At 47.5% G+C, this 72,089-nt stretch overlaps 1 pseudogene; it reads left to right on the top strand.

Annotated features, from left to right (window-relative positions):
* The first annotated feature begins 9,399 nt into the window (after window positions 1-9,399).
* On the top strand, window positions 9,400-36,081 carry LOC141082589 (zinc finger protein 592-like; annotated as a pseudogene).
* The last annotated feature ends 36,008 nt before the right edge of the window (window positions 36,082-72,089 follow it).

Raw genomic sequence — 72,089 nt, forward strand, 5'->3', positions numbered from 1 at the left:
GAGAGGAGTGGTACCCGATGTGGTCTTCTGCTGCTGTAGCCCATCTGCCTCAAAGTTCGACGCACTGTGCGTTCAGAGATGCTCTTCTGCCTACCTTGGTTGTAACGGGTGGCAATTTGAGTCACTGTTGCCTTTCTATCAGCTCGAACCAGTCTGCCCATTCTCCTCTGACCTCTGGCATCAACAAGGCATTTCCGGCCACAGAACTGCTGCTCACTGGATTTTTTTTCTTTTTCGGACCATTCTCTGTAAACCCTAGAGATGGTTGTGCGTGAAAATCCCAGTAGATCAGCAGTTTCTGAAATACTCAGACCAGCCCTTCTGGCACCAACAATCATGCCACGTTCAAAGGCACTCAAATCACCTTTCTTCCCCATACTGATGCTCGGTTTGAACTGCAGGAGATTGTCTTGACCATGTCTACATGCCTAAATGCACTGAGTTGCCGCCATGTGATTGGCTGATTAGAAATTAAGTCTTAACACACAGTTGGACAGGTGTACCTAATAAAGTGGCCAGTGAGTGTATATATATATATATATATACACACATACACCCATGCACACAAAAGAAAGGACTTTATTACAATTATTATAACATTCCCTCATCTTGTAATAAAATTATTTATCTGTACACATTGGGGACAGATTTCTTTTTGTCAGATTTCACAGAAGATCTTCATATAATATAGAGGGAGAGTAATATGTTCAGTATATTTATCATTAAGTCCAAATTTTTCATTCTTTCGTTTGGATTCCAAGGTCTTCATTCCTTGATGCATAGTTTTTGTTATGGTAGAGTCAATCAGTCTGTGAACAAGTCCTCTAATGCATGGAATAGCACAGCATCCACAAACAATGAGCACTCCGGCCACGATGGTAAGAGATGTCAACGCAGAAATGAATAATCCGGACCATTTCCCAAACCATCCTTCAGTCCAGGAATATGTCGTCATATCCAGAGTTCTCAGCTAATTCATTAGACAGGGCAGTCAGTCCATCAAGAGCTTTGGAGATACTTCCATCAGGATCTGTATCAGGGATAAAGGGTGCAACAAAATCCTCCAAACATTTTATATACACCTCCCTTTTCTGCTAAGAACTTGTCTAATGCCATCCCATTCTACCAAGCCATGAGAGAAGTTGGTCCTAATTGCTCAGCTACCCCTTTAACTGCATCTCGGGTATAATTAACAAATCTCTGTTGGTTGTAGTATAAGTAGTTTATCCAATCTACATTCATTTTTATAATCACCCACCAAATTATGGATTCCCACTTGGCTGCCACCTGGATCCTAGCCTTGTACTCGTTGGTCACTCCCCTGGGAACTCCAATGTCATCTCTGTAGATACTAGAATGGAAGGATCCTTGCGGAGTTTCACGCTTCTGTCTCTTCAACTACGTACCTTTGGCCATATCCCTGTTGACAACAGGTGGAACGGCATGATTAGCTGGACCACCGCACAATCCCCTCGGGAACCATGTGGTAGTCTGGCTCTTATGCTTTTATCACCGCATAACCACCATATATTCGCTCTCAGGGTAATCCGGACCAAGAGTGTTAGTGATGATCTGCGGTTCACAATCTTGGCTTAGCACGTAGTCTCTTGTGCGTTCAATAGGGTCTTCTGCCTCCATTTCACACAAACTGACACTGTCTCTTTGACTCCCACTGACAGCCTGCTCGAGTACCTTTAATTCTGCCATGGCTGTTGCATGCTCACATTTCTTCTCTAGAGCTTCCTTTTCCGCATTCACGCGTGCCGCTTCTGCATCCATTTCTGCTCTATTTTGTGCAGCAGCTGCATCCATTTCTGCTCTCTTTTGTGCAACAGCTGCGTCCATTTCTGCTCTCTTTTGTGCAACAGCTGCGTCCATTTCTGCTCTCTTTTGTGCAAAGGCAGCTTGTACCTTAGTAGTTTCAGCCTTAGCACGTGCTCTTATAAGCTGCTCAGTAAGAGTAGAATATTTTGATGAACTTGACCTAGATGAACGTTTTGAGTGCTTACACGATTTGGATGAGCGAGTTGATGCATCTGGTGTTCGTGCGATTCTAGCCTCTATCTTGGCTTTAATGTCACGTACAGTGCAGTCTCTTTCAGAATTAAGCTGCTGGAAACCTTGCAATTCGTTTAAAGTCTCTGGGAGATTCAGTTTCTTCAGGAGAATAATGTATTGGTCACTCTTCTGCATATACATTTGGTATGCTGTGCATAATTGTTCTAGGACTCCCTCTGGTTGTAACTCATGAGAAGCAGGCCTTGATGCAGTGTCTATATGACTCAGCACTTTCTTCCATACTGAAGACACATCACTATATAATTCACATTTTGCAGTCTCTAAATTCTCCATGACTTTCCATGTGGGTTTGACTGTACGTTTTCCCCTTTCGCTAGATGGTGGATGGGGGTCTGGGTCTCTTTCCTGTGCTTGTAAGTCTGGTAGGGACATTGTATTCCTTGCTTCAGACATGATTAGATTGCAGGCAGGAAGAGTTGATGATGGGGGTTATACTTCCCACTGTTCAGCAACAGGAAATACACAGAGACTCTGCACAGAGTTGATACTTTGTATCTAATGCTGGAGCAGCTGCAGGGTCCTGTGTAATGATGGGAGTTATATTCCTCTCTGTTCAGCTGCAGTGTGTAGCTTCTATGCACGCTGGGGTCTGGCTGGAACTGGGTTAGTCTATCTGGGAAATGTCCTTTTCCACTGAGATTTAGCACAGACCTTGAGTTACTGTCTCTGAAGGCAGGTTATTCCTTTTTACTATTCTGACTCATGGATATGTAGAACGTATGGTGCCTGGATAGACCTCTCTTTCTGGGCCCCTTCCGTATTGACCTGTACTCACGTTCATACCGATTAATCAGACAGCTTAACTCAGCCACGATCTCATGTAAGAAGACTCCAGGAAAAGAGGGATGCTTTAACTGAAATTCTTGTATTATGATGAAAGCAGCAGGTAAAAAGGAATATTCTTCAGAGGACATGTAACAGGATGCATACAGATGGAGGGACGATCACAAAATGGAGAATGAAGGAGGGAACAAACATACATCACAGGACTACAGGGAGAGAGTTGGAACAAAATACAGGGAAAGGCAAACTTCTGCCTAGCAACAGATGATGCAACACAAACAATGCAAATATTAAATGATTTCCCAAGTCGTGGGACATGACAATCAGCATTTCTCCACTCATTCCCCTGCCTCACTGCAGGTGGACACTGGGTTTAGAAATGGTGTTCCACTTTAGTACTTGTGAACATGCCTGCAGTCTGGCATTGCAAAATGAGCTATCACCCAAATCCTCCCATTGTTACTTTCCTTACACTCTTCAACAAAATCACCAAGGAATTTCCATGATCTACCTTTACATCTCTCTCCAGGGAAACATGTGGCACGGTGCCTCTAAAAAGCAAAAACAACAATTTAATTTGTTCTGACAGTTTACAACTGACGGCACAGTTCCCTTTATAATACCAGTATATGGTGTGCAAAGAACAATCTAGAGCATTAATATTCTCATATTTTACATCAGGACCCCTGAAATACCTGTAGTACATGGTGCAGTGTAGTTCTTCAGGTGTGTGAAAATCTACATTTGCATACCTTTATCTATTGCTTCCTTGATGAAGGACTCAGTAATAAAGGATGGTCCTGCAGTTATTAGATCTAGACTGTAATAATATCTAGATACTCCATACTCCTGGAGCACCATTGTCTCAGCCATGGATTTCACCTATAGTCCTGCAGCAGTAGGAATTATTCCCAGGCTCAGGGTTTGCATCATATCCCTCCCACACAGTTGATATTATAATTTGTATAATTACACTTTTACCTGTGCTGAGAGCCCGGTATCTCCACAGGCGTAGACAATGGTTCTCTGTGTCTTACCACTTGCTCCTTTTACCATTATGCAGGCAGCAGACAGTCCAATAGTCGGTATCTCTTCTGGATGTACTAAGGTTCTAGTGGCTCCTGAATCAACAAGAAAAGTGACCTCATGGCTTCCCACAAGGACGGTTACTTCTGGAAATACAGTGTTCTGTATATACATTTCTATTTCATCCAAGTTAAATATTAGGAATCTTACTTTTTTCCTCTGGCAAAAAGGGATCTGATATATGTGATGTTGTTTTTATCAATTGCATTTAGTCATTGGTTTTGTATATTTGGGGCGTATTGTCTATCTGGGCATTGTCGGATAAGGTGTCCAGTTTTCCCACAATGCCAACAAGATAGTCTGTCTCCTGCTCTCTTACCCCTTCCTCTTCCTCTACCCCTGTGTCCTTGTCCTTTATTTGGATCGTTTTGGGCAAAGAAGATCTCACACCTATCATCAACTAAAAATACCTGACCCTTTTTAGCTTTTTTCTTGTCTTTGAAGTACCGTTCTGCATGCCTGGCGTAATCTAAAACTTCAGTCAGTCGGGCTGTCCTATGTGTAACCATGTGTTTGGTAATATACCCACTTATTTGGGACTTACAACCCTTTAAGAAGGTGTTTTTTAATTACTGTTCATAGGGGGTATCATTCATCATATTAGCAGGTGGGACTATGCCACTATGGATGTCAAATACCTCTTTCATTCTGTGATAATATCTATCGACATCCTCGTCATCCTGCTGTATAGTCCTATTAATTTCTGTCCAATTTGCTGTACCTGTGTACCTTGTCCTTACGCTATCCATTAAGTTCCCCATGTTCACAGCTTATCATACAATCTCAAAAACTGTTAGTTTAGATTTTATAGTACCTTCTACTGGTTATTCAAGATGAAAGGGACATCTGAATGTTCTATTTTCAAAGACACACAATTTTACTCTCTATATGGTGCAAAAGTTAGGCTTATCAATCTATAAGCAAAAAGAACACATTGCACATTTAATCTGAAGACTGTTCTCTCTGGGTACCTGATGAAAAAGGACTATATCCAGTTTCATTCAAAGGACACCTCCTTTGTACAATCTTAACAACTTTCCAGCCTTCAGATGTAATGGGCAATAAAAATTCTGCCTTACAATGAGACCAAGACCTTAAAATATATATCTATATGGGACAAAGTCCCATAAGGATGTTACGTACAATTCTTAAACACAAGAAAACGACAAACAGCAAAATAAGGACTATACACAATATAAACCCTGGAGCACAATGGATTTCTACCCACTTATAAGAAGTTTGACAAATATCAGTGAAATTCATATATCAACAAGAAGATAAAAACCAATAACAACAATTCAATTGCTGCTACTAATATCCAGGATCTAAATAATCCTCACTGATTATACCATGTCCTAGATATTTACCAGCTTGTATCTCTATATCTTGCCACATCCGTCCAATGAAGGCCTGTAAGGACGAGTGTGACAACACAGTGTAACAAACATGAAAATCCCCAAGAGCTATGGTCACTGATATGACAGATACATATACTCACAACGTACAACAGCTTCCACAGTTAGAGACTGGACATACACACGTACACAGAGACATGTATTATCAGACAAGAACATATAAGACAGGAGAGTAAAGTTCCCTCGTACTCCTATTCCTGAAGTGCTGAGATAAAGTCCAATGACACCGCCTCTTTATATACAGAGACGTTCCCGTTCTTAATATCAGGTATTCAGAGCACCACAGGTGCAGACTCTCCTCAGTGGAACAAGGAGGGTTCAGTCACTCTGTGTTATTAAAAGAAAAACATATAACAAAACTACATAGAATATTCTCTATGGGGATCAGGTGACGTGTACCTAGGTGATTTATACCACTATAATAACCTATGATTTGTCTCCAGTCCACACATGACTGTTGACCACGCCTAGTTGACTCCCTCATTTACATTCACTCAAGATAACATTCAAGGAGTCTCATGTGTAACATAAAACATATATTTATGGCATTTTAGTTCTATGTAATTTTAAAAGACAGACAAAACAGCACATTTAACAGAAAACAACATTCAACAAAGTACAGAAGACAAAATAGAATACCGGCAAAAATTCATCTTACACTGGATTCCTTAACCCCTTAATAGCCCTTTTTTTTTTTTTAATAACAGCACCCCCTGACATATTGAAAACTTCTGTCAGGTAGTTTATTAACCCTTCAGGTGATTTTCAGGAATTATTGCAAAGTGGTATAGCAGGATACAGCAAGTTGTCAGCTATAGTGGACAGCCGACAGCTGCTGGATCGTCACCTGTGTGGGGATGATATTCTCTTAAATCTCAGGTCAGTAAAAAGATATATTGGCTGTCATTAAGGGGTTAATCTAACGAGAATCTCCCTCGATTCTCCCATCTAGATCAATTTAACGTGCACACGGAGATTTTTATTCCACAGTAGCCTTCTCACACTGGCTTTGTACTCATTCAAAAAATAAAAAATAAAGATTATTGTTATTCAGAGGAATATCTTAAAAGAACAAACAAACCCCAAATCTATGGAGCTTCGCAACTTACAGGAGTTATTATAACTCCAATTGCATGTAAACCTCCAACATACAGGAGCCTCTCACTAACCCCAATTGGAAAAGTCTACCAGTTCCCTATTCAATTCCTAAAATAACATTTTCATCCCATTCAAAAATAAAAAAAAAAAAATAAAGATTACTATTATTCTTCGGAATATTTTACAAGAACAAACAAACCCCATACACTATGGAGCTTAGCAATTTACAGGAGTTCTTATAACTCCAATTGCATGTAAACTTCCAATTTACAGAAGCCTCACAAACCCCAATTGGAAAAGTCTACAATCACAGTTCCCATTTAATTCCAAGAATAACATTCATACTGGATTAACAAGGTTACCGAATATAATGAAAATTATTAAATGTTCTTACCTGTATTCAGATACAGACGATTCCCAGAGATCCTTAGACTATACGAAATCCGTCACTTTCCCTCAAACCGGGATAACTGATTAATGCCCCTGGTGACGCCTAATGTCAAGGCGGAGGACTTACTTAAGGAGTCCCAGACTCCCCCGTGCACGGTTTACAGTACTCACGGGTGAGGGAAAGGTGTTGGATTCCCGGCCAACGCACCAAAATGTCAAGGGAGTTTCAGTCTTCCAATTAGAAATCGTCCAGACCTGAATAAGTAAGATGCTTCTTTATTGGTCATGCCGGCATGGAGAGAGAATGACGGCCACACCAGGTGTGGGCCGTCCTCTGTCTAACTCAATACATATTCTTAAGAGTTTAAATAGCAGAGCCGAAAGGGTGTTGAAACATATTGCGTTTGCAGAAAAGAGTACATGGAATATGCTTAGCTTGTTAGAAATCCTTATCTACGTTACCAGAGAAGTCACGCAAGACAAGGAAAACCAGCTAACGTTCACAAAAAGTAACACCCAATGGTAACACCCATATATTACATCAGCTGAAAAGAGTTTCAAAGTCTAAAGCTAAAATAAATGGCATATATGCAGTCATGCGCATAGATACATAAATACATACATACATATATATATACACACTCATATATACATACACGCATGGGTATATATATATATATATATATATATATATATATATATACACACACACATACACCCATGCACACAAAAGAAAGGACCTCATTACAATTATTATAACACTTACCCTGTAGTAAGTGGTACCATAGTCTGCGGGGGGTCCTTCTTAGCCGATGATGTTTATCTGCGGCCTGAGGACCTGCCGGACTTAGCCTTCTTTTTTTGACTGGCCTTAGCTCCTGTAAGGCAGCTACTGCCACTAGACCGCCATTGGGAAGCTGAACCGTGGGGATTTTCTGAAAGAAGCTGCTGCGGGTGCTCTGGCGAATGCTGCTGCTGCTCCGGTGAATCCATTATGCACAATGGGCCTTGAAGCACCTGGACACCATTGCAGCACCTTTAAATAGCCAGTCTTCCAATGATGGTACCCACCCCGGAAGGGGCCAACAGGCGAATCCGGGTGGCCTGCCCAGTACTGTAATGAGCGCTGGGGACGCCCCTACCCCCCCCGGACTGTGCCCCCGCTAGGCGACGTCCGTTCTCTGGGTCCCCCCCACACGCCGGCACCTATCCGGCCCAGCGTAGTGTCACACCACCCAGAAGAGGCCCATGCTGCAGGCCCCACAGCGCATGCCCAGCCACGTCACCAGCCGCATCATCAGGGACCGCCCCCTTCCAGCGCATCACTGTGGCCGTGCTCCGACGGGCACATGCTGAGACCACACCGCCGTCCCCACCGCACATCGCACGGCCCGCCGACACCCACGAGAAGTGGAGTACCAGTCCCGGACGCCACCAGCCGGCCCAGGCCCGAAGGAGGAAAGCCCCCGCACGTATACTTACCAGTACATGTGGCGATGGGCCCCTTAAAGTCAGCCCTCCCCCTGGAGGGTGCTTTGTCCTGCTGCCGCCTCACCAACAGTCCCCGTGCCGTGAGCACTTCCAGGACACCGGAAAGGCCGAGGCAGGGGCCCTCCCGCTGCCTGAGTCGACCAGCTGGCCCTGGGAATCTCTTCCATCTTCTGTTGCAGGTATGTCTGAAGAGGTTCACCTGTCAGGGACAGGAAACCAAACTGAGACAAGGGAGAGGGCCGCCCTTTTTGTGTCTGTAGGTTTCCTGTCCCCGAGGGGCGGATCCCCTCTCTTGTGGTGCTGTCGTGGCGACTGAATAAAGCCACTGCTCTATCGGCCTGGATAGCTGTCCACAACTCTTGAGCGTGTGACTGTGATCTCCAAGTCATATTCATTTGAACACTGCCTGATTACATTGAGCCATGGATGCGCAATACGGAGGTGGGGGGAGCCAGGATTCGAACCCTCTGAGCTATTCAGCTCGCTGGATATTTCCTTCCTAACCCAGATCCAAGTATCTGTGTTGTTTCTGATTGTCTCTACCCTGAGATCTTGATTGGCTCCACCCCGATTGAACACCCAATTTAGACCTGGCATTGTACTTCCTTCATTGCCAGATTATTGAGCTACCAGCCTTTAGTCAAGCTTCCTTTCATCTGCTGATCCTGTAAACTACATTGCTGCTCCTGTGTACTGACCCCTGGCTACTCCTGACTACGCTCCCTGTCCCTGTGCAGCACACACACATGCTCAGTAGCTCCTGGCTCCTGCTGTCATACAGCTGAAATTCCCTCCTCCATTAGTAGGACTCATCTCCCCTCCCTTCAGTAGTTAGACTGGGCCTGGGAAGAGGAGGAGACTTTCTCGACCATGTTAGTTTCTCCAGGTCCCAGCCTACTGATCTGGTCAATTCCCGATATGATTGTGTGGTTGCGGACTTGGCTAGACCCCGGTGGCTGTAGCTGTGATCAGAATACACAGGGCGGAGTATTGAGTGTGGCATCTACATTAAGTGGAGCCATGAATTAGCACTACCAGATACTGTTACTTTCCAGTCATGGGGGACATGAAGACTCTAGACTTTGACGACCTTCTTGCTGATTTTGATATCCCTGATGCTTCAAGTTTGTATGTCAAGGAAGCTATCCAAACAACAAGTAATGAATAAGAAAACCATCTCAAACCAACAGGAATGTGTGTTGGAGAATCTGTCTTTGGCCCAGTCTGTTTCTGTCCCTGATATTCCAGCAGTTAGCGTTATCGTGAAAAACACCAGCCAACAGGAGTCATTTGAGGCATCTGAAAAGAATGAAAATCTCAATGGTCCAACTGTACTGCTGAATGGTTTTTGCAGCCCTGAAATGGTCCCTGATCCCCATGCTGTTGGACCAGGCTATGGAAAATTTGAACCAGGATTCATGAACGGGAACAATTCACGGAGCTACACAGAAAAAATAGAATCGCACAATGCAGAACTTTTGCCAACTTTTACACAGTTTAGCCCTATTTCTAGCCCTGAGCCAGAAGATTCTTAACAAGCAGAAGATAGCAGAGTCTCCGTACTTACCATAGTCTTCCAAGTACAATGCTGAAGAAGAATGCATGGTTAATTCTCTTAGAAAGCCCTCAGAACCAGAGCTGAGTATGTTTGATGAATACCTTAAAAAAGAGCAGAAATCTCACTGCATGGAAACAGAAAAGGCTTGATCTGAGCAAACCTGAGGTATCGACAAAAACAGCAGCTTGCTTGGTTCGTCTATGCCTTTTAGGGATGCTCAGGACAACGGCAATTCTCAGGATAAAGTATTTTCTGGTACAGGAGACTCTTTCAGGGGTTTACCAGGTATATCAACTTTGTCTTCATCTGTGCCACCTAGGCAGCGGATTAAATCTGCTCATTCTAAATTATCATCTTGAATAGCTGCTTTGGTGGCCTTGCATGCTAAAAAAGTTGCGGTGGTCACTAAGGAGGAATCTTTAAATCCTTCTAAAGACATTTATCTTTCCCTTAGGCCCCTTTCACACGTCAGTGTCTCCAGTATGTGTGGTGACAGTTCTCTCATGTACCGGAGACACTGACACAAGTAGACCCATTCAAATGAATGGGTCTATGCAGATGTCAGTGTGTTTTCACAGACCGTGTGTCCATGTGCAAAACACGCAGACATGTCCGTTTTGACACGGGCATGCAAACCGGAAAACGTACCGCACACGTGCACACGGAGAACACACATTGATGTCCTCCGTGTGCACGAAGAAGAAGCTGCTACTGTAAGGCACTGTCCCTCTGTGGCTGGTGCTGATGCCGGCTGTCATTCTCCCTGCTCTGCCTGCAAACAGAGGAGAATGATGAGTGGTATATTAATATACTGTTCATCGTTCTCCTCTCCTCACAGGCAGAGCAGGAGAGAATGACAGCCGGCTTCATCACCAGCCGCAGGGGGAAAGCGGCTTACAGTAGCGCTACTTCCCCGGCAGCCATCTGTGTGGTACTGATGCGGCACACGGTTGCCACACGTGTGCAGCACGTAGTAAACACACGGATACTGATATCTCCGGTACTGGTTTTGCCTGTACCGGAAATATCAGCACGTGTGAAAGCGGCCTTAAGGAGGGGTTTAGGATGCAGAACCACCAAATATATGTCCCAGAATCTACTCAACTTGAAGTTCTCAAACTTGTCCATGATTCTAAACTTGTAGGGCACACTGGAGTCATGAAAACACAAGAACTACTGTTTTGCTCTTTTTAATGGCCTAATTGTAGGAAGGATGTGATAAGATATGTTTCCTACTGTTTAAGATGTTCCTAGAGTAAGATGCCAAAGTCTTCTCTAGCACTGCTTCAACCTCTTCAAGTTCCATTCAGGCCTTGAGGAACAATTTCAATTAAATTTTCTCATGGACCTACCTCCATCTAAAGAAATGACAGTTATCCTTGTTGTGGCAGGTCGGCTCACAAAGATGGCCCATTTTATTCCAACTAAAGGGATTCCTACCACTGAACAAGCCACAGAATAAAAAGTCAAACTGATATTTAGGCTGCATGGAATCCCTGACAATGTAATTTCTGATAGAGGTGTTCAGATTTCATCAAGATTTTGGAAAAGCTTCTGTACAGCTTTAGGAGTTACTGTCAATTTGTCTACTGCCTTCCATCCACAATCCAATGGCCAGACTGAAATAAATAACCAAACTGTAGAACAATACCTGCACTGCTTTATTTCTTAATTCCAGGATGACTGGGTGGACTATTTACCAACAGCAGAATTTGTCTATAATAACTTCAAATACAGTTTTTTCATCCTAAAATCTATTTTTTGCTAACTTTGGCTTGCATCCATTATTTATTTTTAATCTTCCTTTTAATATTTCTGTTCCTGCTGTTACAAATAGACTTCCGGGTTGCCAAAAGTTCAGAAGGAACTAACTGAGATGTTACAAAAGTCCCAAGAAGATTACAAGATTACAAAAAAGCAGCAGATAAACATCTCAAAGCCCCTCCTACCCTTCAGGTCAGTGACAAGGTTTGGCTTTGTAAAAAAAAAATTGAAAACTAATGTACCGTCTTGTAAATTGGGTCCAAAATTCATAGGACTTTTTCAGATTTATGCACAAATTAACCCAGTTGCTTTATGTTTAAAACTTCCTAACAGCCTGAAAAGTCACCCTCTGAGAACCCGTTTCCAGGTAGAACTCAGACACTTACAGCACCATGGTGAAGAGGAGTACATTTTGTATAACATTCTGGACTCTAGAAGATTCAGAGGAAGACTACAATATTTGGTGCAATGGAGGGGTTACTGAGCAGAAGATAATTCAAGGACGTTCAAGCACCCAGGCTTACAAGAGCTTTTAATCAGAGACATCCAGAGAAGCATGCCCCTGAGATATCCAGAGGCTATCCTGGAAGGAGGGGAGTACTGTCAAGATTCGAAACCAGTGGCTCTTGTGCACCAAGCTGCAGCTCTTCCCTCTGATCTATTCAGCTTGCTGGATATTTCCTTCCTAACCCAGATACAAGTACCTGTGTTGTTTCTGATTGGCTCCACTCTGATTGAACACACTACTTAAACCTGGCATTGCACTTCCTACCTTGTGAGATTATTGCACTACTAGTCTTTAGTCAAGCTTCCTTTCATCAGCAGATCCTGTAAACTACATTGGTGCTCCTGTGTACTGACCCCTGGCTATTCCTGACTACACTACCTGCCGGTGCTGCCCCTAGTGGTTGTAATACTACTACTCCAACCCAGGTCAGTCCATAATGGAGGGATTCTATCTGAACTGTTGGAACGTGTGTCTGATTAAGGGAGATGTTGAGGGCACAGGTGGAGGAGCCAGAAGTAGTGGAGGAACAGTTAGATACAAAGTTTGTCCTGAAAGCCTTGGGGATTCAAAGACTTGTGGTGCAGCCCCTTGATCGCCTGCTCCCACAGCCACCAGAGTCACCCAGTGCCCAGTCAGAGAGATGTAATGCCCTTGGCCATGCTTATTCGTTCAAGTGTCTGTGGTGAAGTGTACTCTGGCAGACATAGATTTAGTCAAGGAACGGGTGATATTGGCTGTGACATGCTGGTGTAGTGCAGGCACAGCTTTCTTAGAAAAGTAATAGCGACTGGGCAATTGGTACTGGGGAACTGTAACGGCCATCAGCTTTCAGAAACCACCTGTATCTACCAGGTGGAAAGGCATTTTCCCCTCACCCATGACAGCACACCTGAGAGAGGGATCCGCCCCGCCAGGACAGGAACCTACTGAGACATAAGGGGTGGCACCTCTCCCCTGCTTTAGATGGGTTCCTGTCCTGGAAAGAATCCCACTGTGGCGGTGCCTGTCATGGGCGAAGAGAAGAAAGGAAAAAAAAGGACCCATGCCCCTCCCGGCGCGGGAAGAACAGGTAGCTTACCTGTAGCGCCGGCCGTCGGGTCCTGGTAGCACAGTCCCCGGTGTTCCTTGGGCTCCGGGTTTGTGTGGGCGTGGATGGGATCCCGGTGGCTCCGGGGAGCCCCCACCACGCCGCCCTCCCCTCGCGCATGCCGCATCTCGATCCCCGTGGCAGGGGAGACGCTGGCTTCTTCCGGCCGCTGACGTCAGCGGCGCTATGGATGCTGGGTGCGCCGGCTGACGTCAGCAGAAGGCGACAGTATAATGGTGCCAGGTGCGACGCCGGCCGGCTTTCTGAAGCGGTCGGCCGGCGATCGCAAGGGGGAGGGCAGGGAGACACTCACCAGGGTGGAGGCGCGTCATTTAAAAGAAAGAAGCAGCGGCAGAACGACGGTGCAAGATGGAGTCAGAGCAGGAGCGTTCAGCGTCCCTGTCTCCTTCACAGCCCTCTGGCAGAAAACATGGAAGCCATTCAAGCAGCAGTCACCCCAGCCGCAGGTCGGGGGACTCCTCAAGGTCCAAAGAGCACAGGTCGCGTGCTCCGACGCAGCCTCCGAGTCCGGTACCCTTGATTATGGGTGGTGAGTGATCTTCGTGAATGTTAGCATTATGTTAATAGGGATTTTTCTGTTGTATGCTCTACCCTGTAGGAAAGGCCCAGAAAAGCAGGAAGCAAGAAGAACAATAGGGACTGTGCTAAAAGTAAATCTCCCCTAGCAAGAGACTGGCAAAAAGATCTCTGTGCTTCGTGCATTCAGTGGACTATGGCGGAGGAAGCGCCTAGTTTCGCAGCCAATCTGATATCTGCCCTCTGGTCAGAAATGGAAGGTTAAATTACGTCCTTATTGAAAAAAGGGAAGAAAAGTAGGAAGGATCCCCCTAGTTCCCCCTCAGATTCCGCGTCAGTCTCATCTCAGGCGGAACAATCATCCTCCTCAGACTCCTCAGACAGTGAGGCGGGGGGGTAAGCCATGTTTCCCCATAGGAGACACAGATGCCCTCCTAAAGGCCATTAGAACCACAATGGGCCTACAGGAAGAAAGGGCGGCTAAAACCCTAGAGGATGTCATGTTTGGGGGGCTTCAGGAGAGGAAAAAACGGACCTTTCCTTTCCAACGAGAAAATCCAGGCGCTTATTGAGAAAGAGTGGAAGAAACCCGAAAAATCTGGGGCCCTTCCGTCCACCTCTAAGAGACGATATCCCTTTCAGCACAAGGATGCAGAGATATGCGACAAAGTCCCAAAAATAGATGCAGCAGTATCCAGGTCTTCCAAAAGGTTGGCCCTGCCCTTGGAAGACGCAGGGGTTCTTAGAGACCTGCTGGACAAGAAGGCGGACTCATATTTGAGGCACACATGGGAAGCCACAGCAGGAGGACTAAAGCCGGCGATAGCAGGCACTTGCACGGCACGCTCCCTCATGATCTGGCTGCAGCAGTTAGAAGAGAAGCTGGCATCAAGGGTCCGAAGAGAGAAAATTTTAGCAGATATGTATCTCTTGCACGGGGCAGCAACTTTTTTGGCAGATACCTCGGCGGACTCTAAGCGGTTGACAGCCAGGGCAGCGTCACTATCAAATGCTGCTAGATGCGCGTTATGGCTTAAGGGCTGTCCGGGTGACCTACAGTCCAAGGCTAAATTATGCTCTCTCCCCTGCGATGGTCGGTTCTTGTTCGGCAAGAACTTGGACGATATTCTGGAGAAAGCAAACGATAAGAAAAAAGGCTTCCTCAGATTCCCGATGGATCAGAGAAGACAGCCCTTTCGGAGGGGGAGATTCAATAGGGGGCGTCCTCCCGCTGACAGGAGAAGATGGGAGGATAAATGAAAAAAAAGTCGGGATTTATGTTTGGTGGAGGCACCTCCACCTCAAAGAAATCGCCACAATGACGCCAGTATTCCAGTGGGGTGGAGACTGGCACTCTTTTTCCAGGCCTGGGAAAAGATCTCCTCCAATACCTGGATCCTGAGCATCCTAACAGAAGGCATGAAATTCCCCTTTATTCGCCAGACAAAACCCGTGGTCGTCATCACACCCATCAGGAAGGTGACCGAAGAGCAGTTGGCCTTAGAAACAGAGATCCTGAGCCTGATAGACAAGCGGGTACTTTCCGAGGTCCCACACATACAGGAAGGAAGGGGGTTCTATTTACCCCTTTTTCTGATAAAAAAAAAAAACGGATCAATCATTCAGGACAATTATAAATCACAGACGGCTCAATCGATGGATAAGAAACCAGACCTTCAAGATGGAATCGGTAGCTACGGCAGTGAAGCTGCTACATCAAGATTGCTTCATGGCTGTAGTTGACTTAAAGGATGCGTATTATCACATCCCTATCCATCCAGATTACCAAAATTACTTGTGGGTAGCGCTTTATATTCAAGGCATACTGAGGCACTTTCAGTTCAGGGCTCTTCCTTTTGGCATATCCATAGCCCCGAGAGTTTTCACCAAGGTCATAGCGGAAATGACAGCCTTTCTCCGGATTCACGATACGGTCATAATACCATACCTGGATGATTTTCTTATAGTGGGCAGCTCAGAGGACCACTGTGCGGTGCAGTTGTCCCAGGTGATCAACACCTTGCAAGAATTATGGTGGATAGTCAATTTCAAAAAATCAAAATTGCAACCCCTAAAAAAAAACAGACCTTCCTAGGATTTATACTAGACTCAGAAAGGCAAGAGTGTCTGCTCCCAGAGTCCAAATAGAGAAGGTGCAAAATCTGGCCTTGACGGGCCGAAACCAACCATGTATGATATTGAGAAGAGCAATGTCCCTACTAGGTACCCTAACATCCTGTATTCCGGCGGTCAGTTGGGCTCAGTTTCTCACCCAGCAACTCCAGGGGGAGATATTATGAGCACAGAGGTCGCTAAGAGGGCGTTTAGAAGGAAAGCTGGAGCTTTCCTTAAAAACCAGAGACTCTCTCAACTGGTGGCTGGACGGTACAAATCTGACCTAAGGAATACCGTGGGACAGACAGACGACAGATATAATTTTAACAGATGCAAGCTCCTCGGGGTGGGGGGCACACCTAAGGGGCCTCATAGGTCAGGGTTCCTGGACACCTCAAGAAAGGGAAGCATCCTCCAACCTGAGAAAACTGTGGGCAGTGAACAAGGCCCTAAGTCACTTCATTCCGCTACTCCAGGGTTGCAATGTACGCATCATGTCAGACAACAAGGTAGCAGTGGCATACATCAACCACCAAGGAGGGACAAGATCACACTCCCTAATGGAAACGGCAAGCGACATTCTGGGCAGAGCAGAGGAACACCTACACTCCTTGACAGCCTTACACATAAAAGGGGCAGAGAACATAGAGCCAGATTTCCTGAGTTGCAATACCCTGAAGCAAGGAGAATGGGCGATAAACCGGTCCATTTTTCAAAAAATAACTCATCTTTGGGGGAAACCGGTGATAGACTTCTTTGCCAACAAGCACAACAGGCTGTGACGGACTCAGCTCCTGCTGAGCCCATTTTTTGAGTGGACCCTCTGGGTCGTGGCACCCACCCACCGAGGGCGAGCTAACCTTGTGAGAATCCACCCCCTATACAGGGAGTGTCAGGGGCAAGACCAAGGGGGTGAGTCACCACGACTGCTGGGACCAGACGGCCGGCTCAGGGGACACTAGACGAGTGTCTGACGACAAGGACGAGCAGGAAGCAAGACGAGACAAGACTTAGGTGCAAGGTAACTTCATTAGAATAACTCAGGATCACATACAGTGTAAACAAACAAAACGTGCAAGGTGCGCGCGTGGGCACGCCAAGGTCCATAACATGGTACGTGCCAGGTGGCACGCCTAGGTACAGGTAATGGCATGATGGCATCGGACTCCGGACTGCTGGCAACGATCGACATCATAAAGGCATCAGGCTGCGGACATCAGCTCCGGAGGTCAGGCCGCACTCATCCAGCTCGTGATCTCTGGTAGCGATCGACAGGTTCCGGGCATACGGCAGGCAAACCAGGGTCCAGGCAAGGAGGCACAAAGATATCCAGGCAGGGCGCGTGTTAGGGAACATGCCAAGGTCCAAGGCTAGGTGCGTGTGTAGGGGACACGCCAGGGGTCAAGGCTAAGTGCAAGGCAAGGTGCGTGTGTAGAGGACACGCCAGGGTTCAAGGCTAGGTGCAAGGCAAGGTGCGTGTGTAGGGGACACGCCAGGGTTCAAAGCGAGGTGCGTGTGTAGGGGACACGCCAAGGTTCACAAACGAGACAGGGTGCGTGTGTAGAGCCACGCCAAAGCATAGGATAAGACAGAGTGCGTGTAGAGACACGCCAAGGCACAAGACAGAGTGCGTGTAGAGACACGCCAAGGCACAAGGTACAAGATAGAGTGCGTGTAGAGACACGCCAAGGCACAAGACAGGGTGCGTTTAGAGACACGCCAGGGTCCAAGGTACAAGACAGAGTGCGTGTAGAGACACGCCAAGGCACAAGACAGAGTGCGTGTAGAGACACGCCAAGGCACAAGGTACAAGACAGAGTGGGTGTAGAGACACGCCAAGGCACAAGACAGGGTGCGTGTAGAGACACGCCAGGGTCCAAGGTACAAGACAGAGTGCATGTAGAGACACGCCAAGGTTCAAGGCAGGGTGCGTGCTAGGAGCGACGCCAGGGTTCAAGGCAGGGTGCGTGCTAGGAGCCACGCCAGGGCACAAGGGAGGGCTGCGTGCTAGGAGCCACGCAGGGGGCACGCCACACTGGCCAGTGCACACGGCTGTACACAAACACGTGGCACTTACCACGGCACAGGAGACGGCCAAGGGGAACTCACGCCGGGGTTCAATGCAAGGACAAGGCAGGGAACAAGCAGAAACAGAGCCAGGTCAGAGCGAGGACAGAGTCTAGCAGCGGAGCGTAGGCAGAAGCCCAGAGCCGGGCCAAGGGAAGACCTTGGGACTAGACATAGAAACGAGCACTAAGGAGAGGAGAAATGGTGCGTGTGCCAGGGAGCACTACAGAGCACCATAGGAGAGAGCGAGGCAGAGCAAGCAAAGACTGAGACCATAGGGAGGAACACAAAGCAAGGAATAGCAAGGCAGAGAACACAGGGAGGACTACAAGTCAAAGCATAGCAAAAGCAAGACATGGCAAAACAGGCGAGGCAGAGAACACAGGAAGGACTACAAGTCAAAGCATAGCTAAGACAAACATGGCACGAGAGACAACACAAGGCGGAATACGAGCACGGAGCGTGTGCAGAGACGCACTACAGAGCAAAGTGCAAGGGCACAGAATAGCGGGAGCAACCCCACAGACCCAGAGCCTTGCAGGGAAGCAACACAATAATCAGGCCCTGAGCATAGGAAGAGGCGGCCTGATATAGGGCATAGCACCTCCTCCTCCAGGTCAGGACCAGGGGAGCACTTCCGGGATACTAGACATGACGAGATGATAGCAGAACCAGACAGTGCAGGATCTTAGGAAACGTCATATGATCAGGGTTTCAGACATGACGAGATGATCACCGAACCAACCAGTGCAGGATCCTAGGAAGAACACATGATCCGGGATTCTAGACATGACGAGATGATTGCAGAACCAGACAGTGCAGGATCTTAAGAAATGTCACATGATCAAGGACTCCAGACATGACGAGAAGATCACAGAAGGCAGAGCAGAAACGCAGGCATCCTGTAGCTCAGACATGAGGTGAGTGTGCACACTGCTCTAGGGGACATGCAGGACAGCAGACAAAGCATGCGCATGCACATCGCTCCAGGAGTTCTTGAGACAAACAGACATGCCAGATGTGACACAGGCAAACAGAAAGGTTCTGCTCTCTAAACCCGAGGGAAAAACCATGGGCAGTGAACTCATTGCACATCCAGTGGAACTTCAGGCTGGCTTATGCATTCCCCCCAGTGGCTCTGATCCCAACAGTTGTCAGAAAAATCAGAAACGATCAAGCCAGGGTGATTCTAATAGCTCCATTTTGGCCAAAAAGGCTCTGGTTTGCTCTGCTATGAATGATGTCCCTCTCCAATCCATGGGTTCTGCCAGAAATCCCGGACCTACTAGCTCAGGGTCCAATATTCCACGCTCAGATCAAAGGATTCCCTCTGACGGCGTGGAATTTGAAAGGTCGCTTTTAATGGTTAGAGGGTTCTCCCCCGGGCTGGTGGCCACTCTGCTAAAGAGCAGGAAACCAGTGACGACTAACATCTACGGCAGGGCATGAAATAAGTTCCTACAGTTCCTAGATAAGCCGTTAGGAAATGAACCCCCGATTAGTGCCATACTGGAGTTCTTACAATCAGGGTTGCAGATGGGTTTAGCGGTGAATACACTTAAAGTTCAGGTGTCGGCACTAGGGGCGCTCTACAACTGCAAATTGGCATCAAATAGGTGGGTAGCCAGATTTATTAAATCCTGCCATAGAGCTAGGCCTATCCCAATACCCAGGATACCCCCCTGGGATTTAAACCTAGTGCTAGAAACCCTTACAAAAGAACCGTATGAGCCATTACATCAGCTACCCCTAAAGTTTCTGACCCTAAAAACGATCATTTTAGTGGCCCTTACATCAGCCTGCAGAATAAGCGACTTACAGGCTCTCTCAGTAAATCCACCTTATACGCAAGTCTTTCAGGATAGGGTAGTGTTAAGAACAGACCCCGCTTATCTGCCTAAGGTAGCATCAGATTTCCATCGGGGTCAGGAAATTGTCCTTCCATCTTTCTGCGAGAACCCAAAAAATCTGAGGGAGAAAAAATTCCATAGTTTGGATGTTAAGAGAGCTCTATTAGAATACATATCTGTCAGTAGCCAGTGGAGGAGGTCCCAGTCCCTATTCGTAGCTTTTCAGGGTGCCAGGAAAGGCTATGGGGTTTCAAAAGGGACTATTGCTAGATGGATTAGGGAGGCCATTAGTGTAGCATACTTAGCTAATGGTATCCCGATTCCTGACGGCATCAAGGCTCACTCCACCAGAGCCGTGGTGACCTCCTGGGCTGAAAAGGCAGAGGTATCAATTGAACAGATTTGTAAGGCCGTTACCTGGGCCTCACCTTCCACCTTCTTTAAGCACTATAGATTAAATCTATCCTCCTCTGCTGACTTGACCTTTGGTAGAAGGGTGCTGCAAGCGGTGGTCCCTCCCTAAGGTGTTTCGAAGTCTCCAAAAATCTCTCAGGTGTGCTGTCATGGGTGAGGGGAAAACCACCATGGTTACTTACCGGTAGCCGGTTATTCCGGAACCCATGACAGCAGCCGTATATTCCCCCCCTTTTCACCGTATGGGTGTGCACAATTAGTAGGGTGTTTTTGAGTGTTGTGGTGTTGGATTAAACATGCAACTAACCGGGAAGTCAACTCAATGCTCTGTAACCCAACTGAAGCGAGGGAGAGGTGCCGCCCCTTATGTCTCAGTTGGTTCCTGTCCTGGCAGGGCGGATCCCTCTCAGGTGTGCTGTCATGGGTTCCGGAAAAACCGGCTACCGGTAAGTAACCATGGTGGTTTCTGTGGCCAACAGACGAGATGGTGGATGTGGAGAAACGGGGTCAGTGGGTGCGCTTGTCCACTGGCCTGGCTGCCTTTTGAAAGACTGCATGGACCAGGGCTCATACCACTGAACGCCCCCTCTCTTTCCCCGTGGGCAACATGCTACACAGACAACACAGGGTTAGGGTAAAACAGTGTGGCAGTACTTTAATGAACCACAACATCCAATAGCAAACAGAACAATCCCAGCAATTACCCCCAATATGGTGCACATTACAGGGCCTAACCCTTCCGCTGACCCACCTGGATAACGGTAGATGTTACCTCAGAGCTCTCAGGGTCGATATTCCACCTGTGATATACTGTACACACAGAGATGAGATATTGGCAAGTGTAGGGAGATGACCGAGAACAGTCCATAGAGTCCATACAAGGTCCAAAGTCAGTTGACACAACTTCAGAGCTCCCAGGGTAGCTATTCCACCTGTGATATACACACAGAGAAGAGATAACAACAAGCGTAGGGAGGTGGCAGTCCATACTGTCCATACAAGGTCCAAAGACAGTTGACATGAGAGTAACCACCTGGCTTATCCGACCAACTCGTTGGAACTGGGTGACCGGCGGGTCCCAAAAACTGGCTTTCTCCAAACATATCCATGGTTCAGAGATGGTCACTGGATCAGATCTGTGTCCTTCCAACCGGAGCCGATCACTCCTAGGTTGTTTTCCTTAGAATCATAGATCCGTGTCCCTCATGATGGTGCCATGATGAATTGACTGCAGTCCTCTCGCTGGTCCGTTGAGTGTTGTGCAGACTGGTAGCTCTCTTTGTGATGAGATCTGGTCTCTCTGTCTCAGGGTCTTTTTATACCCCAGGCAAGTAAGCTATTTTTAGAATTACCCAGTGTGCTTCAGTTCATCCTCAGAGCCTTTCTCTATCTACCCTCCAAGTCAACAAACTGGTTATAGAATACAACACACAATTAGCATATCAGCTCACAATAAACACAGATAAGCACACACTATGTACAAGTCACTATTACAGACTTTCACAGTATGTTAAATGGTATGACTATGCAAGTTTGTCTTCTTGACCCACCAGACAAACACTTAAATCCACAAGGCAATATACAGATAAAAAGTCAATTCTTGTGGGTTTACAAAAACATGGTTGTCTGGGAAATTAAGATACAATCTGGTTTCTTCACATTGCTCCCCCATCTTAATTAACCAGCAGGATAGGCTTATGGTCATCCTTCTCCACTTATGGGGAGCAGTCCACAACATGTCTTTATGCACAGTCACAAATGTAAGCGGTCTCACCTTAATGACACAAAACATTGTATCATCCAGTTTCTTCAGAGCATATTCCAAGTCCTCCTTACGACAATAATCTCCACACTCAATTGAAGAGTAGCAACTGGTATCCATTGGGTCCACGCATGGCTTCCTCCGCATTCCATGGTTTCTGGATTAAGTCCCATAAAATCTGTTGAAGCTGGAACATCTGTAGTTTCCGTCTCTTGTTGAGGTCACATACTCACTCTGGTCTTTTTCCCATGGCTGAGTTGGAGGGGTTGGACATAGTAGCGTCCGAAACCTGCTGTGTATGCCTCATCAATGGTCTGCTGGGTATGTCTGTATGCCTCCCTGGTTGTGGAGCCCTGGACGGTGTGTGAGAACACCAGCCCCCTGCAGCTCCACGGGTTCCGCAGGGCTGAGTAGTATTCCACTGCTGCCACCAATTGTGGAGAAACGGGGTCAGTGGGTGCTCTTGTCTGCTGGCCTGGCTGCCTTTAGAAAGACTGCATGGACCAGGGCTCGTACCACTGAACGCCTGCTCTATCTCCCCATGGGCAGCATAATGCACAGACAACACAGGGTTAGGGTAAAACATTGTGGCGATACTTTATTGAACCACAACACCAAATAGAAAACAGAACAATCCCAGCAATTACCCCCCACATGGTGCACATTACAGGGCCTAACCCTTCTGTTGACTCGCCTGGATAATGGTAGATGTTACGTCAGAGCTCTCAGGGTCGATATTCCACCTGTGATATACTGTACACACAGAGAAGAGATATTGGCAAGCGTAGGTAGATGACAGAGAACAGTCCATAGAGTCGGTACAAGGTCCAAAGCCAGTTGACACAACATCAGAGCTCCCAGGGTCGCTAATCCACCTGTGATATACACACAGAGAAGAAATAACAACAAGTGTAGGGAGGTGGCAGTCCATACAAGGTCCAAAGCCAGTTGACACGAGAGTCACCACCTGGCTTATCCGACCATCCCCATGGAACCAGGCGACCAGCGGGTCCCAAAACCTGGTTTTCTCCAAACATATCCATGGTTCAGAGATGGTCACTGGATCAGATCTGTGTCCTTCCAACCAGAGACGATTACTCCTAGGTTGTTTTCCTTAGAATCATAGATCTGTGTCGCTCGTGATGGTGCCATGATGAATTGGCTGCAGTCCTCTCTCGTCCGTTGAATGTTGTGCAGACTGGTAGCTCTCTGTGTGATGAGATCACATCTGGTCTCTCCGTCTCAGGGTCTTTTTATACCCCAGGCAAGTAAGTTATTTTTAGAATTACCCAGTGTGCTTCAGTTCATTCTCACAGCCTTTCCCTATCTATAGTAACAGTATAGAAGGTAACGAATAACATGATATAGGTAGATGGTTGACCCAGCTTAGGGGAAGTTATTTTTTTCACTATGGAGAAAATTGGCTTCTACTCTGTGGGCTTTTTGCCTTCCCCAGGATCAACAATGCAGAACAGCTGCACTAAAAATAGGCTGAACTAGATGGACATAAGGTCTTCCTTCAGCCTTCAAAACTATGTTACTATGTATGTTACTATGCTACCTTCGAAGTCAAACTGGTTATAGAATACAATACACAATTAGCATATCAGCTCACAATAAACACAGATAAGTACACACTATGTACAAGTCACTATTACAGACTTACACAGTATGTTAAATGGTATGCAAGTCTGTCTTCTTCACCCACCAGACATAAACACTTAAATCCACAAGCCAATATACAGATAAAAAGTCAATTCTTGTTGGTTAACAAAAACATGGTTGTCTGGGTAATTAAGATACAATCTGGTTTCTTCACAGTGGTGTTCAAGCTCTTAGCTTTGTCATGCGTAGGAGGAAACAATCTTTTATGTGACCACAACTGCGGTACCATGGGCTGGCTGCAATGCTGAGATTGGGCAGAGTATGGTGAAGAAGACAAACTGCTGGACCATGAGAGAGGTGCAGGTGGTGATGTTAAGGTGGATTGAAAAAGTTGTGGTGTGCTCAGTATCTAAGATCGGTCAAAAACATGTGCGCTTCCATTACAGCTGATGGCGGGCTCTCAGTCAGCATGACTAGAGTGGGTAAAGAACCTGAGATTCTGCAGTCAAAGACCTGCGTCTCAATAGTTGGCACAGTAACAGGAGGAGAAAGAAGCAGCACATACAATTGATGAGGTGACTGATGGTTGTTGAGGTCCACTGGTCCGCATTATTGCATAGTGGGAATCCCACAGTAATGCATGTTGATTGCGCATGTGAAGTTTCATACACATAGTAGTCAAATTATTGCACTTTTTACCTCGACTCAGTTTTTTTTGCAAAGTTGGCAGATTACATGAGTTGGCTCATCCTTTGCAGTGTCAAAAAAGGCCCAGGCTAGGTAACCCTTGCCACCCCTGCAAGTTGCAGACTCGAGAACGCTGCTGGTCATAGGCACAGTTGTGGCTAAGGATGCAAAGCTCATCGTGGCTGCATCACTACGTGTCTGCGATGTACAGCGCAACGTAACATCAGAATCACCTCCACCCAAGGGTTAACGTCTGAAGACGAGGGTCAGGATGCTGTTCGGACCGTACTTCGTCCTGCCTCCCATTCAAGCTAAAAAAAATTTTGGGCATGTGTGCAGATTTCCTCCTCTTAGCTCTGCGAAGCTTTTGAGTACACTTCTGATGAACATGGCATAGAATGTGTGAACAGCTCTTCAGACTCATCCATTTGTGATTCCGTACAGTCATTTGAACGGTTGGATAGTTGGGATGCAGGGGGGAAGTAAGGGGAATTTGGGTGCCACCTCTGTGGACTGTACAGGGTGTGATGTTGAGGTGGAGGACGAGGAGAGGCCACTTGAAGCTGCACTTGCCATCCACTCGAGTCCATGCTCTTTTTGGGCATCATTAACCTTCATCAGTTACGTACCAATAGTTCCAGAACAAGTGTAAGATAAACAGCAGTGGATGCCATGTCAGAACACAGATGCCTGCACTCACTAACCTGTTGCTTACTTCAACAGTGAAGGCATTAAGACTGTTTATCTTAGTGATGCAGATATATTTGTCTGTGCCGCTATACACTTGTTCTGGAACTATCTGTACGTAACTGATGAAGGTCCTTGGGACCAAAACGTTTGTTTAGTACTACAAATAAAGCAACTATTCACCGGCATTAAGTTGAGTGCCAGGTTCTATTTATACAGTAACATAAGTTGTCAGTTATCTTTGCATAGGACATGACATTGCTTCACTAGTGCTTTCACAAACATTGCCACCTACCCCACTTACACCTTGAACACAAAGCCTAATTCCCCTTCCACCACAGCCTCGCTTTTTCCCAGTTATGTTGCTCAGATAGTGTGGTAGGAGCACAGTATTAGCAACAAAAAATTAGGTTTTAAACTCTGCACCACCTCTGCAAACAGCTGAATTTCAGCGATAGTAAATTAAAAGTTTAAAGATGGCGTGCTGTATTGGATTAGTCACAGAAAAAAAATTGTTTGAGTGTGGCTGAGGCCTGTATGACAAAGAAGTTATGCTACAAAAAAAATTCAAAGTCAAATCCCTTACTGTATGACCTTAAGAACAGAATAATTTTTTGTGGCTTATGGATAAAGCCTCTATAACACACTAGATGCTACAAACTATTTTAAAGACAGGTCCCCTACTGTATGACACTAGGAACAGAAGAATTTTTTGTGGCCTATGGATCAAGCCTCTATAACATGCTAGATGCTACAAACTATTTTAAAGTCAGGTCCCCTACTGTATGATGTTAGTAGATTTTTTGGGGACCTGTTTATAAAGCCTGTAGAACATTGACTAGATGCTCCAAACAATTTCAGTGACATGTCCCCTACTGTATGACATTTGTAACAGAAGAATTTTTGGGGGCCTGTCGATAAGGCCTGCATAACATTGAAAAGATGTTCCAAAAAATTTCAAAGTGACATGTCCCCTACTGTATGACGTTAGTACAGAATAGTTTTGGGCCTGTTATTAAAGCCTGTAGATCATTGACGAGATGCTCCAAACAATTTCAGAATGACATGTCCCCTACTGTATGACGTTAGTAACAGAAGAATTTATTTGGGCCTGTCGATAGGGTCTGTATTACATTGAGTAGATGCTCCAAACAATTTAAAAGTGAAATGTCCCCTGCTGTATGATGTTAGTAACAGAAGAATTTTTTTGGGCCTGTCAGTAAGACCTGTATAACATTGACTAGATGCTTGTATGAAAACGAAGGAGAAAAGCAGCGGGGGAAGTTGCACTGTCACTAGTGAGCGCTTACCAACGGAGATATGCACGGGCACCCAGGAATAGGATAAAACGCACCCGATGCGCGTTTCACGTCCACCTTGGTCGCTTTCTCAAGGGGAGTGAGGTATGAGTGGCCGGCCAGGACCTTTAGTAACGCTGGCAACTGATCATGTGATCAGTCACGTGTTATCAGCGGGCCAATACATTCGGCATAAGCGGCGCATGCGCCGTGTCACCTCAAGGTCCTTCATGAGCCAGCAGGGGTCAGGCATCCAGACACACGCATGGGGAAAAGACCAACTGTTCCTGCATCCGCAGGTTCCACTCTCTCCCGATTCTCAGTAACTTCAGAGAACTCCAACTCTTCAGCATCAGGCACTCCGGAGCCTTCGTCATACTGAGCCATTTCACCCTTTTCCGGGCATTGCAGATGTCAGACTAGTACAGGTCTGTTTTAATTCCAGCCCTACCTCTGCGCTGGAATTTGTCAGAGATATAGTGACCTCCTTTTCAAGGACAGTAACCTGATCTGTATCTGACCCTGTCTCTCCCACATCATCTCTCTTGTCAGATGGTGTAGCCTGTCTATTATTTTAACTCAGCTCCATCTTACTGCACTCTCTTTTCCTGGCGTTCGAGTCACAGTCAGAATTGGAGTCACCCCCACTCACCCTGTCATCCTGGAATAGCAAGTCCCCACTTAAACAGGTGTTGGACCCCTTTCCTGGAGCTACCCCATTTACCACGGTCACACGTTTGGTCACCCCAGCCAAGTCCCCGAGTTGGTCAGACCCTCACTTTCTCTTGGTCACCCGGAACTCTGGGCAATCGACCTTAGGTGGTGCTAACTCCTCCTTTGAGCCACCCCACACTTCATCAACTTCCCATGCATCTTCAAACAACACAAAATCCCGGCCCCTCTCAAAGGGGTACAATAAGTTTGGTGGTATACTGCCACCTTGGCACTCAACACTTTTGGACATCTCAATCCTCACTCTGTCCACAGTATAGTCCACAGTGACCCCATGGTTGCAGTGAACCTTGACCTTTTTCTCGGTCAGGCAGAAAACGAGAGGAGTTCCTGTCCAGCCATCTAGAAACTCCTTCATCGTGTAGCATCACGGTACACACCTGCGGCTTGTCGTCATACAGAAAGTCTATGTCGCATGCGGAATAAGAACACAAACACTGCTGTTCCCCAGACATGTCCAATGAGGTAACCGGTGCCGCCCCTTTTGGGTCACTATCCCCTTTTGGGACTCCGCCTCCCTCTGGGACTCCACCCCTTTTTGGGCCACCACCCCAGTTTGGGTCACCGCAACCCTTTCTGGATTTCCCCATGTCCCCTCTAAAGGCCTGTACACAGCAGTCTATCTGCCCCAACAGTATCACAGTACACTTATGTCTTTCTGGGCTTGTACTGGCCCTTTAAAAGCTTGTGTGACCTGGTTCATACTGTCCTCTTACGATACCTCACCAGCTCCTGTTGCAGCCACAAACCACGGCAGCTCCTGCAGAACCTCTTGCTGCAACTTGCAACTGCACAAGTCCCTGCACGTCTCCACACAGCAGACTTCGTGGACCCACCGATCCACAGCCAGACACTTGTCACCTTCTTGGCCCTGCCGAACCACCGCAAGCTGTCTTGAAAAAAAAAAAATTAGTGACCCTGCTGAGCCACAGCAATCACCTTAAGCTTTATACAAAAAAAAAAAAAACACAGTCTCTCACTGACCCCGGTCAGTACAACATGGACTCCTGTCCGTTGCCTGCTGGTGTCGGCCAGACAGGTTCCTGGGTACCTCTTATCCACAGAAGCAACCTATGGCCACTTCTCACACAGTCTTTCACCGACCCCGGTCAGCATAACACGGTTGTCAGACCATACGCTCTCCTAGCTCAGAGTTGCCAGCACTGCAACATGTGCTTCTTGGACCGTTGCCCGCAGTCTATCACCAATTGTAAGGTTTGTACTCACTCAGCTGCAACAGGAGGGAAAACAGGCCGCATGTTTCTTTAAAAGGGTCCGTGAGGGATTGCTTGCTCCATAAATCTCAAAGCAACAAAATAAGGTTTCCAGCCTTCACAGCAGTCGAAAGCAACATAAACAGTCCTTAGCTGGGCTTTGTTCCCTCAGGACCTATGAGCACACAGGCTAGGGCAATATCCAGCCTGGAGGCTCTGTCTTGAGCCATACACAGCCCACACTGTAATGTCCAGCCTGGACACATGGAAGTCTGTACACACTGCCAGACTCCCAAAACACTCTCTCACATGTGCTAAACACCTCAATTACATAGCCCTGTAACCACACCCATAGGTGAGGTATGGATAACATGGGCTGGTCACATGGTCATGACCTCACTACAGGTCCTGACACCTGCAGGTCCTCAAGGAAAACAGTGGTACAGTCAACACCCTCACCCAAAGGTGAGTCAATATGGGTAGCCAGACCCTCCCATCTCTCATAGCTACCCGCAACACGGACCCAGTTCACTAAATGACATCTTTAGTGCTCATGTACACTAGAGACAAAATACTCCGGGTTGCATCACAGGGAGCATCCATCCCTGTGACATATACCTCTCATTTACCATGCGACCACCAGTCACCCCACAGTCTAAAGGAAATTTTTGTGAAAGAAATGTAAATGTTTATTTTTTCTTCCACATTTCAAAATTTCCTGTGGAGCACCTGAAGGGTTAATAAACTTCTTGAATATGGTTTTGCGCACCTTGAGGGGTGCAGTTATTAGAATGGTGTCACTTTTGGGTATTTTATTTCATATAGGCCCCTTAAAGTCACTTGAAATGTGATATGGTCTCTAAAAAATGGTTTTGTAAAATTTGTCGAAAAAATGAGAAATCCCTGGTCAACCTTTAACCCTTAACTTCTGTAAGGTTTGTACTCACTCAGTAGCAACTACCTACACATTTGTTCTTAGGCACATTTTTTGCTTTTCATTAAGCCCTGGAGATCCCCTTTTTAGGCCGGTTTCACCTGTCCTGATATTTCTGGTACCAGAAAAAAAACAGTACCGGACATATCAGCGCCCATGTGTGTAATACTATAAGTACCATACGTACCAGCACCTGGGAAACAGCAGTCGCCAGGTGCTGAAGACAGCTCTCATTATTCTTGTCTGCTATGCCGGTGATCAGTGCGAGCAGGGGAGAATGATGAGAGTTATATTCAGACTGACAGCTGGATTCCCACTGCCTGTAGACAGTGAGCCCTCGTGGGCAGGGTCCTCTCTCCTTCTGTACTTGTGTTTCCCTGCTAATGAGAGCAGGTGATGGCTGATGGGACTACTACTCCTATTAGCCTACACATGCTGCTGCTAACAACAGTAAGAGATCAGGGGGTGGCTGATGGGACTGCTACTCCCAGCAGCCTACACCTGATGCCGCTAACAGTAAGAGAACAGGTGGTGGCTGAATTAATCATCCGCAACCTGTGGTATAAATATATTTAAAAAAGGCGTGGATTCCACTGTATTTTTGATAACCGGCCAGGCCAAACTGATAGCTACAGGCTGCAACCTTCTGCTGTCAGCAAGGCTAATTATCATGAATACAGGGGTCCCCACGCATTTTTTAAAATTATTTTAGGGTATGTGCACACGTTGCAGATTAGCCTGCGGAATTTTATGCATAGAATCTGCACCTCTTGGCAGAAAATGCAGGTGCATTTTTTATGCGGATTTGATGCAGTTTTTCATGCATTTTTTCATGAGGATTTGTATGCATTTTTGTAAGCTAAATAAAGATATGTTCTTTAACAAAAAACGATTTGTGATGTCATTTCTTGTCCAACCTCCTCTTTTACATTTGTCCAACCCACACTCCATTACACACAGATAGACAGATGATAATAGATAGATAATAGATAGATATGTGATAGACAGATATGGAATAGATAGATATGGTATAGATACAATGATACTTAAATAAAGACACACACACACTCAAAATCTTCACGCAATATCTTTAATTTAAAAAAAAAAGGGGAAAAAATGGTGTGGGCTCCCGCGCAATTTTCTGCGCCAGCAGGGGAAGGTCGACGGCCGGGGCCAATATTTCTAGCTTGGGAAGGGGTTAATAATTATGGAGCCTCCCAGGCTATGAATATCAGCCCGCAGCTTGCCTTTACTGGCTATTAAAATGGGGGAGCACACCAAAAATAAATGAAATGGGGGCCGCCTATAATTAATAGCTAGAAAGGCTACACAGACAGCTGTGGGCTGATATTGAAAGCCTAGGAAGGGGCCATAAATATTGGCGTCCCCCTGGCTAAAAATAACAGCACCCAGTCGCCCCAAAATTGGCGTATCTGTATGATGCACCAATTCCAGCACTCCGTGTAGCAGTGGCATATGGGGTAATAAGGGGTTAATATCACCTTGCTATTGCAAGGTGACATTAAGCCTGGTTAATAATGGAGAGGCGTCAATAAGACGCCTCTCCATTATTAATCCTATAGTTTGAAAGGGTTAAAAAACACTACACACATAATAAAGTATTTTAATGAAATAAAACACAACATGGTTTTCCAATTAATAACGCGTGTCCCACGATGATTTCCCCTATAGAAGAGTGACATCGGGTGATGTCACTGCTCTATAGGTCTTCCCACGATGCACTGACAGGAGATAATAATCCTGCAGTGCATCACTGAAGAGGTCAAGTGAGTTCCTTCTCCCACTTTACGGCAATGCTGTGTGGGAATTTTCTCACACAGCGTTGCCAGGTAAGACAACGAACTTAAGTGACCTCTCTCTTCCAGCAGCAGTGAAGGTATATACTCTGCGGAGGATTACCTCCACTGTCAGTGCATCGTGGAGGCCATGTATAGCACTGACATCACCCAATGTCAGTGTTCTACACCGGAGATCATCGTGGGACGCTCGCTAATAATTTGACTACATCGGAAACGTAAATATAGGTTGGTTTATTATTTTATTTTTATTAAAGGAGACGAGGGTGTCGGGGAATTAGGTGTATATGGTGAGTATGTACTCTATGTTATGTGTTGTATGTTATGTGTATGTTCTGTCTGTTATATGTTGTATGTTCTGTATGTTGTTTTTTTTTTACTACTGATCACAGCCATTGTCTGATGGGACTACTTTCCCATCAGTGGCAATGCTGTCATTGTCAGCATTCATTCCCAGAAGGGAGCAGTAGTCCCATCAGACAATGCTGCTTACACAGACACACACACAGACAGGAACACACGCAGACACACGAATACAGACACATACACGCACACAGTTACCGCCCACACACTTCCCTCCTCCCAATCTGCAGCGTTTCATCCGCAGCAAATCTGCAGATCTTTTTTAGTTTCAACAGTTTTATTGAAAAGGAAACATCATTAAACATGAAGTACATTCACATTAAAGTTCAAGGATCCCCTCGCAGGGGGAAGTATATAAGAAAAAAAAACACAATATGTTGTACATTATCCTTGACTTAGTAATATCAATCTATTCTTAACAGAGTAGGGAGGGAAAGAGGGGGAATGTATAATGAGTGCCGATAATATAAAGTAAATAAATAGACGTGAGGTACCAGAGAGTACACTTCAGAGACTATAATTGTAGGAGACAGCTACCATGTCAGCACGCTATGTGGATAAAGATATCATCCTGGAAAGGTCATCATCCCCATGTGCCCGAATCTAAGGGTCCCAGATATTACGAAAAACATCAAGTGAATCAGATCTAATGGCTTCTATTTTCTCGTATAACATTATCAAATTAACCCTTCTCTTCACCTGCGTTATTGATAGCGTACTAGTCTTCCATCTGCTAGCTATGTGGTTCCTCGTTGCCATAGCAATAAAGTCAATAAGATGACAGGTCCCATTATTGGCATTGATTGGTCTGTCTCCCAGCAATAGTACTGACGGTGACAGAGGCAATTTCTTACCCAGTATAGTGTCAATTAGTTTTACCACATCTTTCCTGAGAGACTTTACTATCGGGCATGTCCACCATATGTGGAGGGTATCCCCACTATCCGTGCACCCTCTAAAACAATTGCCAGGAATAGGTTAAATATTGTGCAAGAAGCTAGGTACGTAATGAGTCCTATGAAGCAATTTAAGGGATGTTTTGGTGAGTGAAACTTGATTACTACCTCTCAATATGTTCTCGTAACATCTGTACCACCTTTGAGGTGTAAGGGAAATTTGTAGGTCAACTTCCCATTGCTCCATAAATTTCAATTTAAAGCCGTCTCTAGGTTGATTAAATATAGAATAAAGATGGGATATAAGGCCATTACCAAGGGGGTCATATAAACATTTTAACTCGTACATTGTAGGTTTTATGTTTGGAGAACCTACTGTAAGATTTTGCAGGAAGTGGAAAATTTGTTCCAGTCTAAAGACCTCAGAGCTCGGAACTTGATATTTTGCGGCAAACTCTTGTTTTGACATTAGCTTAAAGTGGGTAGATAGATTTTGCAGCCTAGTTAATTTATTCTGCTGCCACCACGTATGGTTCCGAGACGTAACTCCTGGCAAAAACATGGGGTTATTAAACAAGTTTAAAATAGGGGAGGGGTGAGATTGTAGTGCAAATTGGAATCTGTTCGCCCTCCAGACACGTAGGGAGTGAGAAGTACACGGCGAATGTAGAGTTAGGTCCTTCGGCAAAGGTGCCGTGGCCCAAATTAGGCTCTCCAAGGAATAAGGTGCTATCAGCGAATTTTCTATTTGTGGCCAGATGGGGGCTTGTTGTTCTGCGTTGACCCCTGCCAGCTGGGCAATCTGGGCTGCCCTGTAATAAAGAGAAAAGTTTGGTGGAGAGACTCCTCCCTGTTTTTTGTCTGTACAAAATTTGCTGAGAAATACGGGGTTTTTTATAATTCCAGATAAAACGTGTTATATGCGAGTTTATCATTTTGAAGGTCAACAGAGGCACTGGGATAGGCAACGATCGAAACAAATATAGGAACTGAGGCAGAATGACCATTTTAATCGAGTGGACTCTTCCTAAAAAGGAAAGAGACGGGGAGGACCATTTTGATAAAGATTGCGTTAGTTTTTGGAGAAGAGGGGTATAGTTATGCTTAAATAGTGTGAATTTGGATACTGTAAGGCTGATTCCTAGGTATGTAGGTAATATAGTTCTTCGAATGGTGGAAATTCTCCAAAATTATGGTTTGTTCGGAAGGAGGAGTATTAAGAAACATAATTTCTGATTTGTCAACGTTGACCTTCAAACCAGAAATTTCCTCAAAATATTTAAGTGTATTTATAAGATTAGGCAGGGACACATGTGGGTTCGTCAAAGTCAAAAGAAGGTCGTCAGCAAACAGACTAACCTAGTATTCACGTTTACCTATAGTTTAGCCTCTAATGTCGTGGTGTAGGCGGATCTTTTGCACTAATGGTTCCATCACCATAGCGAATAGAGCTGGAGACGAGGGGCAACCCTGCCTAGTTCCCCTATTAATAACTATTGGTTCTGGAGAGGTTGAGGGTAGTTTTAAAAACGCTACCGGGTTGTTGTAGAGGAGTTTGAGCGAGTTGATTAATTGTTGCGACATCCCCAATTTGTGCATTATATTAAACATATATGACCAGGAAACAGTATCAAAAGCTTTTTCTATATCTAAAGCAAGTATAGCTAAGGGGGTTTTACGTTTATTGGCATTATGAATAAGGTTTAGGCTTTTACGGATATTATCTGGGGCCTGCCTTGTTGGGATAAAACCCACCTGATCTTTGTGAATAAGGCTAGGTAAGCATTTATTTATTCTGTTAGCTATTATAGAGGAAAAGATCTTGAGATCCACATTCAATAGGGATATTGGCCTGTAGTTTTTGGTGAGTAACGGGTCCCTCCCTTGTTTTGGGATAACAGTGATGTGTGCTGTGCAAAATTCCGGCGGCATTGCTTGGTCTGTTAGCATGTTATTGCAATAGATTTGGATATGTTTAAGCAGGGTATTTGAGAATTTTTTAGAATATACCCATCAGGCCCCGGAGCCTTCCCAACTTGTAGGTGGTTTATTATGGATGAGATTTCCTCTTCGGAGATAGGAGAGTGTAGTGTGGCAGCGCAATTCAAGGTTAGGGAAGGTAATGTCACATTAGTTAAAAAGTCCTCCAGTTTGGGCATTGAGAAATTTGCACTGTCAGTGTATAATTTTTGATAGTAATTTTGAAACGTTTTATAGATTTTATTAGGATTAAAAGTAGTTTGAGACTGTTCGTCTTTTATAGAAAAGATTGAGTTTAATCGTTCCTTCTGTTTTAATTTTCGATCAAGCATTCTATCCATTTTATTAGAAAACCGATAAAATGTTGCTTGCGTCCATCTAATTGCCCTTTCAGTGCGGGTCGTTAATAGAGTATTTAGCTTTAGCTTTAGATCATAAATTTGCTTAGTTAAGTATAATGAGGGGTGTAACTGGTTGGCGGTCTCTAATTTATAGAGTTCATTCTCGAGACTCAATTGCTCCTGGAGACGATTTTTCTTTCTTTTGGATGCCACCCTAATGAGTACCCCTGTGATATATTTTTTATGAGCCATCCACACATTACCGAAAGAGGCGACGGGGGTGATATTAGAGAGAAAGAAAGTATTAAGCTCTTGTTCGACCAAAAGTCGAGTCTGAGGAACAGACAATAGGGATTCGTTCAGTCTCCATGTGTACAAACGTGTATTTGCTACACCCAGTTTAAATACAGAAAGTACACTATCGTGGTCAGACCAAGAGGAGGGGATATGTCTGGAATACATCAGTGATGGTGTATTCTCCGAGTTGGTGAGAACCCAGTCTATCCTGGAATAACAATGAAAAATCCTAGAAAAATATGTGCAACCTCTTGACTGTTTATGGGACTCTCTCCATGTATCAACCAGATGATGAGCTTGAAGGATATTTTCAAGTATAATTTTATCCTTCCTTGACATATCTGACCTGTTATTATTAGAGCTATCAAGAGTGGGGTCTAAAATCAGATTGAAATCACCCCCCCATATGACAGTATCATAGGGGATGGACCTCAGGGATTTTGAGATGGATTTAATTGTTTTCATTTGTAATGTCGGGGGTGCATAACAGTTAACAAGACAGAGTCGCTTCTCCTGTACCGTGCCCCAAAGGATTATGTATCTTCCCTCTGCGTCCACAGTCATACCCTCCTGCACAAATGGGAAAGAATTATGAAGGAAGATGGCTACTCCCCTCTTTTTTTTATCATGAGAGGCAAGAAAAAATCTAGAGTAAAGCTCATGGAAAAATTTGGGGGATGAATTATTAGAAAAATGGGTCTCCTGTAGGAATAGCACATGAGGGGAATGCTTCAGGTAATCAATAATCTTTTTATTGGTGAATTGAACCCCCTAACATTGTGTGAAAGAGTCTTAAACATTTGGTTTGGTAAAATAAATTCTAAGTAAATCTCTGAGTAAAAAACCATCCAGGATGGATACTTTCACGTCATCTATCGATCTAGGAACCTGTTTGTAAAACATCAGCACTCTGTTAGTGGAAGGGAGGGAGGGAAAGCAACAAAAAATATAAGAACATGAGAAATGGTCACAACCAATGACCAGTATGCGGGATAAAGTGTGCCGGCCCAATATTAAGAGGACCAGAAGCAACAGCAGCCCAAATTGAAGTGGCATACTTACTCCAGGGGCACAGCGCCCAGAAACAAGAAAAAAGTAAACAATATTATATGAAAATTGTCAAAAATCATATCAGGTAATAATACTTATCAGAACAATGTCTCAGCATTTTGATTGCTCTTTGAATCTGTTCCAGTACAAACACCGGCAATGGTTTCAAGGAGTAGACTGTTCGTTATGCTGTGTTTTATTGGGTCTAGTACGGCAAACTTCTATCCATTCTCTACGAGGCCTCTGTCTCTGTGGTACAGCCCCTGGTTCTGGGACCGGGATGCCTGCTTTTTCCAGTACTTTTCTGCCTTCTTCAAGATTTCTTGGAAAGTAGGTGGAATTGTTATGTGAGAAGATTAGAGCATGTGGAAATCCCCACCTGTATTTGATATTTGCTTTTATTAAGGCAATTGTTGTCTTTCATGGCCTTTAGAGTCGCTGGGCAGATGTCAGGGAACAAGGACACAGTATCTGGAACGTCTGGCAGCTTATTCAATCTGCGAGCAGCGGATAGAATTAGGTCTCTGGATTCCTCATGATACATTTTGAGGACAACATCTCTTGGGGAGGCGTCAGATTTCGGACCTCCCAGGGCCCTGTGAATTCTGGTTATTTTCAAGGAACTAGGGTCTGCCTGGGGTAAGAGTGTGCGGAAGAGGCTCAAGGTAATTTCCATTAGGTTGGAGCACCTTTCTGGAAGTCCTTTAATTCTAATGTTACCTTGGCGTGAGCGATTCTCCAGATCTTCACATTTAAGTTCCAGGAATTCGATTCTGGCCTCTTGCTCCTGGAGTAGTTCACTATTATGTTCAGTAGCGTCAGCAGCGTCATCCATTCTCCTCTCCAAATCAATGGTTCTTTGAGCAATGTCTTGAATTTGTTGCGTGAAATTATCCACAGCAGATGACAACTCAGCTCTGAACGTTTTCTGAATAGTGGCCAAAAGATCCACCATTGTCATTGGGATCATATTTGCTGAGGTGGCCTGGTCAGTTTGCTGAGATCTCTGAGGAGAGCCCTTGGAGCTCAGAGAGGTTGATTTTGACGCCAACATAGTGTGGCTAGCTGGTTTTGTACGCTGAGATAATAGTTGTGTGATTGATCGGGTATTGATTTCTGATGAGGCAGATTTTTGGGGGCGCACTGTTCAGAGACCACCTGTGTTCTGAAAGTCAGTACATGACAACTTCCTATGAGAATGGGCGCATCTTTGTGCCTGTGGTGACAGACCTAGTATTCCATCTTCATAGTCCACCAGGAACGTTTGTGCCCTCTGTGTTGAATTATAGCAGAATATGGGGTAGACTTTGTAGGACAAAATATGTCTCTAATAAAGCTCTGTTGTAGTACCCCTTTAATATTTCAGAAATATAAGGGCGGGCGGGCCAATAAGTCTAAGCACCAGGGAGTATTGTCGGTCCAGAGAAGAGGTGAAGAAAAAGAAAAATTTGCAATGTGGGCAATATTGTCGAATGACCAGCAGATGGAGTCCCAGCTCCTCAGCTATAGAGTGAGACAGCTATGGAGGTTACACTAGGTTTTGCAGTCTTATGGCTTCTTCAGCTGGAGACAGGTAAAATATATAACCCTCTAATATGTAAACAGGAGGGTACCTGCAGCACTGTCAGGGCTCCACAGACTGGGGAGAATTCTCATAGGCAATAATGATATGGTACCCGTTGCCCTCCCGCACCCCAGATGGGTCCTAGGCTTCTCCTTCGCCTCAGCAAGTCACCCACCTCCAGGATGAGATAGTCTGCAAGCCTGGCACTGTGAGAGTTAATGTCTCTCAACTGTCGCAGGTCACTGGACACAGTGTGGAGGCAAAGCAATTAGATCAGCGAGCCCTGACTGAAACTGTAATAGAGCCGACGGCAGTGAGTCTGACGTTCCTCTGTGAGCTTGAATGTAATGGCCGACTCCTTCCCTGCCTGGGGTTTTCCGCCCAAGAGCAGAAAGCAGTACTTCCTTATTTGGGGCTGCTTCTCAGTGTCAGGAGATAATGCCAGAGCTGAGACCCTTGACTCACCGGTAAGTATGGAGGCTCCAGTTGCTGTGCTTGTGATAATTATGGGGTGGATCTGCCTCTGGTCCTGGGAGATGGGTCTTGTGCTCAGGGTCTTCAGCTTAAAGATGGCGGGTCCGTTGCAGCTATCACCCAGGGGCTGAGGAAGCACCGCTGTCTTCAGAAGTAGATATTATTATTATTATTATTATTTATTGTTATAGCGCCATTTATTCCATGGCGCTTTACATGTGAGGGGGGTATACATAAAAACAAGTACAATAATCTTAAACAATACAAGTCATAACTGGTACAGGAGGAGAGAGGACCCTGCCCGCGAGGGCTCACAATCTTCAAGGGATGGGTGATAATACAGTAGGCGAGGGTAGAGCTGGTCGTGCAGCGGTTTGGTCGATCGGTGGTTACTGCAGGTTATAGGCTTGTCGGAAGAGGTGGGTCTTCAGGCTCTTTTTGAAGGTTTCGATGGTAGGTGAGAGTCTGATATGTTGTGGTAGAGAGTTCCAGAGTAGGGGTGATGCGCGAGAGAAATCTTGTATGCGATTGTGGGAAGAGGAGATAAGAGGGGAGTAGAGAAGGAGATCTTGTGAGGATCGGAGGTTGCGTGCAGGAAAGTACCGGGAGACGAGGTCACAGATGTATGGAGGAGACAAGTTGTGGATGGCTTTGTATGTCATGGTTAGGGTTTTGTAATGGAGTCTCTGGGCAATTGGGAGCCAGTGAAGGGATTGACAGAGGGGAGAAGCTGGGGAATAGCGGGGGGACAGGTGGATTAGTCGGGCAGCAGAGTTTAGAATAGATTGGAGGGGTGCGAGAGTGTTTGAGGGGAGGCCGCAGAGCATGAGGTTGCAGTAGTCAAGGCGAGAGATGATGAGGGCATGGACTAGGGTTTTTGCAGATTCTTGGGTGAGGAATGAACGGATGCGTGAAATATTTTTGAGTTGAAGTCGGCAGGAAGTGGAAAGGGTTTGGATATGTGGTTTGAAGGAGAGATCAGCATCAAGGATTACTCCGAGGCAGCGAGCTTGTGGGACTGGGGAGAGTGGGCAGTCATTTACTGTAATTGATAGGTTCGTAGGGGGGGTCACGTGAGATGGGGGAAAGATGATGAATTCTGTTTTGTCCATGTTGAGTTTCAGATATCTAGTGGAGAAGAAGGATGAAATAGTGGACAGACATTGAGGGATTCTGGTTAGTAGGGAGGTGATATCTGGTCCAGAGATGTAGATCTGTGTGTCATCAGCATAAAGATGATACTGAAAGCCATGAGATTCTATGAGCTGTCCCAGGCCAAAGGTGTAAATAGAGAACAGCAGGGGCCCTAGGACTGAACCTTGTGGGACTCCGACAGATAGGGGGCGAGGTGAGGAGGTGGTGTGTGAGTGGGAGACGCTGAATGTCCGGTCTGTTAGGTATGATGAGATCCAGGAGAGGGCCAAGTCTGTGATGCCGAGGGATGAGAGGGTCTGTAATAATAGGGAATGGTCCACTGTGTCAAAGGCAGCCGACAGGTCCAGGAGGAGGAGGACAGAGTAGTGTCGCTTGCTCTTGGCAGTTAAGAGGTCATTGGTGACCTTAGTAAGGGCAGTTTCAGTGGAGTGGTGTGACCGGAAGCCAGATTGTAAGCGGTCGAAGAGGGAGCAAGAAGAGAGATGGGAGGACAGTTCAAGGTAGACGTGTTGTTCCAGTAGCTTGGAGGCGTATGGGAGAAGTGATATAGGGCGATAGCTAGATACAGAGGATGGGTCAAGAGAGGGCTTTTTGAGGATAGGTGTGATGGAGGCATGTTTAAAGCTTGAGGGGAAAACACCAGTTGTTAGTGATAGGTTGAAGAGATGGGTTAGGGTTGGGATGAAGACTGTGGTGAGGTTTGGGATGAAGTGGGATGGGATCGGGTCGAGTGCACAGGTGGTGAGATGTGATCTTGAGAGTAGAGTGGAGAGTCGATCTTCTGTAATGGTGGAGAAGTTGGTTTTGAAGGTGGAGGGCTGGGAAGTCGGGAGGAAGGGCTCTGGGGGTTGTTGACCAAAACTGTCCCTGATGTTATCAATTTTCTGCTTGAAAAATGAGGCAAAGTCTTCAGCTGAGATGAGTGGGGAGGGAGGAGGTGCTGGGGGGCGGAGGAGAGAATTGAAGGTGTTGAATAACTGTTTAGGGTTGTGAGACAGGGAGGATATGAGAGATGAGAAGTAGGTTTGTTTAGCTGTGGCGAGTGTGGTCTTGAAAGTAGTGAGGGACTGTTTGAATGCGATGAAATGCTCGTTGGAGTGGGATCTTTTCCATCTGCGCTCAGCAGCCCTGGAAGCTCGCCTCAGCTCTTTGGTCAGGCTGGTGTGCCAGGGCTGTCTGTTGATTTTGCGAGTTTTGGTATGTGTAAGTGGGGCAGCGGATTCCAAAGCTACATCTATTGTGGTGTTATATAGAGCGGCAGCGTCATCCGCATTGTGTAAGGAACTTATATCTGTAAGAGGGAGGAGGGATTCGGAGAATGAGTGTAGGTCAAGGTGTTTAAGATTCCTGCGAGGGTGTGAAAGTTTGTGGGGTGGGGATTGTAGACATGGAGTGAAGAGGGAAGAGAATGTGAGCAGGTTGTGGTCAGAGAGAGGAAGAGGTGAGTTAGAGAGGTTAGATAGGGAGCAGAGGCGGGTGAAGATGAGGTCCAGTGTGTGGCCATCTTTGTGGGTGGCTGTAGAAGACCATTGAGTGAGGCCGAAGGAGGAAGTGAGAGATAGAAGTTTAGTGGCAGCTGAGAGGGAAGTGTCAATGGGGATGTTGAAGTCGCCCATGATGATAGTAGGGATGTCCGCGGAAAGGAAATGAAGTAACCAGGTGGTGAAGTGGTCAAAGAAGGTGGTGGCTGGCCCTGGGGGGCGGTAGATGACAGCCAGTTGGAGGTTGGAGGGGGAGTAGATGCGCACAGAGTGCACCTCAAAGGAAGGGAGGGTAACAGAGGGTGGCAGTGGGATTGGGGTGAAGGAGCAGGTATCTGACAGGAGAAAACCAACTCCTCCACCATGTTTGCTGCTGGGGCGGGGGGTGTGATATCATTGGTCCCCTGCGGGCTAGAGACCCGGTATTGGTCTCGTTTTGATCCTTGTAGTGTAGGCTTTTGAGCAGGAGATAATGTTTGTGAATCTCAAATGTTGCTTTTTGTCTCTTGTTCTAAGGATCTATGCAGGAGCTCCAAACTTCTGCGTCCCCACACAGCAAGAACCAGCCTGCAGATCTTTTTTAGACCTGTGGAAGTGCCCGACTCAATGCAAGCCAAAGGGTGCAGAAAAGCTGCAGATCCGCACAAAGAATTGACATGCTGCAGAAAATAAAATGCTGCGAATCTGCGCGTTCTTTCCACAACATGTGCACAGCGTTTTTGGATTTCCCATTGATTAACATTGTGTCCAAAAAATGCTGCGGAAACACATCAAAATCCGCAAAGTGTGCACATACCCTTAATAAATACTTATAAAAGCCCACTGCTCACAATGCCATTGCTGTGGACAGGAATGTGGCAGATGGAAAAAGTCACATTCTGGGAACTCTGAACAATCTGCTGAGGGGAATTATTTACATTACAAAAAGCCACAATAAAAATGGAAGTTTTACAAATCAGGAAAAAAATGAATTTTGACCAAATACATAAATTATAACAGTGTAAAAAATCTCCTTGTCTGTGCTGCGCTGTGTGAAAGCCTTGTGCAAGTCCATAAAAACATGAAAAAGCTGGATGAGGGGATGAGAATGGATGTGTATGAGGATCCAGGGACCACCTGTATACCAGTCCCCTCATCGGAGGGGATTACCGGGGTCTAGCACCTCCTACAGGTGCTATGGTGAGATCCTCATCAGCTCCATAGCGAGCCGTGCAGGCGGAGGGGCTAAAATGAAGATCCCAAAGCATCACCTCCGACCTAGACGCAGCCCACCTGCACATCGCACGTAACCAGGCTCTGCCGGCACTGCTAGTCCTGAGAGCACAAACCAGCCAATGAGGTGACATTGGGAGCGCATGCTCAGAATCTCCCACTGACCGTTAAGAGCTCGTAGGCTGTTGGTGTGGCACCTCTGAGGGTTCAGTCACCACAGAGGTACTGCACCTCACCCAGAGGTGTGGTATCCCACTTCCCAGGTAAGATGGAGGCACCTGAAAGTACTCTAACACCTGCACCCAACACACACCTTATAGCAGCAGGGCACCCTGGATCTCAACCCTGCCTGGGTAGTAAAGGGTGTTGGGAGGTGGGTGGAACTTGTAGGTTGAGAGCAGGAGAGTAGGGTTTTGGGTTAGAGCAATGTTCCTGGAGGGGAGGAAGTGGAAGGACGTGTGTGAATCAGCTCCTGGTCAGGAGGAGCTGCTGGGAAGGAAAAAGACTAAAAGAAGCTCCCTGTAGAGGGAAGGGATCCTAGAGGCACGGCGCAGCGACCATACTCCCAGTGGGTCTCGTTCCATGCCGGCTAACGTCGGGTGGAGGGATCAGGTCACAGTGGGGTACCGGCCCCCTAGCCTAGTGGAGATATCATCAGACTCAACTAGCAAACCGGAGGTAGAGGCACCTATAAGTACCTTAGCCACAAGCCACAGTTATCTTCTCCAGAAAGGCAGCCATAAGGGAGCAAGGGAACGAAAAGAGGACGTTACCCGACAAGGTCCACAGCTGCTGGCCTGGGACACTGACTGTGAGGTGATGGGAAGAAGAGGAATAGAAAAGCCAGCACAGTGAGACTTCCAGGAAAGGCACACAATGAAGGGAGTTCTGGAAAGGTGTTCTCCATCTGCCTGGAAGTTTGCTGGACCCCTCACCTGGAGAACGCAGCATCAAGAGGGCATCTAAATCTACCACTACCAAATACAACATCTTTTCCATCACAACTGCCCTGGGACAAAGCTCTGCCTGTGGAGAGCTGTACCAACTCTGCTGCATCACTATCAGTCCCAGAGAATCTGCACTGCAGCGCTGGTCACCTCTCATCAGATACCACAGGTGGCGTGACGTACACTTTACTACAAACTTTATTTTCCCTGTAAATATCCCCTTTTATTGGATGCCCAGGGCCACGGACTGGGTCGCTGCCGCTATGACACATCCCTTTAAGAATCGGCGCAGTACCGAGTATCTCCACTGCCCTGTTGGGCGATTCATTTTGGTGTCACGAATATGATGAACCAACCCTTTAACAAGGGTCCCGTGTGCCTAACAGAATGTGCAAAGGAGTAAATTTATTGGACTGTAAAGATGGCTGCCATTGTAGTCCCATTCAGTGTGCCATGAGGTATGCCGTTGTGGGCGGTACCCAGACAAGGGCGCGAAACACCACGAACCTGCACTGCCTGTACTTCTATGCTACAGCATCGAGGTCGACAGCCAGAGGGGTCTGCCTCCTGGTCTGGTATGGCGGCAAAGGAAAAAGGCACCAGCGGCGGGAAACAGAGCGCAAGAGAAGGCAGAGCATCAGGAGGACATCATGGTGAGCGGAGGATGGAGGCCTGTTTGGCGCTGGGCGGAAGCAGGAAGCTCCCCCGGCCCAGAAGATCAAGACTTCAGCCATCCATCTGGCACTGACCTGGCGCTCCTGGAAGGAGAGGTGGAGGAGCTGACACACCGGTTCCTGCGCACGCAATTGGCTGCCATAACCAGCTGGAAGAATACTGTATTTGAGATGGCCGCCAGGTCTCGGGTACCTACTCCATCGGTACCCCCTGCACCGGAACCTGCGGCAGATGACAACGGCACTGGAGGAGCAGGTACGGGTGCTGCACCTGGGAAATGGAATGCCCTGCTAGGGCCCATAGGACCACCACCTACCCCAAATCCTGCCAGGTGGTAGTAGATGTTGCCTGGGATTGGATGGTAGAACCCAGGGGTGGGCTGCTGGAACCTGTGAAGCTAGAACATCCACTTCCAATAGTGTGCCATAGACCGGAGGTGATCCCATGGGAGGACAAGGGGTCAGACCTGATGGGGTTCCCCATGACAGAGGAGGAGTTCTGCCGCCAGCAGGTCCTGACACTAGAGAAGGAGGAGAGGGGGCGACAGGCCCACCAGAAGGCATTGGAGGAAAGAAACCTGCAGGCCAAAGCCCAGGTCCGCAGGGTCCGTATGGAGGCCGGAATCCGATGAGTTGTGCTACTGTTGTAAGGGGGTGGTGCTGTTATGGACAGTAAGAGACACGCTGCCACTTTAAAAGACAGCACCCCTTGGTTGGTGTGGTGGAACATTCTTCTCCCCCTGCAAAAGACTGTGATATGTACTGCCAAGACTGGAGACGGGACAGGTTGGGCCTGTGAGAGCTTGTGAGCTGGAAGCTGCTGCTGTGCATGGAGCTGTGTAAAAAGGTCGCACAGCCTGAGACTTAGTGAACTTGTGAGATTGAACAGACTCTTTTGGGATAGCAAAGGTGGCTGTCCTGTGCTATTGTGAGAAGCCACGAAAAGACCTAGAAAGAGATTTACATTTTCCCGGAGCACCTCCAGGACCCAGAAGCAAGGAGAAGACCACATTTCACGGATCTGCCAGACAGACGTGCACAACCGTTCAAGACTGTTGGGGGCCCCTGGGACTAGACCTAAGTCCCCAACATTACCGTGAGTTTGTTCCTGTCTGTGCACATGTTGGGGCCTAGTGTAGGCTTCAATAGACAGAACACGGCAGCTGTGTGGCCTATGTAGTAGAGGAGGCTACAGTTAGAGTAGCATCATTCTGTGCTCATTGTTTGAATTTGCCTGTTTGAAATTTATTGATCCTGTAATAGTTGGAGCACCGTGCTATTTGGTAGCCCAGCTAAAGAATACAAACTCTTGTAAATTATCTTTTGCCATTGCATACCCGTTTGCACCTTCCTTATCCACTTCATTCCTTGCCTTCCAGTAAATTTACCCTTTGTTAAACAAATGCACATCATCTTGTGTACCGTAGTCTCCCTGCACCGTGGTGGTACCCCTGGCCATCGCTTCAAGTGGCGCTGCAAGCAGGGTGACTGTCACCAAGACGGAGGCAGCAGACAGCAACGGCGGGAATGCTAATTTCTCAGTATGCGACAGCACTGCAAGAAGTGTTAGCGAAGGTGCAGAGAAAGGAGTCAGTTGGCCATGGAGGCATGAGCTCTAAGGACCAGATACTCTGGGAACAATTCATTCTGGGACTGCACAGCACATCCATGAGGCGAGCACTGTCAGAACAGGTCCGGGCAGATCCGGCTCTTACATTTCGTCAAATCCTGGAAACAGTGGCCCGAAGCAAAGAAGACAGTTACGCGTCTGGGGTGATGCGTGTCCAGGGCGCTAATACCAGAGGGGATCCAAACCACCAGGAGGTGCTGGTCCAGGTGGTGCAAGACTTGCAGCTGTCCCTTTTCAATGTGCGAGACAAACTGACCCAGATGGTGCAAAGAATTGTAGATCTGTCTGCTGGACGTCCCTACTCGGCTGTGCTGGTCCACTGTCAGCCCTGCTGGACCCCTGCCATGGGAGAACAACAGTCTGACCCTTCATACTCATACAACCATTCTTCGGGCCGACCGATAAGGGATCAGTGGGTGCAAGCTCCCTCCCGTCAGGCATCGGAGGCACGAGGACAAGCTCGAGGTGCCCCCTGGCGAAGAAGAGGCATCCAATGCTGGGAATGTGGAGGACAGGGGCACCTTGCCAGAGACCCTCGGAATTATGCTCAAAGCCAGTGGATGACACCATTAAACTACCAACCGCTGCAGTAACGCGGCACTCTATGGGGGAGGCGAGAGGCCGCTCCTTATCATAATGAACACTTGATTGCTGGGAGTCCCATACTGCATGCTGAATTCGAGGGTGTTCTAGTGGATTGCTTGATAGATACCGGGTCACAAGTGAAAACGATGCCAGAAACATATTTCAAGCAGCATTTTCAGGCCCTGGCCAAGCCAGAGAAGGACACACTGATCCGGTTGTTTGCTGCCAACCAACAACTGATCTCGGTCACAGGAGTCATGTGGATGAATATTCGAATCTGTGGGGAAAATAGGGATCCTGCTAGTCCCTGTGCCCATCAAAGAAGATGTGCCTGTAGTACTGGGAATGAATATCCTACGTGAACTCGATCAGATTCTGTTTACCAAACGGGGACCCAGTTATTGGAAGAAGGTTGCTACACATAAGCATACTCATGAAGCCCTTCAGCGACTGATCCACATCTGTGGGACGCAGGAGAGTGTGCCATCTTATCAGACGGTAGGGGTCATCAGGGCCCCTGGGAAAGAGCCTGTAATCCTGCCTCCCAAGCGAGTAAGTAAATCACACCTTCAAGTGGGGACTCATCGCAACCTTGACGGGTTGGAAGTGATTGTTCAGCCTGTGGTAGGCAGGAGTGGACCAAGAAGTCATGATAGCTCATACAATAGCTGTGGTCCAGCGAGGACACGTCCCCATAAGAGTTTTGAATGTGGACACCGGGGAGGTCACCTTGCCATGAGGGACAGATCTGGCCCTGGTATACCTACATAAGGGCGAAGTAGTGAGTCAGAAGGAGATGTCTTTATTGCCGATGGAAGATGCGGGGTGGACCCTAGCAGTTGCTATGGGGGCCGAAGAGACGCCATCCCCAGAGTGGAAAGGACGGGTCATCCTTGATCAAATGGAAGTGGATGTGAAGGCTCAATGCTAGGAACGTGTGCAAGCGATAGAAGCTATGCTGTGGGAAAATCATGCCGCATTCACCCATCATGCCGAAGATTTCAGATGTACCGAAGCCAACACGCACGAGATACCGACCGGGGACGTTTGTCCAATTCGAGAACGATACCGGCAGATTCCGCCCAAGATGTACCAAGAGGTAAAGACATTACTGAGGCAGATGCTGGATTCAGGAGTAGTGCAAAGCAGTCAGAGCCCTTGGGCAGCTCTGGTGGTGCTTGTCAAGAAAAAGGAGGGACCATCCGATTCTATGTAGATTACAGGAAACTCAATGCCTGCACTGTTCGAGACTGGTACCCATTACCCCGCATCAAGGAATCCTTGACAGCGTTGGGGAAAGCCAAGTACTTCTCCACCTTGGACCTAGCAAGTGGATACTGGCAAGTAGCCGTGGCAGAGAAAGATAAAGCAAAAACCACCTTCATCCTCCCTATGGGATTGTTTGAGTTTAACCGGATGCCCTTTGGGCTTTCCAATGCTCCGGGCACGTTTCAACGGCTGATGGAAAAATGTTTGGGAGACTTAAATTTTGAAGCTACCCTGATCTATCTGGATGACATCATTGTGCTTTCTGCCTCGTTCGAAGTACACCTTGCCTGGCTTGGACAGGTACTCTGAAGACTGCGGGCTCATAACCTGAAGGTGAAACCAAAGAAGTGCCACCTCTTCAAGAGGGAGATCGAGTACCTGGGCCACATAGTGTCACAAGATGGAGTTCTACCCTCACCAGAAAAGGTGGCTGCTATCCAGAAGTGGCCAGTCTCTCGAACAGTGAGAGAACTCCAGGCCTTTCTTGGGTACTACAGCCGGTTTGTCAAAGACTTCGCGAAGGTGGCGGGTCCTCTAAATGAGCTGCTAAGGGGGACTGCCGGAGTGCCGAAAAACCAGTGCATCCCTAGGGCCCTGAGACAAGATGAGGCCTTCCAGGCTATAAAGAATGCTCTTACTTCAGCCCTGAATTTGGCCTATGCAGATTTCAATCAACCGTTCCTGTTGTACACAGATGGTAGCCTTCATGGACTCGGTGCAGTACTTTCTCAGATACAGGATGGACATGAGAGAGTCATCGGGCATGCCAGTAGGTCCCTGCGAGACAGCAAAAGAAACCCCCACAATTACAGCTCTTTCCGGTTAGAGCTCCTGGCCCTAGCGTGGGCCATGACACAAAAGTTTGCGGGCTTCCTGACAGGGACCAAGATTCAAGTTTGAACAGAAAATAATCCCCTGGCCCACCTTCAGAATGCAAAATTGGTGGCCTTAGAACAATGGTGAGTGGCTCACCTAGCCAAGTTTGACTTTACCATCCGTTATCGCTCTGCTAACGAAAACGCAAATGCTGACAGGCTTTCAAGAGTGATGGTGGAGACTCCAGTGGGGGATTTCGATGAACAACTCGAAGAGGAGGAAACCCCAGACTTTCGTAAGTTTAGGCCCCCAGTGGTTGTCGTCCAGTCAAGTAGGGAGGTCTGCGCACTACCCCGATTCCTGGGGAGAACCAATCAGGAATGGGGACATGTTCAGGACAAAGATGAAGGGCTGAGACAGATGACATGGTGGGTAACTCAGAAGCAGAAGCCTGGCAAACAAGAAAGAGATGGTCTGGATGCTGAGATGAAGAGTGTCTTACACCAGTGGGATAGACTGGAAGTGTGAGAATCAGTGTTATATCTTAAGAGACAACAGCCAAAAGATATGGAAGTAAGGTGGCAGATGGTCATCCCAGGAGGAATGGCTCATGAAGTGGCTAAAGAAGCCCACGAATTCGGAACTCACTTCGGGTCCACAAAGACCTACCAATGGTTACAGTGGTACATGTACTGCCCCCTGGTTGGAGTCTGTGGTGGAACAGGCTTGCCGGCAATGTCGAGTATGCAACCTCAAGAGTACCGAACAAAGAGCACCCATCCAGACCATACGAACTAAGGAACCGCTAGAAGTCTTGATGATCGACTATCTCCTCATGGGACACTCGGCCCGGGGCCTACAGTACTGTTTGGTGATGACTGATCATTTCTCCAAGTTTGCTGTAGTCACCCCGACTAGAGATCAGACTGCTGAGTCGGCGGCGTGGGCCATCTGTCAAGACTTCATCCAGGTGTATGGGTGCCCAAGATTGTTGCTTGCGCATTTTTATGATGACTGTTGGTTGCCATCTTTTATGATGACTGTCGGTTGCGCTCTTTTATGATGACTGTCGATTGCGCTCATTTACGATGACTGTCGGTTGCGCTCTTTTATGATGACTGTCGCTTGCCTTCTTTTATGATGACTGTTGGTTGCGGTCTTTTATGATGACGGTTGGTTGCAGTCGTCTTTTATGATGACTGTCCGTTGCGTTCTTTTATGATGATTGTTGGTTGCGCTCGTTTATGATTGTTGGTTGTGCTCTTTTATGATGGCTGTTGGTTGCACTCTTTTATGACTGTCGGTTGCCCTCTTTTATGATGACTGTTGGTTGCAGTCTTTTATGATGATTGTTGGTTGCGGACTTTTATGATGACTGTTCATTGCAGTCTTTTACGATGACTGTTGGTTGCGCTCATTTATGACTGTTGGGTGTGATCTTTTATGATGACTGTCCTTTGCCCTCTTTTATGATGACTGTCCTTTGCCCTCTTTTATGATGACTGTTGGTTGCATTCTTTTAAGACTGTTGGTTGCGGTCTTTTATGATGACTGTTGGTTGCAGTCTTTTATGATGATTGTTGGTTGCGGACTTTTATGATGACTGTTCGTTGCAGTCTTTTACGATGACTGTTGGTTGCGCTCTTTTATGACTGTTGGTTGTGCTCTTTTATGATGACTGTCCTTTGCCCTCTTTTATGACGACTGTTGGTTGCACTCTTTTATAACTGTTGGTTGCGGTCTTTTATGATGACTGTCGTTTGCCCTCTTTTATAATGACTGTCGGTTGCGATCTTTTTATGATGACTGTCAGTTGCCCTCTTTTATGACTGTCGGTTGTGCTCTTTTATGATGACTGTCGGTTGCATTCTTTTATGATGACTGTCAGTTGTGCTCTTTTATGATGACTGTCGGTTGCACTCTTTTATGATGACTGTCGGTTGCATTCTTTTATGATGACTGTTGGTTGCACTCTCTTGATGACTGTTGGCTGCACTCTTTTAAGACTGTTGGTAGCGGTCTTTTATGATGACTGTCCTTTGCCCTCTTTTATGATGACTGTCCTTTGCCCTCTTTTATGATGACTGTTGGTTGCATTCTTTTAAGACTGTTGGTTGCGGTCTTTTATGATGACTGTTGGTTGCAGTCTTTTATGATGATTGTTGGTTGCGGACTTTTATGATGACTGTTCGTTGCAGTCTTTTACGATGACTGTTGGTTGCGCTCTTTTATGACTGTTGGTTGTGCTCTTTTATGATGACTGTCCTTTGCCCTCTTTTATGATGACTGTTGGTTGCACTCTTTTATAACTGTTGGTTGCGGTCTTTTATGATGACTGTCGTTTGCCCTCTTTTATAATGACTGTCGGTTGCGATCTTTTTATGATGACTGTCAGTTGCCCTCTTTTATGACTGTTGGTTGTGCTCTTTTATGATGACTGTCGGTTGCATTCTTTTATGATGACTGTCAGTTGTGCTCTTTTATGATGACTGTCGGTTGCACTCTTTTATGATGACTGTCGGTTGCATTCTTTTATGATGACTGTTGGTTGCACTCTTTTATGACTGTCGGATGCGCTCTTTTATGATGATTGTCAATTGTGCTCTTTTATAATGACTGTCAGTTGTGGTCTTTTATAATGACTGTTGGTTTCCCTCTTTTATGATGACTGTCATTTGCCCTCTTTTATGATGACTGTTGGTTTCCCTCTTTTATGATGACTGTCATTTGCCCTCTTTTGTGATGACTGTCGCTTGCGCTCTTTTATGATGACTGTTGGTTGCACTCTCTTGATGACTGTTGGCTGCACTCTTTTAAGACTGTTGGTAGTGGTCTTTTATCATGACTGTCATTTGCCCTCTTTTATGATGACTGTTGGTTGCACTCTTTTATGATGACTGTTGGATGCGCTCTTTTATGATGACTGTCGGTTGCGCTCTTTCATGACTGTCGGTTGCGCTCTTTTATGACTGTCGGTTGCAGTTTTTTATGATAAATGTTGGTTGTGGTCTTTTTTGACTGTTGGTTGCAGTCTTTTATGATGACTGTTGATTGCGGTCTTTTATGATGACTCTCAGTTACGCTATCTTATGATGACTGTTGGTTGCACTCTTTTATAATGGCTGTTGATTGCGCTCTTTAATTATGGCTGTTTGTTTGCAGTCTTTTATGATGACTGTCGGTGGCGCTCTTATATGATGACTGTTGGTTGCGCTCTTTTATGATGACTGTCTGTTGCACTCTTCTATGAATGTCGGTTGCCCTCTTTTATGAGGGGCTGCAGGGGCCTGGCAGAGCCTGTGAGGGGCTGCAGGGGCCTAGCAGATATGTACAATTAACAGAATACATCATCACTGCGTCATAATTGGTCCTCTAATAAACTTTATACCGGGACCAAGGAAATTTCCAATTTGGAACACCCACTTACTGATAATAGACAAAACGACTGAGTGTAAAGCCAATACAATATAAACATATTAGAAAAAAGGTCAAATTTATTCAAGATAGAAAAAACATTACATCACACAAATTTCATGAGAAATCTATAAGACAGGTAAAATACAGGGGAAATAGCAAACGATCAGATATCCATATATATACCGGGTCTAAGAAAAATGTAAAGAGGTGGGCAGTTGGTAACAATGACTGTACTTCTTACAAAGATCACATTCACCACAGCATAAAGTGCAGAAAAGAAAATTCCTATGAGAGAAATCCTCTATAAAAGAGAATATTCCCGATTAAAAAGGCTGTCTAAGCTGCTGCAGAAAAGGTGAGTATCCAAAAAGTATCATTAAATCAGGTAGTAAGTACCACACTTACCCATAGTCCCTCACTAAGAAACCCGGAACACGCAGGGGCCTAGCAGAGCCTGTGAGCGGTTGGATGCAGGGGCCTGGCAGAGCCTGTAAGGGGCTGCAGGTGCCTGGCAGAGCCTGTGAGGGGCTGGCTGCAGGGGCCTGGCAGAGTTTCTGAGGGGCTGCAGGTGCCTAGCAGAGCCTGTGAGGGGCTGCAGGGGCCTGGCAGAGCCTCTTTTATGATGACTGTCTGTTGCGCTCTTTTATGATGACTGTCGGTTGCGCTCTTTTATGATGACTGTCTGTTGCACTCTTCTATGAATGTCGGTTGCCCTCTTTTATGAGGGGCTGCAGGGGCCTGGCAGAGCCTGTGAGGGGCTGCAGGGGCCTGGCAGAGCCTCTTTTATGATGACTGTCTGTTGCGCTCTTATATGATGACTGTTGGTTGCGCTCTTTTATGATGACTGTCTGTTGCACTCTTCTATGAATGTCGGTTGCCCTCTTTTATGAGGGGCTGCAGGGGCCTGGCAGAGCCTGTGAGGGGCTGCAGGGGCCTAGCAGATATGTACAATTAACAGAATACATCATCACTGCGTCATAATTGGTCCTCTAATAAACTTTATACCGGGACCAAGGAAATTTCCAATTTGGAACACCCACTTACTGATAATAGACAAAACGACTGAGTGTAAAGCCAATACAATATAAACATATTAGAAAAAAGGTCAAATTTATTCAAGATAGAAAAAACATTACATCACACAAATTTCATGAGAAATCTATAAGACAGGTAAAATACAGGGGAGAGAGCAAACGATCAGATATCCATATATATACCGGGTCTAAGAAAAATGTAAAGAGGTGGGCAGTTGGTAACAATGACTGTACTTCTTACAAAGATCACATTCACCACAGCATAAAGTGCAGAAAAGAAAATTCCTATGAGAGAAATCCTCTATAAAAGAGAATATTCCCGATTAAAAAGGCTGTCTAAGCTGCTGCAGAGAAGGTGAGTATCCAAAAAGTATCATTAAATCAGGTAGTAAGTACCACACTTACCCATAGTCCCTCACTAAGAAACCCGGAACACGCAGGGGCCTAGCAGAGACTGTGAGCGGTTGGATGCAGGGGCCTGGCAGAGCCTGTAAGGGGCTGCAGGTGCCTGGCAGAGCCTGTGAGGGGCTGGCTGCAGGGGCCTGGCAGAGTTTCTGAGGGGCTGCAGGTGCCTAGCAGAGCCTGTGAGGGGCTGCAGGGGCCTGGCAGAGCCTCTTTTATGATGACTGTCTGTTGCGCTCTTTTATGATGACTGTCGGTTGCGCTCTTATATGATGACTGTTGGTTGCGCTCTTTTATGACTGTCGATTGTGCTCTTTTATGATCACTTTTGGATGCGCTCTTTTATGATGACTGTCTTTTGTGCTCTTTTATGATGACTGTTGACTGCACTCTTTTATGATAACTGTTGGCTGCACTCTTTTATGATGACTGTTGGCTGCACTCTTTTATGATGACTGTTGGTTGCGGTCTTTTATGATGACTGTTAGCTGTACTCTTTTATGACTGTTGGTAGCGGTCTTTTATGATGACTGTCGTTTGCGCTCTTTTATGATGACTGTCCTTTGCCCTCTTTTATGATGACTGTTGGTTGCGCTCTTTTATGATGACTTTTGGATGTGATCTTTTATGATAACTGTTGGTTGCGGTCTTTTATGATGACTGTTGGCTGCACTGTTTTATGATGAATGCTGGTTGCACTCTTTTATGATGACTGTCATTTGCGCTCTTTTATGATGACTGTCGGTTGTGCTCTTTTATAATGACTGTTGGTTGCACTTAGGGATGAGCGAGTAGTGAAATACTCGGACTTGCTGTACTCATTACAAGTAGCTCCTAATACTCGGGTACTCGTAACGAGTAGCGAGTGCAATGTTTTTCTATGGGAAATGGGAGTAATGAGCGGAGACTATGTGTAATATGCAGAGAATGTGTGCAGGGGTCTGTAGGTCTGTGTGTGTGCGGGCTGTGCCGGGCCGATCGGGTGTGTGTGCGGGCTGTGCCTGGCCGATCGGGTGTGTGTCCGGGCTCTGCCAGGCCGATCGGGTGTGTGTGCGGGCTGTGCCAGGCCGATCGGGTGTATGTACGGGCTGTGCCGGGCCGATCGGGTGTGTGTGGGCTCTGTCGGGTCGATTGGGTGTGTGCGCGGGCTCTACCTGGCCGATCGGGTGTGTGTGGGCTCTGCCGGGCCGATCGGGTGTTTGCGGGCTCTGCCGGGCCGATCGAGTGTGTGTGCGGGTTCTGCTGGGCCAATCGGGGCTCTATGCGGGCTGTGCCGGCTCTGTGGGGCTCTGTGGCCTCTGTGCGGGCTCCATGGGGCTCTGTGCGGGTTCTATGGGGCTCTGTGCGGGCTCTATGGGGCTCTGTGCGGGCTCTATGGGGCTCTGTGCGGCCTCTGTGTGGGATCTATGGGGCTCTGTGGGGCTTGTGTGACCTATGCGGGGCCTGTGCAGGCATCGTCAGATGGGACTACTTGTCCCATCTGGCTATGCCCGCTACAGTGGCAGCATTAGGGATGATGGGAAAGTAGTATTCCCATCATCCAGCTAATGTGGAAAATGTAAAAAAAAAAAAACACAAACAGAACATACAACACATAACAGACAGTACATACTCACCGCACGCACCTAATTCCCCGAAGCCTTCGTCTCCTGTAATAAACATAACATAATAAAGCAACCTATACTCACCTCTCCGCTGTAGTTCACTAATAACGAGGGTCCCACATCGATCTCCCGTGGAGAACAGCCGCATTAGCTGATGCGACCGCTCTCTACGGGCTTCAGCGATGCAATGACGGAGATAACCCTCCGCCGCTGTATCATTCCGCCGGAGGTCACAGGAGTTCACCTGTGACTTACGGCAGCACTACAGCGTGAGAACTTTCTCACGCAGCAGTGCTGCCGTAAAGCAACTCCAATGACACACTGCGGGAAGTTATCTGCCGTCAGTGTGTCATTGGGGGACTATAAGATTATTATGGATCGGGGTCTTATTGACGCCTCTCCATTATTAACCGTGCTTAATGTCACCTTCCAAGAGCAAGGTGACATTAACCCCTTTATTACCCCATATGCCATCACTACACAGGAGTGGGAAGTAGAGGCTAAGTGCCAGAATTGGCACATCTTATAGGATGTGCCATTTCTGGGGTGGCTGCTGGCTGGTATTTGCAGCCGGGGGGGGGGGGCAATATCCATGGCCCCTTCCTAGGCTATGAATATCAGCCCGCAGCTGTCTGCGTAGCCTTTCTGGCTATAAAATATAGGGGGACCCCACGTCATTTTTTTTGGGGGGTCCCCCTATTTTAATTGCCAGTAAAGGCTATACAGACAGCTGCGGGCTGATATTCATAGCCTGGGAAGATCCATGGGTATTACCCCCTACCCAGGCTACAAATATTGGCCCCTGGTCGTCGGCTTTCCCCCTCTGGCGCAGAAAATTGCGCGGTAGCTAGTGTTGAGCATTCCGATACCGCAAGTATCGAGTATCGGCCGATATTAGCTGTATCGGAATTCCGATACTTAGTTCCGATACTTTTTTCATATCGAATACCGGAATCGGAAGTTCCCATAATGCTAGGAGCCCGCTCGATTTGATTCAGCCAATGGGGATCCTCAGAAGTGTGGGCACATCTTGTTAGGCATGTAGGCATGTTAACTACTGGCATGGCTGTGATTGGCTGCTGAAATGATGTCATGATGCACTATAAAAACCGCAGCAGCCGCCATTTCAGGTTCACTCTGTTGTGAAATCAGTTAGGGACAGGCTGCTGTTGAAGACTGTGAGGGACAGTTAGAAATAGCGATCATCAAACATATCTATTGCTCTACCCAGGCTACATAATCCACCACTGTAGCATTTTTGTAGCCCAGCAGCGCTTTTAATAGCTGTCTGCAAGGGCTGTGTGAGTGCAGACCCACGCTGTGTAGTGTGTCCTGCAGACACGTCTGCTTGTAGGCCGCCCAGCGTGTGTCTCTGCCTCATACACATTTTTCTTTTGTTGCTGCTTTTTTTTCTCCTGTATAGTGTGCTTCCATACGTATCCATATACGTTGGTTGCAAACATAAAGGAGTGGACAGCTGAGCCTTTCAGCAGCCTTTCAGTGCTATAGCCCATTTCTCTGCACTGTTTTTGGCTGTCTGATAGGTCTCTCTGTGTGTGAGTGCAGCTCACGTTGCAGTGTGTTCTACAGCCAGCGTTGGTTGTAGTCCGCTCAGCGTGCGTCACTGCCTCATACATAGTCCTTTTTTTGGAGCAAATTTATCCAGATTTTTGCTCCTATATTAGTGTGCTTCCATCCGCATCCATTGTCATTGGTTGGTTGCAAACACTATATAGGATTAGATAGAGGAGCCTTTTTGCTGGCTTGTGCCCTTCAAGGCCAGCCAGACTAGTATCACCCTATTTTTTGGAGCCTCATCAATTGCATTGTAGGTTAGCTTCCTGCATTGTAATCGCTCCAAAAAGTTTGTGATACCATAGCTTTCAAACTTTGGTCACATCCTTTTCTTTTTCCCCAAAGAAAAAAAAAAGGAAATAAAGTTCACCAAACACTCCAATTTACAGTTGTGTAGGCCACATTAGATCATATTAAAGTGTAGTACACACACTCTTAACCAAACTAGTGTTTCTTATACTGGTTAGCAGGTGTTCAAGAATAAGAACACTAAGCCACCCCTTTTTTACTTTTCTGCCTATCTTTATCAGTCTACCAAGATGAAGAAGGCAGGGAGTAAGGCACGTGGTCGTGGCCGTGGAGTTTCAGCAGGGAGAGGACGGGGGGATTCAGCAGGGAGAGGACGTGGGGATTCGGTGTCTGCTGCGGCCACCAGGGACCCGGCATCCCCCACTTTTACCAGGCAACAGTCCTTCATGCGCAGCTTTGTATGACCTCGCCGTACCCCACTGCTGCGTGACGAACAAATTGAAGCCGTTGTCGGATGGATGGCAGCTAACGCATCCACTTCAATGACTTCCGCATCCTCCCAGGGCCAGAGCACTGAAGAGCAACCATCTGTCTCTTCACCACCTGCCAAATTGCCCAGGCAGTCTGAGAGCCCTGGACAGGAGCCATCTCAATCTTTACTTCTGTTCTCAGAATCTGTTGGCTTGGAAAGAGGTGGCCAGCCAAGCAGCATTCTAGAGCGTGAAGAAGAGGGAGTATGCAGTGATGTGCAACAGCTTTGTCCCTCTGAATCTGAAGAGGCGGGTGGGCCAGTGCCTATTGTCAGCACACCTCAGTGCTCATCTGATGATGATGAGACTCAGTTGCCAATTTCTGGTGCGTACGGTGCTGGCGAGACAACCCAGGACCAGCCGGTGCTTGAAGAGGGGAGTGGAGATGATGAGGTCCTTGACCCATCATGGCATCAGCCACAGGAAGGTGGTGGGAGCAGCTCTGAGGAAGAGATTCCCCGAACGGCAAAAAGAGGAGGGAGAGGGCGGGGGCAGACTTGGTCGCCTGTAGCCTCCACTTTGGCACCCGTGAGGAGCAATCCTCTTCCAAAACAGAAAACGGGCGCTCCCAGGACTTGCAGTGCGTGGTCTTTTTTTGACACAGTTGCAGATGACATTTGCTTTGTCAAATGCAAGCTGTGTCATCAGAAAGTTAAACGAGGGAAAAATGTGAGCAACCTCAATACCACAAATATGTGGAAACATGTGCGTACCAAGCACGAGGTGGAGTTACACAGACACACTGAAGATGTAGGTCAACCTTCAGCAGCACCTACCACCTCTTCAGCTCGTGTTGGGGCCTCTTCCTCCAGCTCACACACAGCTGGTTCGGCTTCCTCACTGGAACGCCATGGAAGAACCACTGCCACTGTTGTCCAGAGACCCAGTGAAATTCCACCCACTGAACCACATTCTCAGTCATCAGCACACTCCCAGGCCACTCACCAGCAATTGGTAGCACAGGCATGGGAGAAAAAGCGGCCATACTCGGCAAACCATCCCCGAGCACTGGCTCTGAATGCCGGCATTGCCAAACTACTGGCCCTTGAGATGCTGTCATTCAGGCTGGTGGAGACTGACACCTTCCGGAACTTGATGTCATTGGCAGTTCCACAATACAATGTGCCCAGCCGCTTTTATTTCAGCAGGCAAGCCGTCCCTGCCCTGCAAAAGCATGTGGAGGGAAAAATTAAAAATGCGCTACTAAACGCCGTCAGTAGCAAGGTCCACCTGATCACCGATGCGTGGACCAGTAGCCATGGACAGGGACGATACCTTTCCCTCACTGCCCATTGGGTCAATGTTGTGGAGCTGGGTACAGATCTGGAGAGTGGCTCTGTACGTATTCTGCCAACTCCAAGGATTGCAGGAATGCAGTCTGTACATATTGAGTCCTCCTCCTACTCTAGTTCCTCGGAATCAGCACTGCATGAGCCTGTTAGGCCAGATATGAGCACAGGTGTGGCCAAACGTCAACAGGCCGTCCTTAAATTAATTTCTTTGGGGAATTGGAGCCACACAGCACAGGAGCTCTGGAATGCCATCAAGCAGGAGCGCGATGTGTGGTTTGTGCCAGCGAATCTCCAGCCAGGTTTGGTAGTGAGTGACAATGGCCGAAATCTAGTGGCAGCTCTGGGCTTATGCAACCTCACTCACATACCATGTCTGGCACACGTGCTCAATTTGGTCGTGCAGAGCTTTCTGAGGGACTATCCGGATCTTGATGCACTGCTGCACAAGGTTCGCCTAGAGTGTGCTCACTTGCGGTGTTCCAGCATGGCAAGATCGCGCATTGCATCTCTGCAACGCCGATTCCGCCTGCCAGAACATCGCATCATATGTGACCTCCCCACCAGGTGGAATTCAACGTTACATATGTTGGAGCGGTTGTGTGAGCAGCAGGCAGCAGTAATGGAGTACCAGCTGCATCAGGCGCAAACAAGTCGCACTGTGCGCCGGAGACACTTCACCACCACTGAGTGGGCCACTATGAGGGACATCTGCCAAGTTTTGCGTGCCTTCGATGACTCCACGCGGATGGCCATTGCAGATGATGCACTAGTCAGCATGACTGTCCCCCTTATCTGTCTGCTTCAAAAAACCTTACAAGCACTAAGTGAGGAGGTTTTTGAAGAGGTCGAGGATGAGGAGTCAGAAATGCCATCTGCTTCTGGCAAGTCTGAGCAACGTGCTTCCACACAAAGGCCCATGCAGGGGACACTTAGTGAGGAGGATGACGAGGAGTCAATGGAGGAGGAGGAACACATCTCTCCAGAGGAGGGAGGTACACAAGGCTCTAGTAGTCAGTGCATACAGCGAGGGTGGATTGATGCTGAGCAGGCTGAGATGCTGCCTCAAGCTGGGGACAGCGTTTCCGGTCCAGTTGGCAGTCTGCAGCACATGGTTGATTTCATGCTGCAGTGCTTGTTAAATGACCGCCGCATCGCCAACATTCTCCACACGGCTGATTATTGGGTGTACACCCTCCTAGATCCTCGCTACCGGGACAACTTACAAAGCCTCATACCACAGTTGAACCGGGAGCGAAAAATGCGGGAGTACCAAGAAACACTTGTGCAGGCCATCATGTTCTCCATTCCCCCCGCAAGTGTTGCTGGTAGTGCTTTTCAAAGCAGCCATGTGGGTAGAGGCAGTGGAGGAAGCTCTGCACAAAGAGGTAGCAGAGGCAGTGCCGCAGGACAAGGCAAGGCCAGTATGGCCCAAATGTGGAAAAGTTTTGTGGGACCGCCACAAACGGCTACACCATCACAGACGGCTCCAGTCAGCAGGAGGCAACGTTTCCGTCAGATGGTGACAGACTACTTGTCTTGCCCTGTTAGTGTACTCCCAGACGGCTCTTCCCCGTTCAAGTATTGGGTCTCTAAGCTGGATACATGGCCAGAGCTTAGCCAGTATGCATTGGAGGTGCTGGCTTGCCCTGCTGCCACTGTATTATCTGAACGTGTCTTTAGTGCAGCAGGAGGTGTGGTAACAGACCGTCGCACGCGACTATCCGCCGATAATATTGACCGGCTTACTTTTCTGAAAATGAACAAGGCCTGGATCTCATCTGAATTTGCCAGTCCTCTTCCAGAATAAATAATTGGCTGGCAACAGGATCCAGGTCCATGTTTCTATGACCTGAACTTTATTTCCTGTGCTACAGCAACGCCCGTTGTTGCTCAGAAGTGCTGTCCACACAGACAAAACACTCGCTCATGTGTAAGTGGGGTTCGGTAACGTCAGCTGATCCCCTGCTGTGTGAATGGCAAAGTGTCCTGCTCCCTCCACAGTCAAACAACCTCAGATTTACACCTGGCTCCAAGTAGGCCTCGGCCTACTACCTGATTTTCCCTGGGCTCTGACACCGCCAGTTGGTGCTCAGAAGTACTGTCCGCACAGACAAAACACTCGCTCATGTGTAAGTGGGGTTCGGTAACGTCAGCTGATCCCCTGCTGTGTGTACGGCAAACTCTCCTGCTGCCTACAACTTCTGACTACCTCTGATTTAATATGTTCTCTGATTTGCCCTCTGTCTCCACTCTGTTTTGAGTATTTCCTCCGGCCTACAACACCGCCTGTTTCTGCTGTCAAGTGCCGTCTGCACAATCCACACTTGTTCCTGTGTTACGTGGGTCCTGTAACATCTGCTCATCTCCAGAGGTGAGTCCGGCAATGTCTCCTGCTTTGTCTACATTCCCACTACTTGTAGTGGAAAAGTGGACAGAGCAGGAGACATTGCCTGACTCACCTCTAGGGAGAAGCTGCTGTTACAGAACCCCAGTAACACAGGAACAAGTGTGGGTTGTGCAGACGGCATTTCAGAGCAGCAACTGCCGTGGTTGGAAGCCAGAGGAAATACTCGAAACAGAGTGAAGACAGAGGCCTAATTGGAGTACGTTGACAGTTAGTAGTAGTCTAGAAACAATCGAAAACTGCCACCAAGTAGGCCTCGGCCTACTACCTGATTTTCACTTGGCTCCGACACCGCCAGTTGGTGCTCAGAAGTGCTGTCCACACAGACAAAACACTCGCTCATGTGTAAGTGGGGTTCGGTAACGTCAGCTGATCCCCTGCTGTGTGAATGGCAAAGTGTCCTGCTCCCTCCACAGTCAAACAACCTCAGATTTACACCTGGCTCCAAGTAGGCCTCGGCCTACTACCTGATTTTCCCTGGGCTCCGACACCGCCAGTTGGTGCTCAGAAGTACTGTCCGCACAGACAAAACACTCGCTCATGTGTAAGTGGGGTTCGGTAACGTCAGCTGATCCCCTGCTGTGTGTACGGCAAACTCTCCTGCTGCCTACAACTTCTGACTACCTCTGATTTAATATGTTCTCTGATTTGCCCTCTGTCTCCACTCTGTTTTGAGTATTTCCTCCGGCCTACAACACCGCCTGTTTCTGCTGTCAAGTGCCGTCTGCACAATCCACACTTGTTCCTGTGTTACGTGGGTCCTGTAACATCTGCTCATCTCCAGAGGTGAGTCCGGCAATGTCTCCTGCTTTGTCTACATTCCCACTACTTGTAGTGGAAAAGTGGACAGAGCAGGAGACATTGCCTGACTCACCTCTAGGGAGAAGCTGCTGTTACAGAACCCCAGTAACACAGGAACAAGTGTGGGTTGTGCAGACGGCATTTCAGAGCAGCAACTGCCGTGGTTGGAAGCCAGAGGAAATACTCGAAACAGAGTGAAGACAGAGGCCTAATTGGAGTACGTTGACAGTTAGTAGTAGTCTAGAAACAATCGAAAACTGCCACCAAGTAAGCCTCGGCCTACTACCTGATTTTCACTGGGCTCCGACACCGCCAGTTGGTGCTCAGAAGTGCTGTCCACACAGACAAAACACTCGCTCATGTGTAAGTGGGGTTCAGTAATGTCAGCTGATCCCCTGCTGTGTGTATGGCAAAGTGTCCTGCTCCCTCCACAGTCAAACAACCTCAGATTTACACCTGGCTCCAAGTAGGCCTCGGCCTACTACCTGATTTTCCCTGGGCTCCGACACCGCCAGTTGGTGCTCAGAAGTGCTGTCCGCACAGACAAAACACTCGCTCATGTGTAAGTGGGGTTCGGTAACGTCAGCTGATCCCCTGCTGTGTGTACGGCAAACTCTCCTGCTGCCTACAACTTCTGACTACCTCTGATTTAATATGTTCTCTGATTTGCCCTCTGTCTCCACTCTGTTTTGAGTATTTCCTCCGGCCTACAACACCGCCTGTTTCTGCTGTCAAGTGCCGTCTGCACAATCCACACTTGTTCCTGTGTTACCTGGGTCCTGTAACATCTGCTCATCTCCAGAGGTGAGTCCGGCAATGTCTCCTGCTTTGTCTACATTCCCACTACTTGTAGTGGAAAAGTGGACAGAGCAGGAGACATTGCCTGACTCACCTCTAGGGAGAAGCTGCTGTTACAGAACCCCAGTAACACAGGAACAAGTGTGGGTTGTGCAGACGGCATTTCAGAGCAGCAACTGCCGTGGTTGGAAGCCAGAGGAAATACTCGAAACAGAGTGAAGACAGAGGCCTAATTGGAGTACGTTGACAGTTAGTAGTAGTCTAGAAACAATCGAAAACTGCCACCAAGTAGGCCTCGGCCTACTACCTGATTTTCACTTGGCTCCGACACCGCCAGTTGGTGCTCAGAAGTGCTGTCCACACAGACAAAACACTCGCTCATGTGTAAGTGGGGTTCGGTAACGTCAGCTGATCCCCTGCTGTGTGAATGGCAAAGTGTCCTGCTCCCTCCACAGTCAAACAACCTCAGATTTACACCTGGCTCCAAGTAGGCCTCGGCCTACTACCTGATTTTCCCTGGGCTCCGACACCGCCAGTTGGTGCTCAGAAGTACTGTCCGCGCAGACAAAACACTCGCTCATGTGTAAGTGGGGTTCGGTAACGTCAGCTGATCCCCTGCTGTGTGTACGGCAAACTCTCCTGCTGCCTACAACTTCTGACTACCTCTGATTTAATATGTTCTCTGATTTGCCCTCTGTCTCCACTCTGTTTTGAGTATTTCCTCCGGCCTACAACACCGCCTGTTTCTGCTGTCAAGTGCCGTCTGCACAATCCACACTTGTTCCTGTGTTACGTGGGTCCTGTAACATCTGCTCATCTCCAGAGGTGAGTCCGGCAATGTCTCCTGCTTTGTCTACATTCCCACTACTTGTAGTGGAAAAGTGGACAGAGCAGGAGACATTGCCTGACTCACCTCTAGGGAGAAGCTGCTGTTACAGAACCCCAGTAACACAGGAACAAGTGTGGGTTGTGCAGACGGCATTTCAGAGCAGCAACTGCCGTGGTTGGAAGCCAGAGGAAATACTCGAAACAGAGTGAAGACAGAAGCCTAATTGGAGTACGTTGACAGTTAGTAGTAGTCTAGAAACAATCGAAAACTGCCACCAAGTAGGCCTCGGCCTACTACCTGATTTTCACTTGGCTCCGACACCGCCAGTTGGTGCTCAGAAGTGCTGTCCACACAGACAAAACACTCGCTCATGTGTAAGTGGGGTTCAGTAATGTCAGCTGATCCCCTGCTGTGTGTATGGCAAAGTGTCCTGCTCCCTCCACAGTCAAACAACCTCAGATTTACACCTGGCTCCAAGTAGGCCTCGGCCTACTACCTGATTTTCCCTGGGCTCCGACACCGCCAGTTGGTGCTCAGAAGTGCTGTCTGCACAGACAAAACACTCGCTCATGTGTAAGTGGGGTTCGGTAACGTCAGCTGATCCCCTGCTGTGTGTACGGCAAACTCTCCTGCTGCCTACAACTTCTGACTACCTCTGATTTAATATGTTCTCTGATTTGCCCTCTGTCTCCACTCTGTTTTGAGTATTTCCTCCGGCCTACAACACCGCCTGTTTCTGCTGTCAAGTGCCGTCTGCACAATCCACACTTGTTCCTGTGTTACCTGGGTCCTGTAACATCTGCTCATCTCCAGAGGTGAGTCCGGCAATGTCTCCTGCTTTGTCTACATTCCCACTACTTGTAGTGGAAAAGTGGACAGAGCAGGAGACATTGCCTGACTCACCTCTAGGGAGAAGCTGCTGTTACAGAACCCCAGTAACACAGGAACAAGTGTGGGTTGTGCAGACGGCATTTCAGAGCAGCAACTGCCGTGGTTGGAAGCCAGAGGAAATACTCGAAACAGAGTGAAGACAGAGGCCTAATTGGAGTACGTTGACAGTTAGTAGTAGTCTAGAAACAATCGAAAACTGCCACCAAGTAGGCCTCGGCCTACTACCTGATTTTCACTTGGCTCCGACACCGCCAGTTGGTGCTCAGAAGTGCTGTCCACACAGACAAAACACTCGCTCATGTGTAAGTGGGGTTCGGTAACGTCAGCTGATCCCCTGCTGTGTGAATGGCAAAGTGTCCTGCTCCCTCCACAGTCAAACAACCTCAGATTTACACCTGGCTCCAAGTAGGCCTCGGCCTACTACCTGATTTTCCCTGGGCTCCGACACCGCCAGTTGGTGCTCAGAAGTACTGTCCGCGCAGACAAAACACTCGCTCATGTGTAAGTGGGGTTCGGTAACGTCAGCTGATCCCCTGCTGTGTGTACGGCAAACTCTCCTGCTGCCTACAACTTCTGACTACCTCTGATTTAATATGTTCTCTGATTTGCCCTCTGTCTCCACTCTGTTTTGAGTATTTCCTCCGGCCTACAACACCGCCTGTTTCTGCTGTCAAGTGCCGTCTGCACAATCCACACTTGTTCCTGTGTTACGTGGGTCCTGTAACATCTGCTCATCTCCAGAGGTGAGTCCGGCAATGTCTCCTGCTTTGTCTACATTCCCACTACTTGTAGTGGAAAAGTGGACAGAGCAGGAGACATTGCCTGACTCACCTCTAGGGAGAAGCTGCTGTTACAGAACCCCAGTAACACAGGAACAAGTGTGGGTTGTGCAGACGGCATTTCAGAGCAGCAACTGCCGTGGTTGGAAGCCAGAGGAAATACTCGAAACAGAGTGAAGACAGAGGCCTAATTGGAGTACGTTGACAGTTAGTAGTAGTCTAGAAACAATCGAAAACTGCCACCAAGTAGGCCTCGGCCTACTACCTGATTTTCACTTGGCTCCGACACCGCCAGTTGGTGCTCAGAAGTGCTGTCCACACAGACAAAACACTCGCTCATGTGTAAGTGGGGTTCAGTAATGTCAGCTGATCCCCTGCTGTGTGTATGGCAAAGTGTCCTGCTCCCTCCACAGTCAAACAACCTCAGATTTACACCTGGCTCCAAGTAGGCCTCGGCCTACTACCTGATTTTCCCTGGGCTCCGACACCGCCAGTTGGTGCTCAGAAGTGCTGTCTGCACAGACAAAACACTCGCTCATGTGTAAGTGGGGTTCGGTAACGTCAGCTGATCCCCTGCTGTGTGTACGGCAAACTCTCCTGCTGCCTACAACTTCTGACTACCTCTGATTTAATATGTTCTCTGATTTGCCCTCTGTCTCCACTCTGTTTTGAGTATTTCCTCCGGCCTACAACACCGCCTGTTTCTGCTGTCAAGTGCCGTCTGCACAATCCACACTTGTTCCTGTGTTACCTGGGTCCTGTAACATCTGCTCATCTCCAGAGGTGAGTCCGGCAATGTCTCCTGCTTTGTCTACATTCCCACTACTTGTAGTGGAAAAGTGGACAGAGCAGGAGACATTGCCTGACTCACCTCTAGGGAGAAGCTGCTGTTACAGAACCCCAGTAACACAGGAACAAGTGTGGGTTGTGCAGACGGCATTTCAGAGCAGCAACTGCCGTGGTTGGAAGCCAGAGGAAATACTCGAAACAGAGTGAAGACAGAGGCCTAATTGGAGTACGTTGACAGTTAGTAGTAGTCTAGAAACAATCGAAAACTGCCACCAAGTAGGCCTCGGCCTACTACCTGATTTTCACTTGGCTCCGACACCGCCAGTTGGTGCTCAGAAGTGCTGTCCACACAGACAAAACACTCGCTCATGTGTAAGTGGGGTTCGGTAACGTCAGCTGATCCCCTGCTGTGTGAATGGCAAAGATTCCTGCTCCCTCCACAGTCAAACAACCTCAGATTTACACCTGGCTCCAAGTAGGCCTCGGCCTACTACCTGATTTTCCCTGGGCTCCGACACCGCCAGTTGGTGCTCAGAAGTACTGTCCGCACAGACAAAACACTCGCTCATGTGTAAGTGGGGTTCGGTAACGTCAGCTGATCCCCTGCTGTGTGTACGGCAAACTCTCCTGCTGCCTACAACTTCTGACGATGCGTGCTGGCCAGCGGGAGACCAGCGATCAAAGAAATGTCTAGGGCTTTCCAAGAGTGATCAGCGATACCGGCAGGGGGGGCCGGTCGCTGATCGCAGTCACACACAGCGATCTCGCTGATGAGATTGCTGCTGTGTCACAAAACTTGTGACTCAGCAGCGATCTCGCTAGCGAGATCGCTATGTGTGACGGGGCTCTAAGCGTCTTAGCAGTTTCAAAGGTGAGAAAAGGTGGGATTCTGGAGATATTTTTAAGATGCAGGTGACAAGAGCAAGTGAGTGATCGGATATAGGGAGTGAAGGAAAGTTTGGTGTCGAATATGACCCCAAGACAGCGGGCATGCTGCTTGAGAGTTATGGTTGAACCCTCCAGGGTTATTTCGATGTTAGGTATAGTGAGGTTAGTAGAGGGGAGAAACACAAGAAGTTCGGTTTTGGAGAGATTTAGTTTCAGATAGAGGGAGGACATGATGTTAGAGGCAGCAGACAGACAATCCTTGGTATTTTGAATTAGGGTAGGGGTGATGTCAGGGGAAGAAGTGTATAATTTGGTGTCATCAGCATAGAGATGATACTGGAACCCAAATCTACTGATTGTTTGTCCAATAGGGGCAGTGTATAGAGAGAAGAGGAGGTGGCCTAGGACTGAGCCCTGCGGGACCTCGATAGCAAGGGGACGAGGAGAGGAAGATGAGTCGGCAAAAGATACAGTGAAGGAGCGGTCAGAGAGGTAGGAGGAGAACCAGGAGAGAACGGTGTCCTTGAGACCTATAGAGCAGAGCATAGTGAGGAGGAGCTGGTGATCCACAGTGTCAAATGCGGCAGAGAGATCCAGGAGAATCAGCAGGGACCAATGACCTTTCGATTTAGCTGTTATTAGATCATTAGAGACTTTAGTGAGGGCAGTTTCTGTAGAGTGTAAATAGCGGAAACCAGATTGTAAGGGGTCGAGAAGAGAGTTATCCGAAAGATAGCGGATTAGACGAGAGTGGACCAAGCGTTCCAGGAGTTTAGAGATGAAGGCAAGGTGAGAGACAGGTCTGTAGTTAGCAGTGCAGTTCTGGTCCAGGGATGGCTTTTTAAGTAACGGGGTTATGATGGCATGTTTAAATGAGGAGGGAAATATACCTGAAGAAAGAGAGAGGTTAAATATTTTAGTCAGGTGAGTGGTGACCACTGGTGAGAGAGACTGCAGGAGATGTGAAGGAATGGGGTCACTGTTGCAGGTTGTAGGCTGAGCAGAAGCGAGGAGCTTGGAAACTTCTTCTTCTGAAACAGGCTCAAAGATGTCTAGTGAGCTTGAGGTGTGGCAGGGAAGGGGATCCAGGCACTGAGGAGATTGGGCTGAGATATCCTGATGGATGTGGTTGATTTTTTCTAGGAAAAAAGTGGCCAGATCCTCACCGCTGAGGTTGGTGATGGGGGCCTGTACTTTAGGTTTCAGGAGGGAGTTTAAGGTTTCAAAAAGTCGTTTTGGGTTGTTAGATAGTGAGGTGATGAGGGTGTTGAAGTAGGATTGTTTGGCTAGATGAACGGCAGAGTTATAGGTTTTGAGCATGAACTTATAGTGGATGAAGTCTTCTGCTAAGAAGCCGCTCTGCACACCTTGAGCAGCGCTGAAGAAAGCGTGTTTGCATTGTGTGCCAGGGCTGCCGTTGTCTGTGTCGGGTCCTTCTGCGTGTAGAAGGTGCTGCTTCATCTAGGGCATTCTTCAGTGTATTATTGAAGTGTGACAATGTGTAACAATGCTAAGGATCTATGGATGTATCTATGGAAATATCTATGGATATATCTATGGAAATATCTACAGATATATCTATGGAAATATCTATAGATATATCTATGGAAATATCTATAGATATATCTATGGAAATACCTATGGAAATATCTATGGAAATATCTATAGATATATCTAGAAAAAAGAGAGAAACAGCACAGTACTTAGCTACGGGTGCACTGCCCCCAGGCAAATAGTCCAGTATCAGCCACAATGTCCAATATTCATTCCAAACAAAGGCAGCACTCCATAGGTAGTCTTTCAAGTGATAGTAAATTTATTAGACCCAGATATCAGGGCAACGTTTCTACTTCCTTGAGGAAGGCTCATTTGAGCCGAAACGTTGCCCTGATATGTGGGTCTAATAAATTCACTATCACTTGAAAGACTAACTATGGGGTGCTGCCTTTGTTTGGAATGAATATAGATATATCTATGGATATATCTATGGAAATATCTATAGATATATCTATGGATATATCTATGGAAATATCTATAGATATATCTATGGATATATCTATGGAAATATCTATAGATATATCTATAGATACAGTATATCTATAGATATATCTAAAGATATTTCCATAGATATTTCCATAGATATATCCATAGTTATTTCCATAGATATAGCCATAGTTATTTCCATAGATATAGCCATAGATATATCTATAGATATTTCCATAGATATATCCATAGATATTTCCATAGACATATCCATAGATATATCTATAGATATATCCATAGATATTTCCATAGATATATCCATAGATATTTCCATAGACATATCCATAGATATTTCCATAGATATTTTCATAGATATTTTCATAGATATTTCCATAGATATATCCGTAGATATAGCTATAGATATTTCCATTGATATATCCATAGATATATCCATATCCATGTTTATTAATTAACAATGAAAAAAAAAATGGCGTGGGCTCCCGCGCAATTTTCTCCGCCAGAGGGGGAAAGCCGATGACCCGGGGTCAATATTTGTAGCCTGGGAAGGGGGTAATACCCATGGATCTTCCCAGGCTATGAATATCAGCCCGCAGCTGTATAGCCTTTACTGGCTATTAAAATATGGGTACCTCCCCAAAAAAAATGATGTGGGGTCCCCCTATATTTATAGCCAGAAAGGCTACGCATACAGCTGCGGGCTGATATTCATAGCCTAGGAAGGGGCCATGGATATTCCCCCCCCCCCGTATACAAATACCAGCCTGCAGCCGCCCCAGAAATGGCGCATCTATAATATGCGCCAATTCTGGCACTTAGCCCCTCTCTTCCCACTCCCGTGTAGCGATGGGATATGGGGTAATAAAGAGGTTAATGCTCTTGGAAGGTGACATTTAGCCCAGTTAATAATGGAGAGGCGTCAATAAGACCCCGATCCATTATTAATCTTATAATAATAAAGGGTTAAAAAAACACACACACACATAAGAGAAAAGTATTTTAATGAAATAAAGCACGACACGGTTTTTCATAATTTTTATTGTACACCCAGATCCTAGCGAAGCCAATCACCTGCAAAAAGTGTGAAAAAACAAACCAACCTATACTCCCTGTCCGATGCAGTCCCTCTTCAATAACGAGTGTCTCACGACGATCTCCCCTATAGAGCAGTCACATCAGCAGATGTGACTTCTCTATAGGCCTCCAATGACACACTGACGGGAGATATCTTCTCGCAGTGTGTCATTGGAGTTGATTTACGGCAGCACTGCTGCGTGAGAAAATTCTCACGCTGCAGTGCTGCCGTAAGTCACAGGTGACCTTCTGTGACCTCCGGCGGAGTGACACAGCGGCGGAGGGTTATCTCCGTCATTGTATCGCTGAAGCCCGTAGAGAGCGGTCGCATCAGCTGATGCGGCTGTTCTCCACAGGAGATCGACATAGGACCCTCGTTAATAGTGGACTACGACGGAGAGGTAAGTATAGATTGATTTATTATATTATGTTTATTACAGGAGATGAAGGCTTTGGGGAATTAGGTGTGTGCGGTGAGTATGTACTCTGTTATGTGTTGTATGTCATGTGTATGTACTGTCTATTATGTGCTGTATGTTCTGTTGTGGTTTTTTTTTTTTTTTACATTTTCCACATTAGCTGGATGATGGGAATACTACTTTCCCATCATCCCTAATGCTGCCACTGTAGCGGGCATAGCCGGATGGGACAAGTAGTCTCATCTGACGATGCCCGCAAAGGTCACACAGGCCCCATAGAGCCCGCACAGAGGCAGCACAGAGCCCCACAGAGCCTGCACAGAGCCCCAATTAGCCCGGCAGAGCCCGCACACACCCCGATCGGCCCAGCAGAGCCCGCACACACACCCGATCGGCCCGACACAGCCCGTACACACACCCGATCGGCCAGGCAGAGCCCGCATACACGCATGATTGGCCCGGCAGAGCCCGCACACACACACGATTGGCCCGGCAGAGCCCGCACACACACCCGATCGGCCCGGCAGAGCCTGCATACACACCCGATCGGCCCAATAGAGCCCGCACACACACCCGATCGGCCTGGCACAGCCAGCGCACACACACCTGATCGGCCCGGCAGAGCCCACACACACACTCAATTGGCCCGGCAGAGGCCGCACACACACCCAATCGGCCTGGCACAGCCCGCACAGAGCCCCGCACACACATATGACGCTGCGCGGCCTGCCAATCACAGTAATGCGACAGCAAAGAAGGCGGTGGCTTTACTGTGATCGACTGACACATGCCGGCGGGAGATCCGAATATTGCGAGGCGAGTAGTGAAATACTAGCCAGGATTTGAGTACGGTGAGTACTGCATTACTTGCCGAGTACCGAATCCTAACGAGTATACTCGCTCATCCCTAGTTGCGCTCTTTTATGATGACTGTCGATTGCCCTCTTTTATGATTACTGTCGATTGCCCTCTGTTATGATGACTCTTGGTTGCGCTCTTTTATGACTGTTGGTTGCAGTCAATTATGATGATTGTTGGTTGCGCTCTTTTATGATGACTGTCGGTTGTGTTTTTTTATGATGACTGTCGTTTGCGGTCTTATATGATGACTGTTGGTTGCATTCTTTTATGATGACTTGGTTGTGGTCTTTTATGATGACTATTGGTTGCAGTCTTTTATTATGACTGTTGGTTGCAGTCTTTTATGATGACTGTTGGTTGCGCTCTTTTATGATGACTGTCGGTAGCCCTCTTTTATGATGACTGTCGGTTGTGGTCTTTTATGATGACTGTCGGTTGCGCTCTTTTATTATGACTGTCGGTTGCGCTCCTCTGATGACTGTCGGCTGCTCTCTTTTATGATGACTGTCGATTGTGTTCTTTTATGATGATTGTCGGTTGCCCTCCTATATGATCACTGTCGGTTGCGTTATTTTATGACTGTCGGTTGCCCTCTTTTATGATTGTTTTTTGGGGCTGGCTGCGGAGGCCTGGCAGAGCCTTTGAGGGGCTGCAAGGGTCTGGCAGAGCCTGTGAAGGGCTGAAGGGGTCTAGCAGAGCAAGTAAGCGGCAGGATGCATGGGCCTGGCAGAGCCTGTGAGCAGCTTGATGCAGGGGTCTGGCAGAGCATAAGAGTGGCTGCATGCAGGGGTCTGGCAGAGCCTGTGAGGGGCTGCAGGGGCCTGACATTGCCAGTAAGGGGCTGCAGGGGCCTAGCAGAATCTGTGAGGGGCTGCAGGGGCCTGGCAGAGCAAGGCCTCTGCAGCCCCTCACAAGCTCTTCCAGGCCCTGCAGCCAGCCCCTCACAGGCTCTGCCAGGCCCCTGCATCCCCTCACAGGCCCTGACAGGCCCCTGTAGCTAGCCCCTCACAGGCTTTGCCAGGCCTCTGCAGCCCCTCACAGGCTCTGTCGGACCCCTGCAGCCATCCCCTCACAGGTTCTGCCAGGCCCCTGCAGCCAGCTCCTTACAGGCCCTGACAGGTCCCTGCGGTCAGCCCCTCACAGGCTCTGCCAGGCCCCTGCAGCCAGCCCCTCACAGGCTCAGCTAGGCCCCTGCAGCCCCTCACAGGCTTTACCAGGCCCCTGCAGCCAGCCCCTCACAGGTTCTGTCAGGCCCCTACAGCCAGCATCTCACAGGATCTTGCAGGCCCCTGCAGCCAGCCCCTCACAGGCTCTTGCAGGCCCCTGCAACCTTCACTGGCTCTCTCAGGCCCCTGCAGCCCCTCACAGGCTCTGCCAGGCCCCAGCAGCCAGCTCTTCACAGGCTCTGCCTGGCTCCTGAAGCCAGCTCCTCACAGGCTCTGCCCGGCCCCTGCAGCCAGCTCCTCACAGGCTCTGCCAGGCCCCAGCAGCCAGCCCCTCACAGGCTCTGCCAGGCCCCTGCAGCCCCTCACAGGCTCTGCCAGGCCCCTGCAGCCAGCAGCTCGCAGGCTCGGCCAGGCCCCTGCAGCCAGCCTCTCAGACTCTGCCAGGACCCTGCAGCCCCTCACAGGCTCTGCCAGGTCCATGAATCCCCTCACAGTCTCTGCCAGGCCCCTGCAGCCCCTCACAGGTTCTGCCAGGCCCCTGCGGCCCCTCACAGGCTCTGCCAGGCCTGTTATG

The sequence above is a fragment of the Dendrobates tinctorius genome, unplaced genomic scaffold (genome assembly GCF_039654945.1).
Source record: "Dendrobates tinctorius isolate UK_male_01 unplaced genomic scaffold, ASM3965494v1 ptg000018l, whole genome shotgun sequence".
NCBI classification, from domain to species: domain Eukaryota; kingdom Metazoa; phylum Chordata; class Amphibia; order Anura; family Dendrobatidae; genus Dendrobates; species Dendrobates tinctorius.